Source organism: Syngnathoides biaculeatus, chromosome 23, assembly GCF_019802595.1.
Source record: "Syngnathoides biaculeatus isolate LvHL_M chromosome 23, ASM1980259v1, whole genome shotgun sequence".
Lineage (NCBI taxonomy): Eukaryota > Metazoa > Chordata > Actinopteri > Syngnathiformes > Syngnathidae > Syngnathoides > Syngnathoides biaculeatus.
Genome location: NC_084662.1, coordinates 1,976,310 through 2,048,398, shown reverse-complemented (window position 1 = coordinate 2,048,398; position 72,089 = coordinate 1,976,310). Strand labels below are relative to the sequence as shown.

Here is a 72,089-nt window from a genome sequence, read left to right as displayed (position 1 = left end):
GTTACTGGACTTCAGAGCTCATCACGAATTGTCCATAACAAACACAACTGTTTAGGCAAAAGGTTGTTCACATGTTTAATTGGCACCAGGACACCCAGGGCGCAGTTTGATGATCGACTTTGTAGTCGTGTCATCGGACTTGCGACCGCATGTCTTGGACATTCTGGTGAAGAGAGGGGCAGAGCTGTCACCTGATCACCACCCGGTGGTGAGTTGGCTCCGATGGTGGGAAGATGCCAGTATGACGTGGCAGGCCCAAATGTATTGTGAGGGTCTGGTGGGAACGGCTGGCACATTCCCCTGTCAGAAGGAATTTAAACTCCCAACTCCGAAAGAACTTTGCTCACGTCCCAGAGAAGGCGGGGGACATTGAATCAGAGTGGACAATCTTCTGCGCCTCCATTGCTGAGGCAGCCGCCGGGAGCTGTGGCCGTAAGGTGGTCGGTGCCTGATGTGGCAACAACCCACGAACACGGTGGTGGACACCAACAGTGAAGGATGTTGTCAAGCTGAAGAAGGAGTCATATGGGGCCTTTCTGGCCTGTGGGACTCCCGAGGCAGCTGTAAGTATTGGCTGGTGAAGCGGAATGCAGCTTCGGTGGTTGAGGCAAAAACCTAGGCATGGGAGGAGTTCGGTGAGGCCATGAACAAGACTTCAGGACGGGTTCGAGGAAATTCAACATTGTGTATAGTGGGGATGGGGCAGTGGTGACCTGAACTCGGGATCTTGTGAGTCGTGGGGAGAATACTTCGGAGACCTCCTCAATTCCACCAAAATGCCTTCCCATAAGGAAGCTTAGTCTGAGTGTTCTGAGGTGGGCTCTTCTATCTCTGGGGTTCAGGTTACCGAGGTGGTAAAAAGCTCCTTGGTGGCAGCGTCCCGGGGGTGGATGAGCTTCGCTCAGAGTTCCTAAAGGCCCTGGATGTTGTGGGGCTGTCCTGGTTGACACGCCTCTGCAACATTGCGTGGACATCGGAGGGTGTGTTCCAACTATAGAGGGACACACTCCTCAGCCTCCCTGGTAAGGTCTACTCAGGGGTACTGGAGAGGAGGGTCCATTGGGAAGTCAAGTCTAGGATTCAGGAGGAGCAATGTGGTTTTCGTCCTGGCGGTGGAACAGTGGACCAGCTTGGCAGGTTTCTCGAGGGTGCATGGGAGTTTGCCCAACCAGTCTACATGTGTTTTGTGGACTTGGAGAAGGCATTCGACCGTGTCCCTCAGGGAGTCCTGTGGGGGGTTTTTCGGGAGTATGGGGTACCGAATCCCCTTATACAAGCTGTTCGGTCCCTGTATGACCACTGTCAGAGTTTGGCCTGCATTGCTGGCAATAAGTCGGACTCGTTTCTGGTGAGGGTTGGACTCCACCAAGGCTGCCCTTTGTCACCGATTTTGTTCATAACTTTTATGGACAGAATTTCTAGGTGCAGCCAAGGTGTAGAGGGTGTCCGGTTGATGGCCTCAGCATTGCATCTCTGCCCTTGATAATGATTTGGTTGTGTTGGCTTCATCAAGCTCTCACTGGAGTGATTCACAGCCAAGAATCAGCACCTCCAAATCCGAGACTATGGTCCTCAGTCGGAAATGGGTGATGTGCCCTCTCCAGGTCGGAGGAGTTCAAGTATCTTGGGGTGTTGTTCACGAGTGAGGGAAGAATGGAGCGGGAGCTCGATAGACGGATCGGTGCAGCGTCTGTTGCGATGCAGAGTTTGTATCGGTCCCTTGTGGAAAAACGGCGAGCTAAGTCAAAAGGCGAAGCTCCCAATTTATCTGTGCTCAAATATGGGCATGAGCTGTGGGTTGTGACCGAAAGAACAAGATCCCAGATACAAGCGGCCGAAATGAGTTTCCTCTGCAGGGTGTCCAGGTTCTCCCTTAGAGATAGGGTGGGAAGCTCGGTCATCCGGGTTGGGGCTCAGTGTCGAGCCGCAACTCCTCTGCATTGAGAGGAGCCAGATGAGGTGGCTGGGGCATCTGATATGGATGCCTCCTGGATGGTTCCCTGGTGAGGTGTTCGGGGCATGTCCCAACGGAAAGAGACCCCAAGGACGACCTAGGACACGCTGGAGAGGCTATTTCTCTTGGATGGCTTGGGAACACCTCGGGATCCCTCCGGAAGAGCTGGAAGAACAAGAAGAGGCTAGGGAACGAGAAGTCTGGGTTTCCCTGCTGAAGCTACTTCCCCCACGACCTGACCCGGAGAAGCAGTAGATAATGGATGGATTGATGGATATTTAAAGGTCCACTGACAGCCATACATATATTTTAAAATAGATATTGTTATGAAAACTACATGTAATATGATTCACTTCAATGTCTAAACGAGAGATTGTTGCTTTCAGAGAATTTTTTCTAGTTTGGTGACTATACGTCTAGGTTGCTAGTTCTCTCGTGTTACACGCTGCTAAACTGTCTTTGTACTTCTATTTTGTTACTGTTTTGTGTTGTATTGTATTGTGTGTGATTAAATAGTCTTTAAAGCAATACAAGTGCTTTGTTATATTTTGCAAGTTTGACCAAAGGGATTTTTTCTAAATTCACACATAACATATGCTATATACTGTGAGACAAATTAGTCCCCCACAACTATTCATTTTTGTAATAGCTTTACACACCTACCTGTCATTTAGAACCCACAAAGCTCTTGTCCTTTGCACCTGTGCAATCCATTTTTCACTACGAACCGGGTGTTTTGGAAAAGTGAGACGAGCAAAATCCAGAAATACAACGAGCCAGCATTTTGGCTAACACGCAGAAAAAAACCCACTACTTTCCTGCCGGTAAAACAGGTATAAAGTCACGAACCCGCCAGTGTGGGCGTTTTCAAAAAACGTCACTTTCTGCTTCTTCTCCAACACAAATGCCTTCGGGAGGATTTTCATGCTGGGAGATGCAAAATGCCATATACTACAACATCCTGACATGTGGTGAAAAAACGGATGGGTCCATTCCGGCTGCCTTTTTTTTTTTTTTTAAACATACTAAAAATTATGTTTTACGTGTCAGTGGACCTTTAAAAGGCCAGATGTATTCAGATTTTTTGCAGTGACATATTTAACCCAGGTGCAGTCTATTTCCTCTTATTATGTTTGAAATTGTTCGACACCTTCACTGGAGTCCTGATGTGTTGGACAATGCTGATTGGACTTAATTAGAAAGCTACACACCTACCTAAATAAGACCTTACAGTGCATGTCAGAGCAAATGAGAATCATGAGGTCAAAGGGATATTTTGAAGAGCTCAGAGACAATTATTGCAAGGCACAAATCTGACCAAGAATACAACCCCAAAAAAAATCTGCTGCATTTTACGTTTCTATGAGCACAGTGGCCTTCATAATCCTAAAATGGAAGACGTTTAAACAACCAGAAGCCTCCCTAGAGCTGGGTGTCCGGCCAAACTGAGAAATTAGGGGAGAAGAGCCTTGGTAAGAGAGGTAAAGAACAACCCAAAGATCATTGTGGCTGGGCTCCAGAGATGCAGTCAAGAAATGGGAGAAAGTTTTAGAAATTCATGCATCACTGCAACCCTCTACAGGTCAGGACAGGCAGAGTGACTCGACGAAAGCCTCTCCAATGTTCAAGACACATGAAAGCCTGCATAGACTTTGCTATTTAAAAAAAACAAAACAAAACAAAACCCCTGAAGGACACTAAGATGGTGAGAAATAAGATTCTTTGGTTTGATAAACCAAGATAGAACTTTTTGGCCTTAGTTGTAAGCGGTATGTAGTTCAAGTTCAACTTCAGGTTAGTTTATTGTCAGATGTTTTACCTACATCACATGCAACATACCTGAAATAGCAGTTCTCTCAGACATGCAGTGCTATAATAGACTACAGTTAAAAATAATCGACCCATCCATTGTCTTAGCCGCTGTTGGAGGACGCTTTTTCCCCCACGTGTTCGTTTAATTTCGGGTAGTGAGAATGTTGGTTATCTAAATAAAGGCTGGAGATGAACAATTTCTTCGAAGAATTTACTTACAGAATATTCTGGGCATTTATAAATTACAGACAATGGCTGTAGAGAGATCACAAGTGCGAAGATACAGAGAAAGCACACATCCTTTATCTTATCAGAAGGGCGGACCATGAGCGGTATCAAACCTGTGGCGTGAGGTCGGGGCTTTCCACTTAGACAAAGGGCTTCTGACTCAACCGGTTCTGGCTGGCAATAGAATATTACAAATTGTCCAGTATGCAGTTCATCAAAGTTAGCCTATGTGCAGAGATGCACTTAAGGACACATCTGGCTACAGAGTAGAGCCCCATTGAGGACATAAGGAAATTATGGAGTCATGACCAAATATGGGCATAAGACATACTTCAATCCCCCTTTCAGACTCGAAAGAGTCTGACACTTGAAATGAACAAAATCAAAGAAAGCTCCGGAGTGGGTGGTGCATTGGGCATGGGCCCTTTTCCTCTGGGATGAGTCGAGCTGGGGTGCAGTCAGCTTGCTTGTCGAATGATGTCATCAACAGGTGCCAGCCAGCAATGGAGAAGACGTGGCTTTCCGGTTGTTGTCAGGTGGAGGGATCGCTGAGCCTGAGGTGGATCCGGCGGGTCATGTAGACGAGATGTAGAATCACGTGTCTCCCTTTCCTGCAGGATGTACTGCTGTGGCCATATGTTCCGTGACCTGACAGGAACCTGTACACCTAGGTTCAGACACCTTCTTCTTCTTTTCCTTTCTGCTTGTCCCGTTAGGGGTCGCCACAGCGTGTCATCTTTTGCCATCTTAGCCTATCTCCTGCATCTTCCTCTCTAACCCCAACTGCCCTCATGTCTTCCCTCACCACATCCATAAACCTTCTCTTTGGTCTTCCTCTCGCTCTTTTGCCTGGGAGCTCCATCCTCAGCATCCTTCTACCAATACACTCACTCTCTCGCCTCTGAACATGTCCAAACCATCGAAGTCTGCTCCCTCGAATCTTGTCTCCAAAACATCCAGCTTTGGCTGTCCCTCTAATGAGCTCATTTCTAATCCTATCCAACCTGGTCACTCCGAGCGAGAACCTCAAAATCTTCATTTCTGCCACCTCCAGTTCAGCTTCCTGTTGTTTCTTCAGTGCCACCGTCTCTAATCCGTACATCATGGCCGGCCTCACCACTGTTTTGTAAACTTTGCCCTTCATCCTAGCAGACACTCTTCTGTCACATAACACACCAGACACCTTTCGCCAGCTGTTCCAACCTGCTTGGACCCGTTTCTTCACTTCCTGACCACACTCTCCATTGCTCTGTATTGTTGACCCCAAGTATTTGAAGTCATCCACCCTCGCTATCTCTTCTCCCTGTAGCCTCACTCTTCCCCCTCCACTTTTCTCATTCTCGCACATATATTCTGTTTTACTTCGGCTAATCTTCATTCCTCTCCTTTCCAGTGCATGTCTCCATCTTTCTAATTGTTCCTCTGCATGCTCCCTGCTTTCACTGCATATGACAATATCATCTGCGAACATCATGGTCCAAGGGGATTCCAGTCTAACCTCATCTGTCAGCCTATCCATTACCACTGCAAACAGGAAGGGGCTCAGAGCTGATCCCTGATGCAGTCCCACCTCCACCTTAAATTCCTCTGTCACACCTAAGGCACACCTCACCATTGTTCTGCTGCCATCATACATGTCCTGTACTATTTTAACATACTTCTCTGCAACACCAGACTTACGCATGCAGTACCACAGTTCCTCTCTTGGTACTCTGTCATAGGCTTTCTCTAGATCCACAAAGACACAATGTAGCTCCTTCTGACCTTCTCTGTACTTTTCCACGAGCATCCTCAAGACAAATAATGCATCTGTGGTACTCTTTCTAGGCATGAAACCATACTGTTGCTCGCAGATACTTACTTCTGTCCTGAGTCTAGCCTCCACTACTCTTTCCCATAACTTCATTGTGTGGCTCATCAACTTTATTCCTCTATAGTTCCCACAGCTCTGAACATCCCCTTTGTTCTTAAAAATGGGAACTAGAACACTTTTCCTCCATTCTTCAGGCATCTTTTCGCCCGCTAGTATTCTGTTGAATAAGTTGGTCAAAAACTCCACAGCCTTCTCTCCAAATTGCTTCCATACCTCTACCGGTATGTCATCAGGACCAACTGCCTTTCCATTTTTCATCCTTTGTAGTGCCTTTCTGACTTCCCCCTTAGTAATCATTTCCACTTCCTGGTCCATCACGCTTGCCTCTTCAACTCTTCCTTCTCTCTCATTTTCTTCATTCATCAACTTCTCAAAGTATTCTTTCCATCTATTTAGCACACTACCGGCACCAGTCAACACATTTCCATCTCTATCCTTAATCACCCTAACCTTCTGCACATCCTTCCCATCTGTATCCGTCTGGCCAACCTGTAGAGATCCTTTTCTCCTTCTTTCGTGTCCAACCTGGTGTACATGTCTTCATATGCCTCTTGTTTAGCCTTTGCTACCTCTACCTTTGCCCGACGTCGCATCTCGATGTACTCCTTTCGCCTCTCCTCAGTCCTCTCAGTATCACACTTCTTCTTCGCTAATCTCTTTCCTTGTATGACTCCCTGTATTATGGGGTTGCACCACCAAATCTCCTTCTCCCCTTTCCTACCAAAAGACACACCAAATACTCTCCTGCCTGTCTCTCTGATTACCTTGGCTGTCGTAGTCCAGTCTTCCGGGAGCTTCTGCTGTTCATCGAGAGCCTGTCTCACCTGTTTCCGAAAGGCCGCACAACATTCTTCCTTTCTCAGCTTCCACCACATGGTTCTCTGCTCTACCTTTGTCTTCTTAATCATACTACCCACCACCAGAATCATCCTACATACTACCATCCTATGCTGTCGAGCTACACTCTCCCCTACCACTACTTTACAGTCAGTAACCTCCTTCAGATTACATCGTCTGCACAAAATATAATCTACCTGCGTGGTTCTACCTCCGCTCTTGTAGGTCACTATATGTTCCTCCCTCTTCTGGAAATAAGTGTTCACTACAGCCATCTCCATCCTTTTTGCAAAGTCCACCACCATCTGCCCTTCAAAGTTCCTTCCCTGGATGCCGTACTTACCCATCACTTCTTCATCGCCCCTGTTTCCTTTACCAATATGTCCATTACAATCTGCACCAATCACAACTCTCTCGCTGTCTGGGATGCTCAGAACTACTTCATCTAGTTCCTTCCAGAATTTCTCTTTCAACTCTAGGTCACATCCTACCTGTGGTGCATAGCCGCTAACCACATTATACATACCCCAAATTTCAATTTCAAATTTTAGTCTCATCACTCGATCTGATACTCTTTTCACCTCCAAGACATTCTTAGCCAGATCTTCCTTTAAAATAACCCCTACTCCATTTCTCTTCCCATCTACTAAGTCGTAGAATAATTTAAACCCTACTCCTCAACTTCTAGCCTTACTACCTTTCCACTTGCTCTCTTGGATGCACAGAATATCAACCTTTCTCCTAATCATCATGTCAACCAACTCCTGAGCTTTTCCTGTCATAGTCCCAACATTCAAAGTCCCTACACTCAGTTGTAGGCTCTGTGCATTCCTCTTTTTCTTCTGACTGTGGATCCGGTTTCCTTCTCTTCTTTGTCTTCGACCCACAGTAGCTGAATTTCCACCGACGCCCTGCAGGTTAGCAGTGCCGGGGGCGGGCGTTGTTAACCCGGGCCACGACCGATCCGGTATGGGATTCTTTAGATGAACGCTCATATTTGTTTGGCACAGTTTTTACGCCGGATGCTCTTCCTGACGCAACCCTCTGCATTTATCCGGGCTTGGGACCGGCCTACAGATTGCACGGGTTTGTGCCCCCATAGGGCTGCATTACCTAGGTTCAGACTGTTTACGTTGAATTACTTTTAACCACACAGATTCACAAGTATTCATTTCGAGCGGAGCGTCTGGTTGTGAATGTAGTGATTAACTAATTGTTTTAACACTATGCTTGCTGTTTCAGATTTGCAGGGATATGGCTCTGGTCATCGTGAAAAAGAATCTACTATGACTAGCAAATACCGGTAACCCTAATTATGTCATTGAAATCCTATTGAAATCACCTGACCAGAGGCGTCCACGTCCGGATCATGGACTCCCTGTGGTGATTTCGTTGTAGGCATACTGTTATACCTACTCCAAGCACTGCAGTCCTGCAGTTCACCTATAACAATTTGTCTCATGAAAGGATGGGAGAGGTGGGGAGTTGTCTCAGTGTTTCATCCACACCTACATGGTTTGTTCCATGGGCTTCAGAAATAAGATTTTTCATTATGTCTGAGATGGAATGCACTTACCCTCTTTGCGCCATATGCCATCCTCATCTTTGACACCCCCTTTCGACTTCCACACACTTTTCTTTTGGACTTTTTTTCCTGCCACAGCATACTGTCACCTCTTGTTTATTGTCACATTCAGACTCACTTACAGTTAGTTGTAGTGTTGGTCGGTACCCCGCAACCATTTTTGCTGCTCAATCTACTGATTCGTTTCCTGCTGATACAAAGTCATTAGTTCGAAAGTGACCTTTGCATTTAAGTACTGCCACCGCTGTCGGGAGCATTAAAGCATCTTGCAATTCAAGAATGTCGACCTGATTTTTAATGGGTGTACCAGTTGCAGTTTGGAAGTCGTTTCGCTGCCATTCTTTTAATGCAACGTGAACTGTCATGTGTGTATACGCCGAATCTGTGTAAATCTTAACTGACTGATTTTTTGCCAACTCGAGAGCTGCTGTTAATGCCAAAATTTCTGCTCTTTGTGCAGACTGTAAGCCTGGAATTCTTTCTGCCTGCACTTCTTCAAAACCTGTTTCTCTGGGTTGGGTTACTGCAATTCCGTCTGTGAAAATAATCAAGTCCGGGTTGTCAAGAGGTGTCTCATCAAGTTTGGTGTGGAGTGAGTTTTCTTCCATAGTTTTTTGTACACAACAATGCGGTTCTCCTCCGAGCAGACCTTCAGCCATGTTTACTCCTTCATGTGTTAAGATAATATGTGTTTGTGTCAAAATTGTTTTTTTTTCCTCTGTCTTCCTCCGGTCATGGTGACAGCTGTGTAATGTGCAGCAGGTGAGGAAGAACAATGTGAGGTGTCTTCTGAATCACTTTTGCAAGAGCAGATGCGAAAGCGCAAATTGAGTGTCTTTGCTCATATTTTTCCAATGGAGTTGATGCATACAGACAAACTTGTTGACTTCCTGCTTCCCCTTTCTGATAAAGAGCAGCAGAAACACTGCTGATCTTTTCAGACACGTCAAGATAGAACATGCGACTGTAATCAAGAATCGCAAGAGCTGCGGCAGTGGAAAGATGTTGTTTCAAGGAGATGAAGGAAGTGTCTGCTTCCGTGGTCCACCAAAGAGTGTTAGAAAGATTGTGCATACCTTGTTCATTGACCATCTGTCGGAGTAGGTGAGTGAGTTCAACAAAGTTTGGAACATGATGCCTGGAGTAGTTGCAAAGATCGAGAAAGGCCAGCATGGTTTTGACATTTGTTGGTTTTGGGTGATGGAGGATATTGTCTTTGTGAGAGGGAGACATTCCTGTGCCATGGCGTCAGATCAGACCTCCGAGAAAGGAAACCTGTGGTCAGGCAATCTGGCGTTTGGACTTGGAACACTTCAGTCCAACAGTGGCCAAATGACAACGCAAAGACCTAGTGGCTTCGAGACAAGAAGTTTCAGATGGAACCGCCACCAAGAGGTCATCCACATACTGCACCAGGAGAACCCCATGAGGCAATTCAAGCGGAGATACCAAATGACTAAGTCATTGAAGAGTCCAGGTGTAAGGACAAAGGCTTGAGGCAGGTAATTGTAGGAATAGCAAACACTATTCCAAGTAAAAGCAAAAAATTGCTTAATTGGAGGGTGAAGCAAAAGAAAGCATTAGCCACGCCAATGCAAGTGAAATGAGTGTGGGCCAATGTAATTTGGGACAATGCCGAGTGCGGGTTCGGGACGGGGAAAATAAGGGTGAACACGACTGCATTAATTGCTCGCAGGTCATGGACCATGCGAAACTTTGCAGTCTTTTTCTTTTCAACAGGCAAGATGGGGTTGTTAAAATCAGAGCCAGGAATTTCACACAACACTCCTACTTTGAGCAAGCTGTTAATTGTTTCTGAAATGCCAATCATCCCAGCCTCTTTTACAGAGCATTGGGGAACATATATTTGTCCTGGTTTCATCTGAAACACAAGTGATATGTTGCAGAGACCAACATCAATGGGATCCATGGATCATAGTAATGTGGAAAGGGAATCAAGAAGTTGACCAGTTAAATCGCTGTTGGTTGTCCACGTCCATGGTGCCTATCCAGAAACTGGTGCTCCAAAACAGAAGTGGGTAAAAATGTGTTAGACTCAATTCAATAAGCATCAAGTGACGGGTAATAGCGCAAGAGAGAGTGAAATTAATTTTGCCAAACAGTAGCCTGTGTGCATGCCAGGACAAACGGACCATGATCCTTCACTGTGTGCTAAGGCGAGACCATCAAGGAGACATGTGGGTGACAAGGAAGCCATAGAAGAATCTGGGGGGTCCGCCATCATCAAAATCAATAGGATCCATGGATCACAGTAATGTGGGAAGGGAATCAAGAAGTTGACCAGTTAAATCGCTGTTGGTTGTTTCACGTCCATGGTGCCTATCCAGAAGCTAGTGCTCCAAAACAGTGTGTTCTGCCAGCCATGGGATTTACAACCTTTTTGTGTCGGCACAACCTCCGACACAGGGCACTTCTAAACCCTTTTTAGAGTGGTACGCCCACACACTCTATGGCTTTTCAACCATTTACGTGGGACACTACGGTTACCCACCAGGGCCTCGAACCCAGGTCTTATCGCTCTTTGTCCTTTGATTTCAAATGAGGAATTCTAGTCTCGAGGATTCACCGAAAAGAACTAGAAAACCTCGCAGTCCAGAAAGTTTTGGGCTTGCCTCAACCTTATCGGTGTATTCTGCCAGCCACTGGATTTTCAACTTTTTGTGTCGGCACAACCTACGACACAGGGCACTTCTAAACCCTTTTTAGAGTGGTACGCCCACACAGTCTACGGCTTTTCAACCATTTAGGTGGGACGCGACGGTTACCCACCAGGGCCTCGAACCCAGGACTTTACCACCCAGTTTCCCCTACTGTTCAACCAGCCAGAAACTATAATTTCACACTGTCCCAAATTCAAACGTGACATGAACCTCAACCCCAATTAACAGACAGAAGATCACTTTTGGAGGATAAATGTCCTGGTACCTTACCAATTGTTGGCCGGCAGATGTTCTGTCTGTCAACCAACACCTCAGTCCAAAATCACATCGGGGTCACCAATTGTTGGAGCTTTTTTCCTCCACATGTTCGTTTAATTTCGGGTAGTGAGAATGTTGGTTATCCAAATAAAGGCTGGAGATGATGAACAGTTTCTTCGAAGAATTTACTTACAGAATATTCTAGGCACTTATGAGTTACAGAAAATGGCTGTAGAGAGCAGATGACAAGTGTGACGATACAGAGAAAGCACACATCCTTTATCTTGTCAGAAGGGCGGACCATGAGCGGTGTCAAACCTGTAGCGTGAAATCGGGGTTTTCCACGTAGACAAAGGGTTTCTGTCTCAACCGGTTCTCGCTGGCAATTGATTATTACAAAGTGTCCAGTATGCAGTTCATCAAGGTTAGCCTATGTGCAGAGATGCACTCAAGGACACATCTGGCTACAGAGCAGAGCCCCACTGAGGAAATGAGGAAATTATGGAGTCATGACTAAATATGGGCATAAGACATACTTCACCGCTTATCCTCAGAAGTTCCGTGGGGAGTGTTGAGCCTATCCCAGCTTTCAACTCGCAGGAGGCGGGTTACACCCTGAACTGTTTGCCAATCGCAGGGCACAAAGAGGCAAACAACTGCACTCACAATCACACATAGGGGCAATTTAGAGTGTCCAATTAATGTTGCATGTTTTAGCGATGTGGGAGGAAATAGGACTGCCCGGAGAAAACCCATGCAGGGATGAACCCGGGGACCTCAAAACTGTGAGGACATCGCTTTTCAGTTCCTTAACCGTGAGGGCCAAAATATAATGTTTTAAAATAATCTCAGTTATTTTTACTTTTCTACTTGACAGGATATAAAAACCGTTATACAAGTTATAGGTTGTTTAAATTGTGGAAAAAGTTTTTTGAAATTTTATGTAATTATTTTGTCAATCACTGGGGTGGGACCGTGGAGAGCGTCTGCCTCACAGTTCTGAGGATCGGTTTTCAAATCCCAGCCCAGCCTTTGTTGAGTTTGCATGTTCTCGCCGTGCCTGTGTGGATTTTCTTCGGGCTCTCCGGTTTCTTCCCACATCCCACAAACATCCATTCATTGGAGAGTCTAAATTGCCCCTTGGTGTGATTGTGGGTGTGAAAAGTTTGTTTCTATGTGCCCTGCTGGCAACCAGTTCATAGTCTACCCTGCCTCCTGCCCGAAGGTAGCTGGGATAGCTTCCAGCACTCCTGGGACCCTTGGGAGGATAAGCCGCGCAGATAACAAATGTATGTATGTACAATGGAAAGTGTGGAACAATGGTTTGAGAAGTGGTGTGTGTGTGTGTGTGTGTGTGTGTGTGTGTGTGTGTGTGTGTGTGTGCATATTTAGAGTTGAAGATCCAAGGTCTAACTGACTGTGTTGACTGGATCCTTGCATCAAGGAGCTTCTGCAATTCGGCAGTAAAATTTTTATGCAAGAGGCAGTTGCAGATGAGGTGGCTAACAAGACACAGCTGAGTCACTCTAGTTTGTGGTTGAATGCCATTAAAGCCCATCACCCAAAGACATGGAGAGTGATGACCAGGAGTGCTTCCAGGGTGTGGTCACTGTCAATATGCTGGAATCAATGTTGTCTATTACCAAGAGAACAATGTCACTGTGCCGCCCAGTTAAAAATAAATGAATAAAACATAAATAACCTGGTCTGTCTAAAATATGTACATTGTCTCTTATACGTTAGACAGTATAATATATATGGTCAATCTGGCTCAGTTGCTTAGAACTGCACTTGTTATATACAATATACACACCTGTGGCATTAACAATATGAGCATCAGTAAACTTGTTTGAGGATTATGGTCACTATATTCAATTATTGACATTTATCAGCAGTGTAGCACAATGGTGAGGTGTGCCTTAGGTGTGACAGAGGAATTTAAGGTGGAGGTGGGACTGCATCAGGGATCAGCTCTGAGCCCCTTCCTGTTTGCAGTGGTAATGGATAGGCTGACAGATGAGGTTAGACTGGAATCCCCTTGGACCATGATGTTCGCAGATGATATTGTCATATGCAGTGAAAGCAGGGAGCATGCAGAGGAACAATTGGAAAGATGGAGACATGCACTGGAAAGGAGAGGAATGAAGATTAGCCGAAGTAAAACAGAATATATGTGCGTGAATGAGAAAAGTAGAGGGGGAAGAGTGAGGCTACAGGGAGAAGAGATAGCGAGGGTGGACGACTTCAAATACTTGGGGTCAACAATACAGAGCAATGGAGAGTGTGGTCAGGAAGTGAAGAAACGGGTCCAAGCAGGTTGGAACAGCTGGCGAAAGGTGTCTGGTGTGTTATGTGACAGAAGAGTGTCTGCTAGGATGAAGGGCAAAGTTTACAAAACAGTGGTGAGGCTGGCCATGATGTACGGATTAGAGACGGTGGCACTGAAGAAACAACAGGAAGCTGAACTGGAGGTGGCAGAAATGAAGATGTTGAGGTTCTCGCTCGGAGTGACCAGGTTGGATAGGATTAGAAATGAGCTCATTAGAGGGACAGCCAAAGCTGGATGTTTTGGAGACAAGATTCGAGAGAGCAGACTTCGATGGTTTGGACATGTTCAGAGGCGAGAGAGTGAGTATATTGGTAGAAGGATGCTGAGGATGGAGCTGCCAGGCAAAAGAGCGAGAGGAAGACCAAAGAGAAGGTTTATGGATGTGGTGAGGGAAGACATGAGGGCAGTTGGGGTTAGAGAGGAAGATGCAGGAGATAGGCTAAGATGGCAAAAGATGACACGCTGTGGCGACCCCTAACGGGACAAGCCGAAAGGAAAAGAAGAAGAAGAAGAAGATCAACAGTGTAGCAGAATAATCAGTTGGGTAATGTATACAGTGCTGCAAGGGCAAAGTGAATACAGTGTTTAAAGTGTGGTTTGTACATGAGCTTAATTTATGGCCAACTACGGCCCGCGGGCCACATCTGGTCCTTTTAATCCAGTTTGTCGAAGATTGGTAGAGAATTAAGGTTTGATCTCATTCCATTTCCACTTGAAATAACAGGCATTTAAACACTAGGTGGCATAGTAGGTGTCTGTTATCATTTTTTCCCCACTGGTTAGATCAGAACCCATCAACAACAATGTTAAAGAAAAGAAAAGGCGACAGTGAGTGCCAGGTGTTTAAGAAAGTATGTATGCCTAAATACTTTTTTTTACTGAAGTCCGGTCCAAGGCTGTATGTCTTATTTGTCAAGAAACCACTGCAGTTTGTCACGGACGAGACTCGGGGGTGGACCCAAATGCACGACTCAGGTGAGAGGTAAGCAGTGCGGAATAAGCCTTTATTCGTTCCAATGTCGGTTACCAGGGAGTCAGTCCAAACAAGCAGCAAGATCAGTAATGGCAGGCTTACGGGGTAGGTCGGGAGACAGGCGTTGGTCGGTACACGGAGGTAGACGTCAGGAGTACGGTAGTGCGGGAACGAGGCATGAGAGGCAACGATCTAGCAGAGTAATAGTCGTCCCCCGGGTCCTATATGTACTGGGTCTTAATCAAAGGTCATGAGGCGCAGGTGTGCACCTTCAGATCAGCTGGCCACGCCCAGCCCTGGCTGGAATCCAGGAGCATGACAGACCCCCCCCCCCCCTCAACGGCCGGCTCTGGACGGCCCAGGAGCATCAGGGTGAGCCGCGTGAAAGTCCCTGATGAGGGAGCGGTCCACGACGAAGCGGGAGGGGATCCAAGAGCGCTCCTCCGGGCCATATCCCTCCCAGTCCACCAGGTACTGGACCCCCCTTCCTCTGCGACGGGAAGAAATCAACCGGCGCACAGTGTACACCAACCCACCGTCGACCATGCGGAGGGGCGGGGAGGATTTGAGCGGAGGAGCCAGCGACGATGTGCGATTCGGGCGAAGTCTGCTGACGTGGAACGTCGGGTGCACCCTCATCGACCTGGGCAGTTTCAATGAGACGGCGACCGGGTTAATAACTTTGGAAACCGGGAACGGGCCAACGAACCTGGGAGCAAGTTTGCGGGATTCTGTCCGCAGCGGGAGATCTTTGGTGGAGAGCCACAGTCGCTGTCCCACTCTGAGCTCAGGTGCGGCCCTCCTCTTGCGGTCTGCTGCGGCCTTGTAGGCGCTGCTCATGCGCAGCAGTGTCCTCCGAGCTGCTTCCCAGGTCCGTTTGCAGCGTCGCACCACGGCCAGGGCCGACGGAACTGTGGATTCTGTGACCAGTGGAGGAAACAGGGACGGAGGATACCCATGCACGACATGGAGTGGAGCCATACCTGTTGAAGTGGAAGGTAGAGAATTGTGGGCATACTCCACCCACTTGATGTGCTGGCTCCACGTGGTCTGGTCTCTGGATGCCAGACATCGAAGACCGGTCTCTAATTCCTGGTTAATCCTCTCAGTCTGGCCGTTAGACTCTGCGTGATGACCCGATGTCCGACTTGCTGAAGCGCCGATGAGGTTGCAGAACTCCTTCCAGAAACGGGCGCTGAATTGCGGACCCCTGTCCGAAACGATGTCCTGGGGTAGGCCGTGGTAACGGACGACCTCGTCTAATACCAACTGGGCTGTCTGCTTGGCCGACGGGATCTTCGGAAGCGGCACGAAGTGGACCATTTTGGAAAAACGGTCCACTATGGACAGCACCACTGTGTTCCCTTGAGAAGGCGGCAGGCCGGTGACGAAGTCCAGCGCGATGTGTGACCACGGACGAAAGGGGATGGACAGGGGTTGCAACTCACCAACAGGCCGAAGGCGGGAAGTCTTATTGGCAGCACACACCGGGCAGGCGTTGACGAACTCCCTTACGTCCTTGCTGAGGTTAGGCCACCAGAACCTTTGTTCGACCACTGAACGTGTCTTCGCCATACCCGGGTGGCAGACCGTCTTGTTGGTATGGGCCCAGTTGATGACGTCTCCCCGCAGAGATGGGATGACGAACAGGCGGCCCGACGGACAATCCGCGGGTGACGGTGTCTCTCCCAGAGCCTCCTTCACCCGCGACTCGATCGCCCAGGTGAAACCGGCCACGAAGCACCTCGCTGGCAGGATAGTAGCGGCGTCTGAATCCGTGCGCCCTCCCTCGTGGATCCGCGAGAGTGCATCCGGCTTGCCGTTTTTGGAGCCTGGGCGGAAACACACCTTAAAGTGGAAGCGGGTGAAAAATAGGGCGGCCCACCTGGCCTGACGGGCGTTCAACCTCTTCGCCGACTTCAGGTATTCAAGGTTCTTATGGTCCGTGAAGACAACGAACGGTACTTGCGAGCCCTCCAGCCAGTGCCGCCACTCCTCCAACGCGCTCTTGACCGCCAGCAGTTCCCTATCTCCCATGTCGTAGTTCCCCTCTGCCGGGGTCAACTTTCTAGACAGGAACGCGCACGGGTGGATCCTTCCATCCCTGGGACTCCTCTGCGACAAGACTGCTCCGATTCCCGAATTTGATGCATCCACCTCCACCACAAACTGGTTATCTGGGTCCGGAATAATGAGAACGGGCTCAGTAGTGAAACTTGCCTTGAGCCTGCTGAAGGCCTCCTGGCAGGTCCTGGACCAGTCGAAGAGGGTATGTGGTGAGGTGAGCGAATGCAGAGGAGCGGCCACGGAGCTGAAGTTCCTTATGAATTTCCTATAGAAATTGGCAAATCCCAGAAACCTCTGTATGTCCCTCCTGTTGGTGGGGGTAGGCCACCGCAGCACCACGTCGACCTTCCCGGGATCCATCCGTATCTCTCCCTCAGCCAGGACGAAGCCCAGGAAGGACACGGATGCCCAATGGAACTCACACTTCTCCATATTCACGTATAATTGGTGCTGCTGCAGACGCCGGAGCACCTCTCTGACTTGTTGAATGTGAGAGGTTAGGTCTGCTGAAAAGATGAGAATATCATCCAGATAAACAAAGACAGATCTGTTCAGGAACTCCCGAAGCACGTCGTTGATGAAGTTGTGAAAGACGGCCGGAGCGTTAGTCAGTCCGAAGGGCATCACCAGATACTCATAGTGCCCTGTGGGGGTGTTGAATGCCGTCTTCCACTCATCCCCTTCCCGAATCCGCACCAGGTGGTAAGCGCTGCGCAGGTCGAGCTTGGTGAAGATCCGGGCTCCCTGGAGGAGTTCGAATGCTGTAGAGATAAGCGGCAAAGGGTACCTGTTCTTGACTGTGATGTCGTTCAGGCCTCGGTAGTCGATGCAGGGTCGCAGCGTGGAGTCCTTCTTCTTGACAAAAAAAAAAACCCGCACCGGCTGGTGAGGATGAGGGGCGAATGAGTCCGGCTGCCAGCGAGTCCTCGATGTAGTCCCTCATGGCTTGATGCTCTGGTCCGGTTAAAGAGAACAGTTTCCCTCTGGGAGGAGAGGTGCCTGGCAGGAGTTCAATCGCGCAGTCGTATGACCGATGTGGCGGCAGAGACTTTGCTTTAGATTCAGAGAAGACCTCCCGAAGGTCATGGTAGCAGGAGGGCACTGCGGTCAGGTCCAGGGCGGTACTAGGTTCTGTTAGCCGAACCGGCGCAACTTGAATACCCCTGTCTCTCCGGACAGCGACACAGCGACTGAGACAGTCCTCTCCCCAAGTCTTGATCTGACCCGTGGTCCAATCTATGTGCGGATTATGTTCTCTGAGCCACGAGCTGCCCAAGATGATGTCGCTACTACGTGCGTCGAAGACATGAAAGCTAATACGCTCCGAGTGAGCGTCCGGAAAGCTCATACGTAGCGTCTGAGTGCGATGTGTAACCCGACAAAGGAACTTGCCGTTGGCGGCATAGGCATGACGAAAATGTTGCGTGGGAAAGGTTGCTGCCCCCAGCTCCTCGACCACGCGGGGATTTATCAGATTTGCTTCCGACCCAGAATCAATGAAAGCTGTCACAGAGCATGAACGGGAGTCCGTTCCCAAGGTGAGGTGAAGAAGGGACCTCCCTGACCCCGTCGCGGTGTACCGCACACTCACCGGAGTACCGATCCTGATGTGAGAATGCCCTGGTCGAGTCGGGCAACGGGCGATCAAGTGTCCCAAACGCCTGCAGTAAAAACAGCGTCCCTCTCGTCGCCGACGTAAGCGCTCCTCCGCTGTACTGCCAAGCCCCTCCACTTGCATGGCTTCCGGTGAAGCTGACAACACGGGTGGCCGGGAAGCGGAAACAACCGGACTGCGACTCTCCCTCTCCTCCTCCCTCAGGCCCTCCATCTGTCTCTGCACGGTGAGGCGCTGGTCCACCTTGAGAGCCAATGCGATGAGGGAGTTAAGCGAAGGCGGAAGATCCATGGCCACGAGGTGACCACGGATCTGTGGGGACAGTCCCTCGTAAAACGCGTCATGGAGGGCTTCCTCATTCCAGCGGCTCTCGGCAGCCCGAATCCGGAACTTGATGGCGTAGTCGGACACGCGGCGACGCCCCTGGCGAATTGTCATGAGTGACGACGCTGCCTGGCGTTCCGGAGCCGCATACTGGAACACCTGGGTGAGCGCGCAGACGAAGCTCGCCCATGAGCGACAGGTCTCCGAGTTACGGCTCCACTCGGCGGTGGCCCATGCCTCCGCCCTCCCTGTCATGTGGGAAATCACGAAGGCGATCCGGGAGCGGTCTGTGGGAAAAGCGGGAGCTTGCAGCTCAAAGTGGAGATCGCACTGCGCCAGGAAGGGCTTGACGTTACCGGAGTCGCCTGAGAACCGCTCTGGTCGAGAGAGCGGAGTGATGGTGGCACGGGGAGGCACAAGAGCGGCCGCGCTAGCTTGGGAGGCTAGCCACGGTTGCAGCTGGGTGCAGAGCTCCTGGATCTGGTGAGTCATACCCTGGAGAGCAGCCTCTTGCTCACCCAGGCGTTTGCCCTGCACTAGCAGCGCACGGCGAATGGCTTCAGAGTCGGCTGGGTCCATGTTCTTGGCTAGATCGTTCTGTCACGGACGAGACTCGGGGGTGGACCCAAATGCACGACTCAGGTGAGAGGTAAGCAGTGCGGAATAAGCCTTTATTCGTTCCAATGTCGGTTACCAGGGAGTCAGTCCAAACAAGCAGCAAGATCAGTAACGGCAGGCTTACGGGGTAGGTCGGGAGACAGGCGTTGGTCGGTACACGGGAGGTAGACGTCAGGAGTATGGTAGTGCGGGAACGAGGCATGAGAGGCAACGATCTAGCAGAGTAATAGTCGTCCCCCGGGTCCTATATGTACTGGGTCTTAATCAAAGGTCATGAGGCGCAGGTGTGCACCTTCAGATCAGCTGGCCACGCCCAGCCCTGGCTGGAATCCAGGAGCATGACAAGTTTTAAAAGAATACTACATCAGCCGTCTCTTTTCTACTAAGCATGCTAATTACCCCAGCAACCTTTCCACACAAAAACGTACAGCTACCACTGACAGGTTGGTAACTCGCTTGCAGCCTCAGTAAAATGCCTTTATTCGAGCTTCTTCCATCCAAGAAGCAAGCATGAAGACAAGTTATTTCATGGCATTCAAACTAGCAAAAACCAGGAAGACTTTCTCCGGAGGGGAGTTTTGGAAAGAATGTATAATGGAGACAGCTAGACTTTTATGTCCTAAGAGCAAGAGCAAATTTGAAAAAAAAAATAGCTTATCACGGAGGTCAGTGACTCGCCATATTGGAGTAATTGTCACTTAATTAGCAAGTTAAACAAAATAGCCGATTCACTTACATTGTATTCTTTGGCACTGGACGAAAGCAATGATATCAAGGACACCGCTCAGCTTAATTTTCATCAGAGGGACTAATGAGAATGGCGGCACGGTGGAGCAGCTGAAAGCGTTGGCCTCACAGTTCTGAGGACCTGCGTTCAATACTAGCCCTCCCTGTGTGGAGTTTGCGTGTTCTCCCTGTGCCTGCGTGGTTTCTCTCCGGAGCCTCCGGTTTCCTCCCACATCCCAATAATATATAACATTAATTGGACATTCTAAATTGCCCCTAGGTGTGATTGTGAGTGCCGCTGTTTGTCTCTATGTGCCCTGCGATTGGCTGGCAACCAGTTTAGGGTGTACCCAGCCTTTCTCCCCATTGACAGGCTGCGATAGGCTACAGCACTCCCCACTACCCTTGTGAGGATAAGCGACTAAGAAAATGGATGGCTGGGTAGACTGCTGGAATTTCAAGACAATGGAGGAGTTTTTGGATAGGAAAGGAAAAATACGTGGAGAGGATTTATTTATCAGCGTGTCAGTGGTCATACAGAAGCACAAGTTACCTTGGCGTATGCTCTCCCACGTTACCACTTGATGGATCACCAAATCTAACAGGAAAAACCGTTGGGATGCTCAAGAGAATTCAGGACAAGGTGAAAGAGGACAACCCAGAGCAGGAGGTGATTTTATACACTGCATAATTCACTAACCATGTAATTAAGTCAGTTGTGAAATTTCGCTTTATTCGAGCGAGGGGACTTCACCATTGTCAGTTTATTCATTTTCTTGAAGTAACTGACGCTGACCACACGGACTTACTTTACCATTCTAATGAAGTCGATGAACAGCGTTCTGACACGTGAATCTTTAGTCTCCATGTGGGTGAGGGCTGAGTGGAGGGCAATGGAGATAGTGTCATCTGTCGACCGGTTGGACCAATATACAAAGTGGTAGGGGTCCAGCATGGGGGAGAGGGAGGATTTTAGAGATGTCCATGACTAGCCTCTCGAAGCACTTTATGATGATGTGAGTGCAACCGAACAGTAGTCATTGTAGCGGGAGGTAAATGGCTTCTTCTGGACTGGAATAATGGTAGTGGCTTTGAGGGAGGTCAGAATGGTGGCTTGGGTCAGTGAAGTGATGTCTGTGAGGACATCTGTGATCTTATCGGGACAGTCTCTCAAGATGTGGCCAGGAATTTTGTCCTGTCCAGAGGCCTTCCTTGAGTTAGTCCTTCTCAGTGCTCTCTGCATGCTGTTCGGAGACAGCTACAGCACCCGGTCGTTGGGAGGCAGAGGAATCTTCAATAGTGATGTGGTGTTGTCTCCCTCAAAGTGAGAAAATAAGTCATTGAGTTGATCCGGTAGCGATGAGCAGTCTTCTGGTCTGTTGTGGGTGGGTGTTTGTAGTCCATGATGGTCTAGATATCGCGGCACAGATTTCTGGTGTTTCTACTATTCTTAAAGTGGTCAGCAATCCTTCAGGAGTCCAGCCTCTCTTCTTCTCTAATGCCACGTGACACGTTGGTACTAGCTGTCCTGAGCCTAACAATGTCCACCATGTACTGTATGCAGACATTAGCATGACAGTAGTGTGGGTTGAGACTCCCAGGTGAGGAGGGTCAAGGTTTTGTAAGCTCCTTTGTGAGTTGTGTAAACATTGTCCAGGATGTTGTGTCCTCTTGTGGAAAATTTAACATGTCCATAAATTTTTGGAATCACAGTCTTTGAGTTGGAGTGGCAATGCCAAGCCTTTAAAAAAGCATCTGACTCATCTCCAATGTGATAAAGATATAATAAGCTACCATTGGTGCATTGCTGTGGAACACTGATGACATGGTCCAGTTTCGGTCCCCCTGCATTACATCATGAACAGTGATCCCGTCTTGTTCTGCAGCATGTAATCCTCTGTCTTCCGTGGCGTTTATGAGGAAACATTTTTTTAATCCTAAGAGTATTGGTTCCTTTTATTCCTCATTATTGTCACCCCTTTGAGGCAAAGCTCCACAGTGCTAATAGCGTAGCCTCTTGCCCTCCATTCGGCGACAATTTGTAGCAGCTCTTCTATAGCGTCAGGTTGCTAAAAAAACAATGATAGGTCAAACTACATGCAAACAAGCATAATAAGCACACACAAAAAAAGTGAGCATTGTAATTGTGTGCGCCCTCCCTTTTTTTTGTGTGTGTTTTTTATAATGTGCCCATTACGCTCGTTTCTACATAGTTTGAGCTCTCATTTTGAACTGTCGCGCTACTTCAATTATTGCACACTTCTTCGGCAGGAGTGATAACACTTTTCTTTTAAAAGCGGTTGCATAACTACCCCTTGAAGTCGACATTTTTTGTATTGGTTTAAGTAAGTTTAAGTTAAATTAAAATTTTGCACATTACATATGAAAAATTACGGTACTGCTCACTCTTCTGTTATCCTGGCAACACAGCATTGCTGAATGTGAATGAGAATTTTCGCTTTTTTCGCAAAGCAAAGCACATTTATAGCTCTTTGGTTTTTGTTTTATTTTTTTTAGCAATGCTAGTCCAGCCAAAAGAAAAGCAATGACCACAGAAACGAAACTTAATATTCCATCCATCCATCCATTTTCTTAACCGCTTATCCTAACGAGGGTCACGGGGGGAGCACATTGAGACAAACAGCAGCACTCACAGTCACACCTAGGGGCAATTTAGAGTGTCCAATTCATGTTGTATAGTTTATGGAATGTGGGAGGAAACCGGAATGCCTGGAAGAAACCCACGCAGGCATGGGGAGAACACCGACAGACATGACGGACATAAAGACTTGGGCTTCACTTGGATGACCGTTGCGATTATTACTAAGGACACAGCTAGTATTTTAGCACATGTGAAGGGTTTTGCCCCTATGAGGGATACAATGATCATGAAGCAACTTTTTTTGGGAAAAAAAAGCAACACTCTTCGATCGTTGCCAAGATGGAAAGATTACTTACGTAATGGATCTAGGGCATAGGCTTAATATCACCCTAATGTTCATTAAGGGAAAAGGCACAGCGTATTTCCTAACTTTGAAAGAGCAGAAAGGCAAGTACGCCGAGGAGAAATTTACCACGAGCAATGGCTACCTGCACTTGCTTTCCTTGCAATAGCTAAGCACAGCCTCCCTTCATTCTTCGCTATCCCAGGCTTCCTTCATTCTTTGTGAAACATCTTATTTTCAATTTTAATGTATTTATTTTTTTTTACACGTAGTACCAACACACATCCATTTTCTGAGTCGCTTATACTCACAACGGTCACGGGAATGCTAAAGTCAATCCCAGTCTTTGTAAATTTTAACTTTAATGGTGAAATCTGACTTAAGTCGAAATTGCTGCTTCCTTCTGTTCCACCCATGACTCTTTCACTGTGAGTTGGGTGCAGGAGTGGGGGTCGAGGATCGTGCTGGCCTCCAGAGCAGACCGCAGTTGCATGGCACTTCTGCTATCGCTGGATTTCTGTCCAAAAATAATCTGTGAATGTCAAGCAGAAACGCTTTGGAGTAAGTGAACAATCGGGTGTCAGGGTACGACGGAGACAGACAGACACACACAAGTTCCCGTAGAAAGAAAAAAAAACTACCAAACAAAAAATCCTGACTGTTGTGTATGGAGAGAGAGGAGCCGCTACGTGTGCACGCATGGCCATATTTGAAACTTATGTATGAAGAGAACCAGGCACTGCTCATCACCTGTCTAATGCATTCCCAACAGTGAAGCATGATGGTAGCAGCATCTGCTTTGGGGCTGTTGTTTAGCTGCAGGTACAGGACAACTTATTTAAATTGAAGGAAAGATGAATGCAGCCACATACAGAGTAAAGAAATCCTGTCCTAAATCATGCTCAGGATCTCAGACTGGGCTAAAAATTCACCTTCCAACATCTAATGACCCTAAGCACACAGGTAAAATAACAAAGGAGTGCCTTCAGAATATCTCCGTGTGTCACGAGGGAGGCTCGAGGGCGGACCCAAATGCACGACTCAAGAGGCAAGCAGTCAGTACAGAGGTCTTTATTTGTGTCGGTTGCCAGCGGGTAAGTCCAAGAGGGCAGAAGTACTAGTAGTGGCAGGTTTACAAGGGTGGCCAGGGGACAGGCGAGGGTCGGTACACAGGAGATCAATCAAAGAAGGCAGAAGTGTCAAGGGAGTCAGGCTTACGGGGTTGGTTGGAGAACAGGCGGAGGTCGGTACACACGGGTTCACGATCAGAGATACGGGAGTGCTGGAAGGGGGCATGAGATGCGACGATCTGGCAGAGGACCAGTCATCCCCGGAGTCCTATATATATATACACAGGGGTTCATCAGATCGTATGAGGCGCATGCCAATCAGCTGGCCACGACCAGCCAGGACTGGAAGGCAGGGACATGACAGTACCCCCCGCCCCCTAAAGGCCGGCTCCTGACGGCCCAGGAGCATCAGGATGGGCCGCGTGGAAGTCCCTGATGAGGGAGGGGTCTACAATGAAGCGGAGGGAATCCAAGAGCGTTCCTACAGACTGTACCCCTCCCAGTCCACCAAGTACTGGATCCCCATGTCCCTGTGACGGGAAGACAGCAGCCGGCACACAGAGTACACTGGAGCCTGCTCACGTGGAACGTCGGGTGGACCCTCATCGACCTGGGTAGCTTCAGGGATACGGCGGCGGGGTTGATGATTTTACTGACAGGGAATGGACCCACAAACCTGGGGGCCAGCTTGTGGGACTAAGTCTGCAGCGGAAGGTCCCTGGTGTCCCCAGCCACACCCGCTGTCCCACCCTGAGCGTTGGTGCACCTCTCCTTTTGCGGTCCGCTGCAGACTTATAGGCGCTGCCAATGCGCAGCAGCATCCCGCGTGCTGCCTCCCATGTCTGCTTACAACGACGTACCACCGCCAGGGCCAACTGCACCGTGGAGTCCATGGGTACTGAAGGGAACAGAGAGGGGCGGTAGCCATGCACAACGTGGAACGGAGCCATACCTGTGGAGGAGGAGGGTAGTGAGTTGTGAGCATATTCTACCCACCTAAGGTGCTGGCTCCATGTGCTATGGTCCCGGGATGCTAAACAGTGAAGGCCGGTCTCCAGATCTTGGTTGACCCCCTCTGTCTGGCCATTGGACTCCGGGTGATGGCCTGATGTCAGACTTGCCGAAGCGCCGATGAGGGTGATGAACTCCTTCCAGAAACACAAGATAAACTATGGTCCTCTGTGCAACACGATGTCCACAAGAAGCCCGTGGTATCGAATGACCTCGTCCAGCAGCAACTGGGCCGTCTGCTTGGCAGACGGGATCTTTGAGGCCGACATGAAGTGGGCCATCTTGGAGAATCTGTCAATAATAGAGAAGACCACAGTGTTCCCCTGGGAAGGAGACAAGCCAGTGACAAAATCCACCACAATATGCGACCACGGGCGAGAAGGAACTGGCAGGGGACGCAGCTCTCCAAAAGGACGCAGGCGGGACGTTTTATTGGCCGCACACACCGGACAGGCATTGACTAACTCTCTTATGTCCCTACACAGGTTGGGTCACCAGAGCCGCTGTTCGATAACCAAACACGTCTTTGTAATGCCTGGGTGCCAGACCATCCTATTCGTGTGGGCCCAGTTAATGACGTCCCCCTGCAGAGAAGGCATGATGAAGAGACGGCCAGGAGGACAACCAGCAGGGGCCTGCGTGTCCCTCAGGGCCTCCCTCACCCGTGTCTCTACCGCTCAGGTGAAGCCGGACACAAAGCACGCCTCAGGCAAGATTGGAACGTCCACCGGTTCTTCGCGATCCCCCTCGTGGACCCGTGAAAGCGCGTCTGGCTTGCCGTTCTTGGACCCTGGGCGGAAGGACAAGGTGAAGCGTAAACGGGTGAAAAAGGGAGCCCACCTGCCTTAACGGGAGTTCAGCCGTTTCGCGGTCCTCAGGTATTCAAGGTTCTTGTGATCGGTGAGAACCACGAACAGGACCTGCGACCCCTCCAACCAATGCCGCCACTCTCTATGGCCGTCTTGACCGCCACTAACTCGCGATCTCCCTTGTCGTAGTTCCGCTCCGCCGAGGTCAACTGTCTCGACAGAAAAGCACACGGGTGGACCCTCCCGTCCTTGGTGCTTCTCTGTGACAGGACTGCTGTAATGCTGGTGTGTGGAACCTTCGCAGCAGGTGGCGCAGGCGATATGAGCTGAACCGGGGCGGCCGCCGGAATGGCTGCCACGGCATGGCAGCCGCGCTAGCTTGGGAGGCTACCCACGGCTCCAGCCGGGCACAAATCTCCTGGAGCCTCTGATTTGTCACCTCGAAAGCAGCCTCCTGCTCGACCAAGTGTCTGCCCTGGATTTGCAGCGAGCGGCGGAAGGCCTCAGAGTCGGCTGGGTCCATGTTTTGGCCAGATCGTTCTGTCATGAGGGAGGCTCGAGGGCGGATCCAAATGCATGACTCAAGAGGCAAGCAGGCAGTACAGAGGAGGTCTTTATTTGTGCTGAAGTCGGTTTCCAGCAGGTAAGTCCAAGAGAGCAGAAGTACTAGTAGTGGGAGGCTTACAAGGGTGGTCAGGGGACAGGCAAGGGTCGGTACACAGGAGATCGATCAAAGAAGGCAGAAGTGTCAAGGTAGTCAGGCTTACGGGGTCGGTCGGAGAACAGGCGGAGGTCGGTAAACAAGGGTTCACGATAAGAGATACGGGAGTGCTGGAACGGGGCATACGACAATCTGGCAGCGGACCAGTCGTCCCTGGGGTCCTATATATATATATATATATACACACAGGGGTTCATCAGATCGTATGAGGCGCAGGTTTGCGTCTCCCAATCAGATGGCCACGCCCAGCCAGGACTGGAAGGCAGGGACATGACACTGTGACTGTTCTCGAATAGCCCCCAGCCAAGAGCCAAGACTTAACCCAATTGAGCATGTCTGGAGAGACCTAAAAATTGCTGTCAAAACAACATTCACCATCCAACCGGACACAACTGTAGAAGATCTGGAAGGAAGAATTGCAGAGGATCCTCCACTCACGGTGCATCCTTTCCAAAAAAAGACTCAGGGCATTATTAGCTCAGAAGGGTGCTTTTACTAAATACTGACCAAAGGGTCTGAATACTTATGGCTGTGTGATTTATGTGTGACATTTTTTTTTTATTAATAAATCTGGCAAAAATTATTATTTTTTTTATTGAGGACGAAAATTAACTTAAATGAGTTTAGAAAATGGCTGCATTATAACAAAGTATAAATATTTAAGGGATCTTAATACTTTCGGTATCCACTGTACATTGGTTTGAAGACTAAAATAAATGTTAAAACCATCAGCACAAGAGTCCAACACTGTTTAACTTGGTAGCTGCCTCAATGTTGGGAGAGACATAATTTATTGTTTCACTCACCCAATTGACACCACTGAGCTATTGCACGATGTAGGCTGTGTCAGAAGTCATCATGAGAGCCTTCTTTGCACAATTTAATCTTAATCCAAGTGTGCCACCGAGGTGATTGGTCATTTATTAGCATAGTTAAGACACCTGGTTTCTACCGCTGTTCGCCACAAACACATCTTCGTGCATGCTCTTCTTTGGTTTTGTACATGTCTTCATTGATTTTCAGCACTTTCTTCTTCGGGTTGGTGGTCTAAAGGCATCAAAACTGGGAACTGAAGTCTTTAAATTAGATTCCAGGGTGGCGCGGTGTGGCCAGTGGTTAGAGTGTTGGCATCACAGTTCTGAGGAACGGGTTTCAAATCCCGGCCGCACCTGTGTAGTTTGCGTGTTTTTCCTGTGCCTGCGCGGGTTTTCTCGAGGCACTCCGGTTTCCTCCCCAAGGCATGCATTAATTGGGGACTCAAAAGTGCCCTTGGGGGTGATTATGAGTGCCATTGTTGTGTGTCTCTATGTGCTCTGTGATTGGCTGGCAACCGGTTCAGGGTGCAATCCACCTCCTGCCCGATGATATAGGGATATGGTCTAGCACTCCTGTGACCCTTGTGAGTATACGCAGATCAGAAAATGGATGGATGGATGAATGGTTCGGGAGAACCCAAACGTGAGTCCCAGTTCCAATCGGCTCTTGATTTTCGATGCCCAAGCCTTGTTGAAAAGTTGGTGTTATGTCCTATGGAGGGTCAAAGGCCCAAATTACAAATGAATAAACTACCACCACACTCTCCCATTTGGCTGTTTGCTTCCTCTTGGAAAAAGTAAACTCAGTAAATCAAGAAACTCACAATTAATTTTGAACTATATAGCATCTTATAAGCTCACCAAAGTATTGTGTTGACAGAATTCCAGACGTTTTTCTCTCCCCGTAGACCGTGCATCAGCACTGGAGGCAGAGAGAAAACGGCACAACTTTCCCTGTTCAACCCACAACAGAAATTATAAAATGATATTCTTAACAGAAGTAATAATAGGAGGAGTGGGGTTCTCTGACAGCTGGATAGCTTCATTTGACTTCATGCCATTCTGCTCTGATGTTCTGTCCTTATTTTCACTTGTGCTGATCGCAGCCGTCTAAGAGAATAATGACTTGTTCCTCTGCCACTGTAAACGAGAGCTTTCCATAGCTTCTTTCCTTGCGCCGGCCCCTCTAAACATATTTATAAAAGCACAGCTGCAAACACTCAACACAAGCTGTCACACAGCAGCCACGGTTTAGTGAGGGCCTCTAGTTTTACACTGGATAAAAGATAAGCATACGATGACAATTCAATGGGTATTATGAAAATGGATAATATGCCATTAAGATTAAATTCTATGGATAATGTGACTCCTTATAACTAATCACCATAGCACATTTAACAGGATATACAATACTACAGCCAAGACTAAACAGATATCAGGTTACTGGATGAAGTAGGTGATTGTGACAATGCCCTACTTCTGAGAAATCTGACACATTCACGATTCCCGGTGGCTGTGTGATGATCCACGTGTTTGCCTGGAGCATCCTGGGTAAAGGTGGCTTGGTGGGCATCTCCAGGTGTCAGCACATTAGATAAAGGGATGTCACAATATATATTTCACATTGTGAAGATCTTTCACATCGAGGAGTGACCTCCAAACATGTTCATCAGCGGTGTGTTTATTGATGCCACATGAAGTGATGGTGAGATGAGGAAAAAGCTGGGCAAATGGATGAACAAATACTCACCATACAACACTAAAGCATGAACAGGAACCAGAGGAGTACAGTATTTAGAAATTTTGGATGTGAACTTAAACCATTTTGTAAAACATTCTTTTGACTTGTTCTGTTTCTTCAGCAGCTTGTTGTAGAATTAAGAAGAAAAACAATTAAACATATCAAAGCTTTCTCACACTGTTATGCTTGTCCATCCATCACTTTTCTGTCATTTATTCTCATCAGGGTCACAGATATGCTGGGGCCTATCCCAGCTAACAAATACAACCACACATAAACAATCCTTTAAACTCACAGGCAATTTAGAATCTTCAAAAAAATCTACCATGCATAGTTTTTGGGATGTGCTAGGAAGATGGAGTACGTGGAGAAAACCCTTACAGGGACATGGAAAACATGGAAACTCCACACAGGTGAGGCTAGATTTGAACTGTGAGGTGGATGTGCTAACCAGTCAATCACTGTGCCGCCTGCTGTGCTTGTGTGTCAAAATATTGAACCCAAAAAGCAGATCCTTTTATTTAAAAAAGGATGTACTAAATACATCCATCCATCATCCATCCATTTTCTGAGGCGCTTATCCTCACAAGGATCCTGGGAGTGCTGTAGCCTATCCCAGCTGTCATCAAGCAGGAAGTCGGGTACACCCTGAACTGGATGCCAGCCAATTGCGGGGCACATGGAGACAGACAACAGTCACATTCACAATCACACCTTGGGGAAATTTAGAGTCTCCAATTAGTGCATATTTTTGGGATGTGAGAGGAAACTGGAGAAAACCCATTCAAGCTTTGGGAGAACATGCAAACTCCACACAGGTGGGACCGGGATTTGAACCCCGGTCCTCAGAACTGTGAGACCAATCCTCTACACCTGCACCACTGTTCCACTGCACTAAATACATCCATCCATCCATCCACTTTCTGAAAGTGTCCGTTTTCTGATTGAATCGGGTGGACAGTTAACGACCTCACACATGTGCATCTGATTCAAGATAATACATGGAGTGGAGGTGGACTAACAGGTCTTTGAGGGTCAGAATTCTATCTGATAGACAGGTGTTCAAATACTTGTTTTCTTCACTGTATTTCTCCTAATCATCATGTCTACCAACTCCTGAGATTTTCCTGTCATAGTCCAAACATTCAAAGTCCCTACACTCAGTTGTATGCTCTGCGCTTTCCTCCTCTTCTTTGTCTTCGACCCACAATAGGGCAGAAGAAGAGGAATGCGCAGAGCATACAACTGAGTGTAGGGACATTGAATGTTGGGACTATGACAGAAAAATCTCGTCCATATTGTACTGTTTTTACATCCAGACATAAGTTCCTGTAAAGTACAACTACATTTTTTATCTAATGTCTCATATAGTGAACATCTTTGATGTGAAACCCTGTTTGTAGTCTTTTGCAAAAAATAAAAACACATCTCAAATTTCAAATATTTTTGGAGCAGTGTGTATCAGTTATTTTTACTATGAAGTTGGAGCTGCCTGCAATTGACTGTTGACCAGATCAGGATATACCCCGCCTCTCACCCAAAGTTAGCTGGAACAGATACCAGCTCATTAAGAACCTTGAACAAAGTGGAAGAAAATAAATGTGTATTATCGTTCCGCACTTAGGCTTGCATACTGGCGTATAGTTGTTTGCTTGTATGTTGTGTGACTAGTAGGGATAAATCAAAGCCATGAAATCGTAAAATAATCCCTAGTTAAAGTACTTAATGCCAAAATCAAACACACTGTATTTGTTCATAGGGCATTTTTTTTTGATGTGTAAAACACATAACATGTCTTGATTCATCATCAAAAAATCTTCATTCATTTTCACAAACAAATTATACGAACATCCACACCTTTTGTACAAGTTAGTCTTCTCTTAACCTAACATGCATATTCTTGGAATGTGAGGAAAAAACAGACTATCTGGAGAAAACCCATCCAAGTTTTCTGAATTCAGACTCCTTTGAAAAATACATTGTGGCATTACCAAAAGCACTGTTGATAAAGCCTGTGTGTCACATGTCATATTCATTTCTTAAGATACAGTGAAGAAAATAATTATTTGAACACCCTGCTGTACTGCAAGTTCTCCCACTTAGAAATCATGGAGGGGTCTGAAATTTTGATCGTAGGTGCATGTCCACTAAGAGAGAGATAATCTAAGAAGAAAAATACAGAAATCACAATGTATGATTTTTTTTTAATTTTTGTGTGATACAGCTACAAATAAGTATTTGAACAGCTGAGAAAACCAATGTTAATATTTGGTACAGTAGCAACTACACAGGTCAAACGTTTCCTGTAGTTGTTCACCAGGTTTGCACACAGTATCATCCATGCAGATCTTCTCTAGATCAGACAGGTTTATGGGCTGTGGCTGAGAAACTTGAAACTGAGTTTCAGCTCCCTCCAAAGATTTTCTATTATATTTAGGTCTGGAGACTGTCTATCACACGCCAGAACCTTGCTTCCATATGCTTCTTACGGAGCCACTCTTTGGTTTTCCTGGCTGTGTGCTTCGGGTCATTGTCATGTTGAAAGACCCAGCCACTCAATGCTCTGACTGAGGGAAAGAGGTTGTTCCCCAAAATATCACAATACATGGCCGCGGTCATCCTCTCCTTAATACAGTGCAGTCATCCTGTCCCATGTGCAGAAAAACACCCCCAAAGCATGATACTACCACCCCCATACTTCATACTAGGGATGGTGTTCTTAGTATAGAACTCATTGTTCGTCTTCTTCCAAACGCATTTAGTAGACTTATGACCAAAAAGTTAAATTTTCGTCCCATCTGACCACAAAACCTTATTCCATGACTCTTCTATATCATCCAAATGGTCACTGGCAAACTTAAGACGGGCCTTGACATGTGCTGGTTTAAGCAGGGGAACCTTCCGTGCCATGGATGATTTCAAACCATGACGTCTTAGTGTATTACCAACAGTCACCTTGGAAACAAGGAAGCGTTGGTCCCAGCTCTTTTCTGGTCATTGACCAAGTCCTGTCATGTAGTCCTGGGCTGATTCCTCACCTTTCTAAGGATCATTGAGAGCATGGGGCGCTACTCCGTTTGACATTGACAGTAATTTTTCGCTTCTTCCATTTTCTAATGATTGACTCCACGAGGTGATATCTTGCAGGGGCTCCACGACGATTGAGATTGACCGTCATGTTTAGCTTCTTCCATTTTCTAATGATTCCTCCAACAGTGGAACTTTTTTCACCAAGCTGCTTGGCAATTTCTCCGTAGCCCTTTCCAGCCGTGTGGAGTTGTACAATTTTGTCTCTCGTGTCTTTGGACAGCTCTTTGGTCTTGGCCATGTTACAAGTTTGAGTCTTACTGATTGTATGGGGTGGACAGGTGTCTTTGTGCAGCTAACGAACTCACACAGGTGCATCCGATTCAGGATAAGACATGGAGTGGAGGTGGACTTTTAAAGGTGGACTGACAGGTCTTTGAGGGTCAAAATTGTAGCTGATAGACAGGTGTTCAAAAACTTATTTGCAGCTGTATCACACAAATAAATCGGTAAAAAAAAAATCATACATTGTGATTTCTGGATTTTTCTTTTTAGATTATCTCTCTCACTGTGGACATGCACCTAAAATGAATATTTCAGACCCGTCCATGATTTCTAAGTGGGGGAACTTGCAATATAGCAGGATATTCAAATTCAAATACTATTATTACTAACATTTTCTTCACTATACATGTTGCTTATTTTGTTGCAGGAGTTATACAAATGCGCTGTGTTTATGATGTACTTTACATTTTTGGCACTTGCCAATTATACACAACCAACCAAACATAAATAAATCAAAATAAATAACTAAACAAACAAATAAATAAATAAATAGATGGAGCGCTTAGGAAACCTCACGAGACCTCCACTTGAATCCAGTGGTGCAAGCACAGGCATCCAAAGCAATGACGTTGCTGGTAAAAAAAGGTTTTATTCCATAATCTAACCTGTATGTATGCCCGTCTTTACTCAGTTTGCTGCACTGTGATTAGATCTTTCCTACAGGAATATGAGAAAATTCTGGAAAAGTGCTTCTGGCTTATGAAATTGTTAGTATATTTAGAAGAAGCACTGAGAAAATATGAAGCCATCATCTGCTGATCATGATTATAACAATCATCGCCCCCACCCCCCTGGAAACTTCATATATCCGTGTATGTGTACAACCAACTACCACAAAAGTTTATGAGCTATGTCGGCTGTCTCAGGGGAGGGCCCAGTCCAAGACAAAGTCCTTGGTGCAATGGTGGTTCAAAGGAACAAAATGAATAGGATCTGAATGGCTTTTCAAAATTTTCGATTTGGACATACCCCTGACTCCCTTGATGACGGGAGTCCTGCTGCCCTGTAAAAACCCTTGTACCTAGTCAGGGCATGTTGCTAAAAACAGGCTAGAACCACCACTGTTCAGATGTTGTGTGAAATGCAATCTCCCATGGTATACTATAAGAAGAGTACAGTACATATCTTGTAATTTATTTCATCTTAATATTTAAGTTTTGCTATTTTCTACACTGCTGTCCTGCAGCTTTTTTGTGATATAAATATTTACACATATGCAGAATCACTCGACTGAGTGCGTCCAAAGTTGGGCATAGTCATCCTTGTGAAGTCTTTATTGCGGATTTCATAAATAGACTTCCTTCTGGCTCGCACTCCTCTTACAGCAGCTTTGATCTTCCTCCACCCAAGATGGTTGAGTTCTGCCAAGTTGAGCACCACACAAATGCCACTGACTGCAAACATGAAGACCAAAAACACCGTCTTCTCTGTCGGCCTGGAAACGTAACACTCTACGTCTTTTATGCAAGGGTATCGATCACACTCATACACTGCGGGGACATTGAATCCATACAGGAAGTATTGACCCACGAGAAATCCAATCTCCAATGCATTTCTGAACACAACCTGGATGATGTAGAACCTGGATATACCTTCCTGCCTTCTCATTTTGGACTTTGTAGTTCGGAGGACTGAATTAGGGATGTCCTTGACCTCAAGGCAATCAGCTCCTGCCTCCTTGTTGGTGTTTTCTGTATTCTGTAGCACACCATTTACGATAGTGTTTTTCATTTTCTTGCTGTCATCACTCTTAATGGAGTCCTGCTCCTTGTCTAGGGAAAGGTAAACTGTGGAAAATCGCCGCTCCTTCTGCTTTGCAGACTGGTGGACAGAGTAGGTGATAAAGCAAAGGCTGGGGCAGCAGACCATAATGATCTGGAATACCCAGTACCTGATGTGAGAGATGGGGAAAGCTTTGTCATAACAAGCCTGGTTACAGCCTGGCTGTAAAGTGTTACACACAAACATGGACTGTTCATCGTTGTACACTGTCTCTCCAACTATTGCCACGATCAGAATACGAAAAATCACCACCACTGTCAGCAGGATCCTGAGGAAACAAACAGAGTCATTTAATGTACAAAATGTCTTATTTTTCTCACAGCCTACATTTCTATCCATACATTTCTCATTCACATTTAAAATTTTGTATTTGAAGAGTTTGTTTTCAAAATGAGACATATCCGGTTTTTTCATTTTGAGAAAAGGGCTTGGTATTGAAGTGAAAACAATAAACTCAATTTATGTTTCTAACTATTGGGGATGGAAAGAGATGCTAAAAAGTAACTAAACACCATACTACAAAAAAAATATTGGCTTTAATATTCACCGAAGTTTTTTGATGACAAATTTCATTTTTTCTCCAAAATGAGACATATCCAAACATTCTATTCTTGGCAAAGTGAGACATATCCAAATTTCGACTTAAACCTTCAGGAGCAGCTGTATTTTTTTTAAAAAATCAGTTGCTTTTGATAGGCAATCATGAAAACTATTTGCCTTTCAACATTTCAAGCACTTTAAAATAATATTTCAGACCATGACCACCCCATTTAGAGAGTTACGTATCAGAAATAAGGGTCAGTCACCAGTCACAATTTTCACAATTAGCTCACTAATGTCAGATGTTGAAAAAGGAGAGTTATTTAGAAACTGTTTCTTTGTTCAGTATGAGGTCTTGGAAAGGCTCACTTTACATCATTGTAATTTCTGCAATCCGACATCTGCAGGCATTGCGTCACTCAGTTGATTAATTTTGTTTATAAGTTGATGTGAGATCATTAAGAAAGTAAACTGCTTCAAACCAGTCTACCAAGGTTAATATGGATTGCGAGGGATACCAGCAGAAAAAAAATAGGTAGTCGATCTCATACACACATCTCCTAAATGAAATCAGTTTCAAACTCACAAATTCACTGTTTGAAATCTGACTCATTGAGTCTGCTTTCTTTTGATTTTATTTATAGCTGTCGCTGTCGGGGGAAAGAACACTGCAGAATAGGATATAAGTCTGTAGTAATAATAACAGTATTCATAATGCTCATAGACAGAAATTGAGTCTACTCCAAGGGTGTTGATTTCCTTTTAATGTCAACTTTTCTTAAGTCATAGCCAATAACTTTCCTTATAAAAAATGGCAAAAAAAATGCATAGAATTATAAAAATTTATTCATTCATTAATGATCGTTGGTGAAATATTTTGAACAACAAAATTACTATTCAAGCATTACACAATCATAGACAAAACAGTATGTTTATTACATTCAGATACAATGGTACTTGGATGAGAACTGAAGTATTAAATTGCAATAATTTAATTAAGAATTAAAATTAAATAGGAAAAGCACCCTCACAATGGGACAGCCTGCAAGTAAACCAGCACAATCACTGATTCATTTATTCGATATTATTAAACATTGATAAACAAAATACAAGACTTAGTTCAGCTTGAAAGCAAGAAACACTGTAAAGATAAAATCGACAAAAATGCATGCCAAGGATCCAAATAAAAAAACATGGTAAAATGTATCACATGGGAAAACAATGAAAAGGTTTGCTACTGACTGTACTGGATATTTTTCAGTGTAAAGATCAAAAAGTCTTTATTTTCTTTCAATTCATAAGTAGAAAAAAAACATTACAGATTCACACATCAGTAGATTCTATTAAAAATAGAATTCATGTAAAAGAAAATCCAAATGTGATAAAAAAGAAAACAATAGGTCAACTTCACAAAGAGAAAAAATAGGGTCTACTATCAGACCAAGCGCTTCTTCTTTTCTGACCCCGTTTCTACTGGGTTTCTTTTCCTTCCCAGCTTCATTCTCTCCGGTGTCTCGTACATAAAATCAAACTCTGCATTAGCATCTCTCTCAAACGTGGGCGCAGCCATTTTGGATGATGATGTGGAAGATACTGGAACTTCCCTCTAGACGAATTCTGATTGGATGCTGCTTGCTTAAGCAGCGCACGCTGATTGAACGAAATTATGTCGCATTTTGCTCTAAATAAGATCTCGATATGTCGCATTTTGAAATAAAACGCGATCTTCCTTGGCCGATATAGAACGATATGTCGCACTTTCAACAAAAATCAGAGTATCCCGATAACTACCATTCGGAGCTGGATAATTTTGGCGCGAGTTTCGTAAATCTGAAAAAATGCCTATGTCGCGTTTTGAAAACAAACTCTTCATTTGTATCTACAGTGCATATAAAAGTCTGCACAACCCTGGTCAAAGGCCATTTTTTTGTGTTCTATAACAAGATGAAGCCCATCTGAAACATTTAAAAAAATTTTCCACGATTAATGTGACCTGTAACGTACACTTCATATAAAAAAAATCTCTTGAGAGAAGTATAAATAAGTGACTGAGATAAGTGTGCTCACCCTGTGATGTGTTTAGAAATCACTAAATTTGAACTCGTTAAATGGGAGTCAGCACACACCTGCCACCATATGAAGTGACTCTGATGAACACCAAGTAAAGTTCAAATGTTCTTCGAGGCTTTTCCTGACACAGACAAGATGCTACCCCACCATGCCTCATGTGGTGGCAGAATCATGCTTTGGGGCATGCTTTCTTTAGATGCAACTGGGACGTTGGCAAGGTTGAATGGATTATGAACAGTTCTACTTCGATGTTTGCAAAATAGGCTACTGCTAAGATGAAAAAAAGAAGTTAGGAAAAGCTCATCGATCTATCCATGATCTCAACCGCTTATCCTAACAATGATCACGATGGTACCAGAGTGTATCGCAGCTATCTTGGGACAGGAGTCGGGGTACACCCTGAACTGGTTGCCAGCAAATCACAGGGCACATACAAACAAACATCCACATCTCCAGTTGGCCGCCTCAGAAATGGAGAAGCGAAACATCGTCCACTTGGACTCAATGATCTTCCCTCACCATCGGTGCCAACTCACCACCAGGTAGTGATCAGTTGACAGCTCCACCCCTCTCTTCACCTGAGTGTCCAACACATGTGGTTGCAAGTCCAATGACCACAAAGTTGCTCATCGAATTGTGACCTAGCGCCAAGTGCACATGTGAAGATCCTTATGCCTGAACATGGTGTTCGTTAGGGACAATCCGTGATGAGCACAGAAGTCCAGTTATAGAACACCACCCGGGTTCTGATCGGGTTGGGACGTTCTTCCAAATCACGGCCTTCTAGGTCAGACTGTCATTGCCCATGTGGGCATTGAAGTCCCCCAGCAGAATGTTGGAGTGCCCAGAGGGAGCGCTCTCCAGCATTCCCTCAAAGGACTGCAAAAGGGATGGATACTCTTGTTAGGTGGGTAGGCACAAACGACAGTCCGGACCCGTCCCCCTACCCAAAGATGGAGGAAGGCTACCCTCTCATCCACCGGGGTGAACCCCAACGTACAGGCCAAGAACCGGGGGCAACGGCAACTCTCAAGAGGACTGGTACCAGAGCCCAAATGGTATGTAGAGGTGAGTCCAAATATATCTAGTCGGAACTTCTCAACCTCATGCACAAAGTCGGGGTCCTTCCCTGCCAAAGAGGTGACATTCCATGTCCCTCAAGCTAGTTTCTGTAGCCGGGGATCGGATCGCAAAGGTCCTCTCCTTTGGCCAGCGCCCAGCTCACATCGTACCCAACCCCTATGGCTCCTCTCACAGTTGGTAAACCCATGTGAAGGGAGACCCATGTTACTGTTTCGTGCTGTGCCTGGCCGAGCCCCATGGGTGCAGGCCCGGCCACCAGGTGCTCGCCTTTGAGCCCCACCTCCAGGCCTAGCTCCAGAAGGGGGCCCTGGTGACCCGCGTCCAGGTAAGGAAAACCGAGAGCCAATATTTGTACTTGACACTACGGGTGCGTGAAGCCCTCTAGACAATTTAACTCCTAGGATCATCAGGACACACAAACCTCTCCACCATGATAAGGTGACTGCTTGATATATATATATATATATACAATGCCTTTACATTTTTACATCATGAAGACCAAGGAACACATCAGGCAGGTCTGAGATACTATTGTGGAGAAGTCTAAAGCTGGATTTGAATACAAAAAGATTTCCCGAGCTTTAAACATCTCAAGGAGCACTGTGCAAGCAATCATATTGAAAGGGAAGGAGAATCAGACCACTGCAAATCTACCAAGAACCATCCGTCCCTCTAAACCTTCACCTTGAAGAAGGAGAAGGCTGATCAGAGATGTAGCCAAGAGGCCCATGATCACTCTGGGTGAACTGCAGAGTTCTACATCAGAGGGGGGAAAGTCTGTCCATAGGACAACAATCATTCGTGCACTGCACAAATCTGGCCTTTATGTGGAAGAGTGGCAAAAAAAAAGCCATTTCTCAAAGCTATCCGGAAAAAGTATTGTTTAAGGTTTCCCACAAACCACCTGGGAGACTCACCAAACATGTGGAAGAAGGTGCTCTGGAAGGTGCTTTTTGGCCACAATGGAAAACGATATGTTTGGCGTAAAAGCAACACAGCTCACCACCCTGAACACACCATCCCCACTGTCAAACATGGTGGTGGCAGCCTCATTGTTTGGGGCTGCTTTTCTTCAGCAGGTACAGGGAAGATGGTTAAAATTGATGGGAAGATGAATGGAGCCAAATACAGGACCATTCTGTAAGAAACCCTGTTGGAGTCTGCAAAAGACCCGAGACTGAGACAGAGAATTATCTTCCAACAACACAATGATCCAAAACATAAACCCAAATCTACAATGCAATGGTTCACAAATAAACGTATCCAGGTGTTAGAATGGTCAAGTCAAAGTCCAGACCTGAATCCAATCGAGAATCTGTGGGGAGAGCTGAAGTCTGCTGTTCACAAACGCTCTCCATCCAACCTCACTGGGCTCGAGCTGTTTTGCCAGGAAGAATGGGCAAGAATTTCAGTCTCTTGATGTGGAAAACTGATAGAGACAAACCCCAAACGACTTGCAGCTGGAATTGCAGCAAAAGGTGGTGCTACAAATTATTAATGCAAGGGGGCCAAATAATATTGCATGCCCCAGTTTTCAGGTTTTTATTTGTTAAAAAAGTTGAAAATATCCAATAAATTTCGGTCCACTTCACAATTGTGTCCCACTTGTTGATTCTTGACAAAAAAATTAAATTTTATATCTTTATGTTTGAAGCCTGAAATGCAGCGAAAGGTTTGAAAGTTCAAGGGGGCCGAATACTTTCATTTTACTAACTTTTATTTATTTATTTATTATTATTATTTTTTTCTTACAGGCACTCTGGTTTCCTCCCACATCCCCAAAACATGCAACATTAATTGGACACTCTAAATTGCCCCTTGGGGTGATTGTAAGTGCGACTGTTTGTCTTGATGTGCTCACGCTTGGCTGGCAACCACTTCAGGGTGTGCCCCGCCTCCTGCCTGTTGACGGCTGGGATAGGCTCCAGCACTCTCTGTGACCCTTGTGAGTATAAGCGGCTAAGAAAATAGATGGATGGATATATATACAGTCAAGAAAATGAGCATTTGAACACCCTGCTATGTTGCAAGTTCTCCCACTAGAAATCATGGAAGGGTCTGAAAATGTCATCGTAGGTGCCTGTCCATTGTGAGAGAGATAATCTAAAAAGAATAATTCCGAAATCATAATGTATGATTTTTTAACGATTTATTTTTGTGATACAGCTGCAAATAAGTATTTGAAAACCTATCAGCTGGAATTTTGACCCTCAAAGACCTGTTAGTCCGCTTTTAAAGTCCACCTCCATTCCATGTATTATCCTGAATCAGATACACGTCTGAGGTCGTTAACTGTCCACCCGATTCAATCAGAAAACGGACACTTTCAGAAAGTAGCCGTAGTCCTAAGACTTTCCCCGAGACAGCTAAGAGACGTAGTCTTTCCAGTGTGTCCTGGGTTGTCCCTGGGGTCTCCTTCCAGAGAGGCCTTTGGGAAGCACCTAAATCAAATATGCCAGCCACTTCATTTGCTTTCTCTGTGTGGAGGAGCAGCGGCTCTACTCCGAGATCCTCCTGGATGACCAAGCTTCTCACCCTCTCTGAGGGAGAGACCGCTATTCAGGATCTTGTTCTTTTGATCATGACCCACACGTTGTGACCATATGTGAGGTTAGAAACGTAGATCGACAGGTAAAATGAGAGCATCGCCTTTCGGCTGAGATTCTTCTTTATCACAACGGACCAATACAAAGTCCACATCACTGAAGATGCTGCACCGATCTGCCTGTTGACCTCCTCTTCCATTCTTCCCTCGCTCATGAACAAGAATCCAAAATACTTGGACTCCACTTGAGGCAGCATCTCATCCCCAACCTGGAGAGGGCATGTCGCCTTTTTTTGACTAATGACCATAATCTCAGATTTGGAGGTGCTGATTCTCATCCGAGCTTCTTCCCCTCTTTATTTGGAACGGCTATTAAGTTCATCAGCACAAACAACAGCCAGGACCACACCCTAAGGTGGAAGGAGGCTACCCTCTCGTCCACTGGGGTGAATCTCAACATACAAGTGTCGAGCTGGAGGGCAACAAATATAGCCTGCTCAGTGCTTCTCACCTTGGGCAACACCAAAGTGGAAGGAAGTTCAACCCCTCTCAAGAGGATGAGTACCAGACCCCAACCAGCATGTGTAGGTGAGTCTGACTATATCTAGTTGGAACTTCTGGAACTCACACACCAGCTCGGGCTCCTTCCCTTTCATAGTGATGATGTTTCACATCCCTGGAGTCAGCTTCTGTAGACGGGGATTGGATCACCAAGTTACCTGACCTCAGCCACTGGCCACCTCACAATGCAACAGACTCCTATGGCCCCTCCCATAGCTGGTGAGCCCAAAAAAAAAAAAAAAAAACAAAAAAAAAAAAAACATGTGGAATTGAATTATCCGTTTGTTCACAGAATGTCAGAATGTTTCTGTTCTCAGTCGGCTGTTGAACCTTCATATGCTTTATCGTTATGTTTTGTTGTCTACTGGCTTCATGTGCAGCTGGACATTGATTATTGTTTTGTTTTGTCTTTGTCTCTCTCACTCTGATATAACAAAGGAACTTTTAACCTGAACTTCAATAAGGGGTGACAACTCGTAAGACCTTTTCCCTTTTCCTATCTTTGCAAAGACTTTTCTTTCTTTTTTTGTCAAAAAAACACAGACAATAATGATTCACAAGTTTTGGTGTCAGAAAATTTTTGCCAAAACACACATCCATCTATCCATATTTTTAGCCGCTTATCCTCACGAGGGTCACGGGAGGGCAGGAGGCGGAGTACACCTTGAACTGGTTGCCAGCCAATCACAGGGCACATAGAATCAGACAGCTGTACACACAATCACACCCATTTAGAGTGTACAATTAATGTTGCATATTATTGGGATGTGGGAGGAGACCGGAGTGCCCGGAGAAAACCCATGCAGGCACGGGGAGAACATGCAATCTCCATACAGGTGGGTTCGGGATTGAACCCGGGAGCTCAGAACTGTGAGGGGAACCCTATCGAGCTGAGACCCCATGACGCCCAAGAGCACCCATTTTACGACAAATATTTTTGCAAACTTTCACCAGAGAAAACATGGTTTCATGGGTAACTTGATACAACTGAATGAGGCAGTGCTGACTGTCGAACGACCAGGGTTTCCTCCTACCATCCCGTTGTCATCAGGTGCGGTGTTTGGCTTTGACATTATGTCACCAATGATGAGGATAAGTTGAGTTATGTCCTTACTTTTATTATTAAAGTCTCCAATAACCATTACATTTTGAAGTTAAGCCTACTGATGTGATTTTTCATCATATATGACCCCCTCATTACGGTTGATTCCTTTTGTCTTATCCATTAGACAAGTCCACAGACCTCTGAGAGCTCAGAGGTAGCACTTATTATTCAAGTTTTGAACCCTGATTTTATATACTTTGCGATTTAAAAAAAAAAATTCATTAAAATTTTGTAGACTTGTTAACTTTACTCTCCTCTATGATGTGATTTCTCTGCACAGCGCGTTCCTCCCACATCCCCAAAAAATTGATAAATTGGAGACTCTAAGTTGCCCGTAGGTGTGTACGTGTAGGTGAATAGTTGCTTGTTTATATGTGCCGTGTGACTGGCTGGCAACCAGTTCAGGGTTTACGCTGCCTCCTGCGAAAAGATAGCTGGGATAGACTCTATGGCACTCCCACAACCCTTGTAAGGATAAGCGGCTCAGAAAATGCATGGATGGATGGATGGATTTACAACATGTGGCACAATGGATGACTGGTTAGCACATCTGCCTCACAGTTATGCAAGGAGTTTGCATCTCCTCCCCGTACCTGTGTAGGTTCTCTCTGGATCCTCTAGTTTCCTCCAACATTCCAAAAACATGCACGGTAAGCTATTGTCAGTAAGTGCAATATGTATTTTTACCTGTAGTAGATGTAAAGGTCTACACACCCCTTGTCAAATGATGATGATGAATGGTGCACTCACCCTCTTACACCTGATTATGTGTTCAGAAATGAACAATTACGTTAAAATTCATGTTAAATGGGAGACAGCACACACCTGCCACCATTTAAATGGCGTCTGAATAACACCAGATAAAGTTCAAATGTTCTCATAGGCTTTTTCTGACAAAAACAGGATGCTGCACCCCCGCCCCCCATTGGAATCAGAATCAGCTTTATTGGTAAAGTATGTAAAAACACACAAGGAATTTTTCTCCGGCAATCGGTGATGCCCTGGTACGACATACAGAACAAGAACAACAAAGAACAAGAGACATTTCTATTTATAGGAACTATTACTTATAAGATGTAAAATCTTCATTTACAACAGGTAAGAGAGAAGTGTGTCAACGTTCCACATTCTGTAAAGCTTGTACCAAGTCCCTTTACCCGTTTGTGGGTCCCTTTATAGTGCAATGACAACTGTGCAAAGGGAGCAGTTTAATGTGACTAATCATGCGATAGTCTACAAAATCTGTTACTAATTCTAATATTGATTGGACCAGCAGGATGTCAGTGAGTATCCCAGTAGCACAAGGCAGAAAAAATTAATTGACTTAATTGCCAGAGGGAAAAAACTGCTTGAATGGCTGCTAGTTTTGACTTGCGTTGATCTGTAGCTCTTTCCCGACGGAAGGAGCTAGAAGACCTTGTGGCCAGGATGTGGAGGATCCGAAAGCATCCTGCCTGTTTTGGACCGAGTTTGCATTGCATGTAAGTCCTCATATGCATATAACTGCAGTGCAGTGTGTATAGCAACATCATGCTTCAGGGTATGTTTTCTTCAGATGGAACTGAAAGTTGAAGAAAATACAAGCAGTTCAAAATATCAGTTGGTTTTAGAACAATAGGGTTCGCATAGGGCAAAAAAAAAAAAAAAAAAGGGTCAGGAAAAGCACAGTTGAACTTTAATTGGTATTAATCAAATGCACTTCAATGGTGGTTGTCTGTGTGTTGACTCACATTTAACATGAGTTTGAATATGATTTGTGAATTCTGAATGCAGCTACATCCTGTGTTACAAGAGGGTATGCACACTTGTCCAACCACATCATCTCATCTTTTGATAACCTAGTGTAGTGTTGAGAAGTGTAGCGTGCAAAAATATTGTATTGTTTGGCCAGCTGGTTACCTATTTTGCTCGTTCTGGTTTCGTTTCACAGCATCTTACGTGCATTGGTTAGAAAATGTACAAAACTAGAAGGCCAACTGGTTAGCACATCTGCCGCATAGTTCTGTAAGGAGTTGGCATGTTCTACCCGTAGCTGTGTGGGTTCTCTCCGTGTACTCCAAAAACTGGCATGATTGGTTTATTGAAGACTCTAAATTATGTGAATGTGAGTACCAATGGTTGTTCTCTCGCCTGGAGTCAGCTGAGACTCTAGTGAGGGTAAGCTGCTAATAATACAGTATGTGCCCTGTGATTGGCTGCTGACCAATTCAGGATGTACCCCGCCTCTCACCCAGAGTCAGGTGAGATCGCCACTAGCACACCTGCAACCCTAATGAGGTTAGGTGGTTAACAGAATGGATGGTTGAATCCCAGGACAGCGGAGTACCCGGAGAAAACTCATTTACAGGTAGGCACAGGGAGAACAGGCGCACTCCACACAGATTTGAATCGCGGTCCTCAGAACTGTCAGGCAGATGTCTAACCACCCGCCCACTGTGGTACCTAGATGGATGACTGGATCTGCAAAATGTCTTCTGAAGATGTTAACTATATATTTGGACATATATGATTTTTCTCCAATTGCTTAATATGCCTTTCCCATGAAAACTCACATCCTGACTACCCTTGTAAAGACAATGGCTTCCTATACAGGCAATCAAACACGCTGCAAGTGGGATCTAGAGGAGATAGACAGCAGTGATGAAGACGTTTTTATGGAATCCTCTGTGGAAGAGATAGGAACTGAAGAGGAGGATTTTTCTCATTCTTCTGATGTTCGAAAAACATCTAATGCAGGTGCAATAAAACCATATATGTTTGAACCTGAGTTTACAAATCCAACACAAGGACAGGATTCGGCGAGACCTGGCTAAGTTGACGTGGAACGTTGCACCCAAAACACAGACTGGTAGGTACCACAAGAAATCTATGTAAATTTTTTTGATGAAATAATCTAATTCAAAAACATTTAAACGTCTCCTGCTGCTTGCACATAACAGTGAGTCGTTGTTGTTGTACTAGACTCTAAAGCGGTACACTCATAATTACAAATGTCACAGTCCTTACACAGCCTATCAATGTGGTTTATAATGACAGAGTGCTTATGTGCTGCCCACCACCGGATTTTTTTTTTTTATATAAAGACATGCCTCTGTCGCATTAATGGTAAAAAGTACTTTTGTCATCATTGGTTAGCAACATTATAACGTTATTTAAATGAATCTAGAGAATTATTGTACTCTTAAAGTGTTGGTCTTACATAAAATGCACGAATACACTTGTAAGTAAGTTTCTTTCGGCTTGTCCCTTTCGGGGTTGCCACAGCGTGTCATCTCAGATGAACGCACATATATGTTTGGCACAATTTTTACACCGGATGCCCTTCCTGCCGCAACCCTTCTCAGGGAGTGGAGGCCCCAGTGGGATAAGATCCCACAACCCCTGGTTTACCAAACCAGTGCTCTAGCCACTGAGCTACGGGACCTCCTCCACGAATACACTTGTATTTAGTTTTAAAATATTGGATGGCTCTTTTGGAATTATATTTTAAAATATTTGCCTTTTATGGCTCTCTCAGCCTAAAAGGTTCCTGACCCCTCTACTAGAGACTGAGAAGGCGAGGTGTAAAACAAAAATCGAAACCTTCGGAATCGTTCTTTGTTTAAAGATCACATGTTTATAGTCCATTCTTTGTGTTATTTAAATGCATTTAACCCATATTTTAAATAATGCACCTAACACTTGAGAGCACACACTGCCGTAGTCGAATTTCAGGAAGACCTCAGCCTCAACAGTACGCCAACTTTATACAGTGTCCAAATTTCGTCACCTCCTAAATATCACATGGATACGGATTATTATAGACAGTATATCTGTATCGGTATTGTACTTACATTTAAAACAAGGAAGATACTTGTCAACACTAAATAATTGAACACGTATGTACTTACTTGCTACTAAACCCAAGTGAACACTATACCGGGTTTCCAAAGCAGTCCTCCGTGAAATGTTTGAAACATATTACCGTCCACTTTGATTTGTAAGTCCAATGCTTTGTCTTCACAAACCTGGTCCATAACCTGCCTATCTGTTCAACTTTCGGCCATTCATGTAAGCTGATTACGTCGGCGTTTGACACAGAACAGCCGTATGCAACACACTTCCTCTTTATCTTTGCTAGCTTTTTCACTCTCTGGCCAAATGTTGTCGTGACGTAACGTCAGATTCCGGAGAGAACTTGTCAAATCTAAGCAACATTTTGAACAAAATCTTGAGACTATCTTTGACAATATGGATCCAGAGATTTGAAAGATATTGCCTGGCAAGTAACCTACAAGCAAGCTCCGAGGGGAACCAAATAAATATGTTGATTTATTGCATGGGAGACAAGGCAGATGACATTCTGCTAGGATCAAATCTGTCGGACCACCAAAGACAAATAAACCAAGGAGTGAGAGGAGGATTCCAGACGTTCTTTGTTGTGAACAAAAACGGCATTTATGAGCGTGCCAAGTTCAACATGCGCTATCAGGGAGAGGGAGAAAGTGTGGATTCGTTCATCGCCGCACTTTATGCCTTGACAGAGCATTGTAACAACGGGGTGTTGCACCGGGAACTGATCAGAGACAGAATTGTGGTCGGCATGCTGGACAAGGGGTTGTCTGAACGCATGCAGTTGGATGCGGATCTAACTTTGGATAAAGCCATAAGAATGGCACGGCAGAGTGAGGAGGTGATGAAACAGCAGTCTTGTCTTGTCATACAAGATCTGTTGACAGAGTGTTCAACAGCACCTCCAGGTCAGTTAAACACATCCTCACAATGCAAACAGCCAAACCAACAAGCCACACAGTGCTCAGCAATAAAACAACACAAGAGGGGCACAGTCACGGTGTCAAAAATGTCGCAGCTCTCCTTCTCATCCCATTAGTGACTGTCCTGCTAATGATATGAAGTGTTATGCATGTGGAATGTTGGGAAATTACAGACGTGCGTGCAAGTCCAAATCTGTGCAGGAGGTTGAGGAGGAGCAGGTTAAGGATGAAGTCTACTTTGGCAGCGTTACAACAGATGGAGACCCTTGGATGGTCAAATTTGACATTAATAAACGCAGTGTCAAGTTCAAAATTGACACGGGCGCCGATGTCACAGTCTTGCCGCACATTGTGTTACAAAGAATATACGGTGACAACCCACCCACACTCAAGAAGGCAACAAAGTCACTGCTTGGACCAGGAAGGAGTCCTCTTGAGGTGGTGGGCGTTGCCAGGCTGTTGCTGAGGAAAAGTAAGAGGAATGAGATGCAGAACGTTTACATTGCTCGCCATGTGCATACTGCCTTGCTGGGGAGATCTGTGAGCTGTAGGCTGGGGCTGGTGGCACGCTGAGACAGCATCACTGTGGTGGTATTAAAGGAGAATTACCCGAAATTATGCACTGGGCTTGGAGAAGTACGTCAGCCTTTCAGTATCAAGCTGAAACCAGGAGCTGTACCATTCTTTTTAAAAACGCCAAGGAGGATTCAATTGCTGCTGATGGACAAAGTCAAGCAAGAATTGTCTCGCATGGAAAGACTTGGAGTTATTTGCAGAATTGAGGAGCCTACGGAATGGTGCGCGGGCATTGTGGTGGTGCCAAAAAAAATGGTTCTGTGCGCATATGTGTGTAGATCTCACCAAGCTAAAGGTAAACTCCATCTGTAGGGAGAAATATATCCTGCCTTCAGTGGAGGAAACACTGGGAATGCTGGCAGGAGCCAGGATTTTCAGTAAGCTGGATGCCAACATGGGGTTTTGGCAAACTCCCCTGACGCCAAACTCAGTTAAACTTACAACTTTCATTATGCCCTTTGGCCGCTATTACTTCAAGAGGCTGCCTCTTTTGATTGCTTCCGCCCCAGAACACTTTCAGAACCGCATGGTGACGGAGGTCACTGACTGGCTGGAGGGCGTTGTCTGCTACATGGACGATGTTCTGGTGTGGGGCCGGACGCAGGAAGAGCATGACACCCCTTTACATCCAACACTGGAAAAGATTCAGCGGGCGCGCATCACTCTGAACGTCGACAAGTGTGACCTGACGAAGATGGAGGTGACTTTTCTGGGCCATGTGGTCTCCACCAGTGGCATAAGTCTTGATCCATGCAAGACTGACGCCATCTTGAAAGTGAAGGAGCTGACGACTGTAACTGAGTTGAGGAGTTTTCTACGAATGCTGAACCAACGTGGGAGGTTCGTGCCACGACTGGCTGAGAGGGACATGGCTCTGCGGGACCTCCTGTCTAAAAAGAACTGCTGGGTGTGGGGCATCGACCAGGTGCGCACCTTTCAAGACATGATGGAGGCACTGACGTCTACACCAGTGCTGGCCATGAATGATTCCAACAGAGAGTCCAAGGTCTCAGTAGACGCCTCGTCGTACGGACTGGGAAGAATACTGCTCCAAAAATTTGATGAGGGGTGGAGCCCAGTAACCTACATGTCTCGGGCTCTCACACCTACAGAGCAGAGATATGTGCAAGTGGAGAAGGAAGCTCTGGGACTGACGTGGGCTTGCGAAAGGTTCCGCAACTTCCTCATAGGGAAACATCTCCAGATGGAGACAGACCACAAACCCCTTCTAAGTCTACTGGGTACACAACCATGAGATGCTCTAGCTCCTCTGATCCAACGCTTCAGGATGCGACTCATACGCTATTCTTACTCCATCACTCACGTGCCAGGGAAGTGCCTGTGGACAGCTGACACACTGTCACGAGTTCCTGTGCAGAGGGCCTGCAGATAAGGAGCTGTTGGAAGATACCAACATCTACGTGGAAGAGCTGAGGGAGCAGCAGAGGAGCGTCAGTGTGTGTGCATGTGTGATGCAGCTGTGCGCAGACAGCTGGCCTGTCAACAGGCCCAAAGAGCCAGGACTCAAGCTGTATTGGGCAGAGCAGGCGTTCCTCACAGTCCAGAATGGTGGCCTGCTGAAGGGACTTGTCATTCCCTCAGCAATGAGAAATAATGTCCTTGCCAAGTTACACGAAGGTCACCAAGGTGTGGTGAAATGTAGACAGAGGGCACAGCAGTCAGTGTGGTGGCCCGGGCTGAGCCAGCAGCTGAATGAGTTGATTCTGAATTGCCGAACATGCTGCAAGGAGAGGCAAAACCAAAGAGAGCCAGTGATGCCATCTCCGTACCCAGGCTGACCATGGGAAAAGCTTGGAGTGGATTTGTTTGTGCATGGGAAACCTACCTCCTGGTTGTGGACTACATGTCAAGGTATGTGGAGATAGCTCTACTGACATCCATGAAGTCAAATGACGTAATCCACCACCTTAAGTCAATCTACACACATCACGAGATACCAGACCTTCTCGTTTCGGATGGGGCACCATAGTTTTCAGGGTTAGCTTTCTCAGATTTTGCAAAGTCCTACGGGTTCCAGCATGTCACCAGCAGCCCAAGATGCCCACAAGGCAATGCAGAGGCTGAACGACTGGTTCAGACCGTAAAATGTCTCTTGAAGAAAGCAGACGACCACTATCTGGCCTTACTCGGTTGCAGAAATACTCCTTTGGAGAATGGGTATAGTCCTGCTCAGCTTCTCATGGCAAGGAGGCTTCGAACGACAGTGCTTCCCGCCTTGCTGAGTCCAAATTTTGAAGCTGTTCAGTTGAAGGAAAAATGAGACGCGAGTGAAAGATGTGCGATGCTATAACCAGCAGCATCGTGCACGGAACCTCGAGGCAGGAGGTATGGATCAAGGATCAAGAAACATGAGGGGCCATCATCAATAGTCACGCCACCCCACACAGTATTTAGTGGATGGACCTCACGGAACCATGAGACGGAACCGTCGTCATCTCACGCCCATGCGAGCCTCACCGGAGCAGTGTTGCCCCACTCCGGTGGAGCCTTCCCAGAGGCAGAACCTTCCAGAGCCACCATGTCTGGGAGGGCTGTAAGGAAACCAGCGAGGTTGGATTTATGATTTTGTTTAGAAATAGAAACAATGCAAGAACTAAAAAAAAAAAAAAAAAAAAAAAAAAACAAGAAAATGTTGGAATGTGATGTGATTCATGCTATATTTTTTTAATGTGTTTAGTTAGCTGCAGGATTATTGGTTGAGTTATTGATTTTGTTATTGTTGAAGTAATTTTTCAAGCTAATGCTAAAATGTGTGTGTCTGCTTGACTGTCGGGGACAGGTACAGACACGAGCAGACCTTCCAACCACAAGGCAGACCCTCAAGGTCTGTTGAATCACTGGCAGTATACCCAATGATTCTAGAAAGGGGAGATGTGATGTGATTGTGTTGACGTCACCAGGGCGCAATAGTGGGTGACGACAAGGAAGTAAGTTAGGGAGTTGGCAGGCGGAACGAAAAATAAAGTTCATGCATGTTGAAAGACACAAGGGACTCACGTCTATGTTATTTGATAACACGAGAATTACCATTATGGACTTTTGTCTTGACTGTTTTAAGAAGTAGGGGACTGCCATTTGCTCAGGTAATAATGGTTGCCTTTATTACATAGTACAAAAATATATACACAACACATTTGTTTTCGCTCCCACTCTTTTGTGAGCTGGACTCAAAGATTTAAAACTTTTTCTTCATACACAAAAGGCCATACAACTCAAATATTGTTCATAAATCTGTCTTTGTGAGCATTTCTCCTCTGTCATGATAATTTATCCCACTTTACAGGTATGACTGATGAGACAGCATGATTATTCCACAGGTGTGCCTTAGGCTGACCACAATAAAAGGCCACTCTCAAATGTGCAGATTTAATTCAGAACACCAGTTAGTCTGTATGTCATGCAGCGCAAGACATCTCCTTCGCATAGTGTTAATCAGGTTGCTGATCATAGTCTGCGGAATATTGGCCCACTCCTCTTCGATGGCTGTGCAACGTTGCTAGATATCGATTGGAAATTGAACTGTCGTATATGTCAATCCGGAGCATCACGATTATGTTCAATGGGTGACATGCCTGGGGAATATGTTGACCATTTGAGAATCATGATGTTTTCAGCTTCCAGGAATTGTATACAGCTCTTTGCACCATGGGGCTGTGGCTTATCATGCTGCAACCCACACACAACGCCACACATGCTGTCTGCCATCAGCCTTGAGTGAGTAAAAATACTGTATATGGAGGTCATAGAATGGTGTGGTTACAACGTGACACCAGCGGTTGTGACGCCGTCTGAATGTACCGCAAAAATGTCGGAAATGCCTTTGGAGATGGTTTATGGGAGAGAAATGAACCTTCAATTCACAGGCAACAGTTTTGGTGGACATTCCTGGAGTCCGCATGGCAATTATGCGCGCCCTCAGATTTTGTAACATCTGTGCTATTGTGCTGTGTGATAAATCTGCACATTTCAGAGTGGCCTTTTATTGTGGGCAGCCTGTGGCACATCTGTGCAATAATCATACTGTCTCCATCAACATCTTGATCTGACACACCTGTGCGGTGTGATGGATTATTTTGAAAAAGGAGCAATGCCCACTTAGAGAGATTTGTGAACAATATTTGAGAGAAATGGCCTTCTGTCTTTCTAGAAAATGTATTAGATCATTAGCCGGGCTCATGAAAATAGGAACAAAAACAAAAGCATTGCGTTCATGTATTTCTTTTGTCAGTGTGAGAATGCTTCCAATTTTAAATAATTAAAAACTTGTCTTTTTCAAATTTAAATAGGACTTTAAGTGTGAATGTTTGAGTACAGAGGCATTTACCCATATAAAACCTAGGGGCATAATTAAAGTGGAATATATATAATTTGTTCTTGTGTCTTTACCATTACTGATGAATTTATATGAAAACGAGTCACTACATTACACACTACACTATACTATGCTATGCTATGCTATACTATACTATACTATAGTATACTAACATCAATTTGCTTCCACTCAATCTGTTCATCAAACAGTGATAATGTCCATTGTAATAATTTAGGCATTAATTAGCATTATCCATCAAAAAGACCTGAGATGCTGCTAACACTTACACGTCTTGAATTGCAGGTTGCTTTAATAGACGGGCAAATAAGTTGTCAAATCATACACTCGGATCTCGAATGAAGGAAATTCTGTAATACTTAAAATAATAATCATTGATTGTGATAACCATTAAATTTCTGACAATAAATACTACTTATAGAAAAACATCTATTTCTATTTGGGGGCTCTGCTTAGATGAAAACAAGCCTCACTCCTTATCGTTGGATAACTGCCCATCTTAACCTGACACTATTAAAGCTGCCGTCCACTTCTGAAATAGCATTCCTCATCTTTTTAATGTTTTTTGTGTGCTTGCACTGTACTACATGCAGATAACGTGAGAATGAAAACTTTCATTTGACACTTTTATTTGAACCACCACTTCACTATAATCTACATTGTAAAGCCAAATTGACAAAATAAATAAAATGACAATCTTTTTTTAAACATGTTCCTGTAACTACCACAATGCAATTTGGTCTTTTTTTGGAATGCAATGTATTTTATTCTATTTTATTTTTTCAATTTGTAATTTAGTTCTACTTGGCTGGTGATTTTATATGTTGATTTCAACCGATGCATGTGTTCAGATTGTTGATTTATTTCTTGATGAAACTCTTACCTTCCAATCATAGTCGAGTGCTGCTGGACTGCCGCCTCCAAGAGACGCTCCAATATGGTCCACTCTCCCATGACTGTTCATTCGGAGAAAATCTCACTCAAACCCAGATTGTGCTCATAAAATAAGTGAGGGGGAAATATCTACGAGTGCAAGAAGTCATCCGACTGATACAGCCACTCACGACACACGTGGAAGTGCTATGGATGTGATTTCCCTAACCTCCCTCGCGACAGCTGCAAAATGCAATCTTTGAGCTCGCCTCTCCCAATGAAAGCCGTCTGCAGGCTTGGCTTGAGTGCGCGCTAAAAGGACGACCGTGTGTAACTGAGCACGGGGTTGTAGCCCTCTGCGTTAATTCCGGTTTAAGTAGACTTCTCCGCGTCACACGCACGTCCGTCAGTCGACGGGAGAGGCCAGGGACACATGCTTGTTGAGTGGAACATGTCCATCCATCCAGCGCAGCCCTCTGGTGCGACAGTGAATGAGACGACTGAGAAGTCATGCTCATACCCACTTGCTTCTGCACACATCAGTGCATGCATGCACTTGTAGATGGTATCTTATTCTTTCTTCAGGTAATTCCCTTATCTACCATTTAAATTATATATTTTTTTAATTTACATGAAGTGGTTAAATTACGATAATTAAGCATTCGTAATGAGGTCGAGATTTGCCATCCAGACAGCTTGGTAGAAGTCCCCCCCCACCCTCTCCCCATTGGGCATTAAGGGAGAATGGCTATGCGCCACAATTTCTGCCAAATAAAAAGTGGCAGCAGTGAGATGTGACCAGTGCTTTGCACGGAGGGGGTGGGGTGGGGTGAGGAGGGGAGGGTGGCCCCAGAATCCTAATCGTGGGGGTGTGGGTAGAGGTTATCCAAACAGGTTTGGACCAGGCTTCAATGTATTGTTCACTTATTGATTGGTCACAATCTTTTCATCCATGAGCACATTATACTGTATATTATTAATACAGTTAGTTATTGGTGTCAAACACACTGTGGTTAGCTTTATACGCTACTTATATGGATTGGGGCAAACTTACAAACCCTGAAATGTATTTGCAGTGTGTGTGAAAGCTTGTGTGCAATTTGATTGTTGTCATGGGTGTGTCTGTTCCCGATGTGGTGCGCACCTGTTCCGCACCTACTCCTGCCTTCTCGCCTGCTGATTTGGTACTGCCGCATGTTTGGATTGCCCGCCCGTGTTTCGACTTTGGACTGAATAAAGATGCATCCCGAACTGTACCTGCTCTGTGAGTTGTGCGTTTTGGGTTCAGCCTTCTGTTCTGGTTATGACAATGATCTGGCCAAGACATGGACCCAGGCAGCTCTGATTCGGTGCGCAATCCGGCGAACATGAAGTAATTCTCCAGACAATTACTCACCAGCTGCTGGAGGTAATGGCCCTGCTTAATTCCTTGCCTGCATCCTTTACCAGTGGAGCCGACAACAGTCCGGAACCGCCAGCTGCCGCGGGAGCCTTCCATGTCCCCGAGCCAGCCCCACTGCCAGGTCCCGGCGCACATTGAGGGTTCTGCTCTCCGCTCTCCCATCCAGAGCATTTTTCAGGGGACTCTGGTAGTTTCAATCCTTTTGTCACATTGTGGAAGCTCCACTTCAAGCTGCAGCCAGCCGCCTTTCTCCCGGACAGAGCCAAGATCGTGTTCGTCATTTCCCACTTGACGGGACGTGCAGAAGCATGGGCGACTAGTGAGTGGAGCAGCGAAACGGACACGTGTCAAACATGGGCAGCCTTCGTGAAGTCTATGGCGCAAGTGTTCCATTTTGCATCCCCTGAACGCGACAAGGCGAATTCCTTGATCACGCTGCGGCAAGGCAAGCGCCGGGTCTCTGACTACACCATTGACTTCTGCATTCTTGCAGTCGAAAGCTCGTGGAATGACAGGGCGCTCCTAGATGCATTCTTTCAAGGGCTGTCCCCTGGAGGAAAGGATCAGCTGATCCCGCTGGACACGCTGACAGACCTGGGCGCACTCATCGCTCTCACTTTGAAAATAGACAAAAGACTCATGGAAGGGGAGCAGGACAGCGCCTGGCGGCGGGACACACCTACACCTATCAGGAACACTGACCCTCCTCAAGGTACGTCTAATGAAGCGGCGAAATCCCTCTCACCCGAGGAACGCCTACGCTGCCAGAGGGAGGGCCTCTGCTTCTATTGCGGGCAGTTTGGGCACACAGTGACCAACTGTCCAATCAAACCGGCTGGTACATCATCCCAAACACTGACTGGGGTGTGTCTGAACCTCATTCAGGACAGTCCGGACCAAGCACCTCCTCTTGTCACCCTATGATTGGGAGGAGAGTCACTCAGGACAACGGCATCCATATAATCGGGTTGGAACGCCAATCATATAAAATTCTCAACTGGTCAAAAGCATGGGTCTAAGAACCTTCACAGTACAGTGCCCCCGTAAGGCTTATGCGGCAAATGGCAGTTTCCCCGGCGAAATGACCCACCCCACTCAGACGCTCACCGTGACATTTCAGGACTCACATACGGAACGTATCAACTGACACCATAGGTCTCAACGTAATCTTGGGGAGTCCCTGGCTGAGAATACATCACCCCCATATTGACTGGTCGACCGGACAAATCAAGTCCTGGGGAGTCAAGTGCGCATGCACATGCTTCTTGTCCCAGGAGGCGGGGAGGGAAGGAGGCCGGTCAAATTCCATGAGATGAGCCGGGCCTGTCTTCATGCCCCTCCTGTTACCATGATGTGAGGGAAGTATTTTCCAAGTGTAAGGCCAAGTCGCTTCCTCCCCACATGCCGTATGCTGCGCCATTGACCTGCTGCCAGGCTAATCACCCCATTGCAGGAGACTATTCTCAGGTCAAGCCATGAAAGCATACAGTGAAGAAGATAAGTTTTTGAACACGCTGCTATATTGCAAGTTCTCCCACTTAGAAATCATGGAGGGGTCTGCATTTTTTATCGTAGGTGCATGTCCTCTGTGAGAGAGATATTCTAAAAAGAAAAATCCAGAAATCACAATGTATGATTTTTTTAACGATTTTTTTGTGTGACACAGCTGCAAATAAGTATTTGAACACCTGTCTATCAGCTAGAATTCTGACACTCAAAGACCTCTTAGTCCGAGTTTAAAAGTCAGCCTCCACTCCATGTATTATCCTGAATCAGATGCACCTGTGTGTGGTCGTTAGCTGCACAAAAATACCTGTCCACCCCATACAATCAGTAAGACTCAAACTTGTAACATGGCCAAGACCAAAGAGCTGTCCAAAGATAAGAGAGACAAAATTGTACAACTCCACACGGCTGTAAAGGCCTACAGAGAAATTGCCAAGCAGCGTGGTGAAAAAAGGTCCACTGTTGGAGGAATCATTAGAAAATGGAAGAAGCTAAACATGACGGTCAATCTCAATCGTAGTGGAGCCCCTGCAAGATATCACCTCGTGGAGTCTCAATGATCCTGAGAAAGGTGAAGAATCAGCAAGGGACTACACGACAGGACTTGGTCAATGACCTGAAAAGAGCTGGGACCACCGTTTCCAAGGTGACTGTTGGTAATAAACTAAGACGTCATGGTTTAAAATCATGCATGGCACGGACGTTCCCCTGCTTAAACCAGCACATGTCAAGGCCCGTCTTAAGTTTGCCAATGACCGTTTTGATGATACAGAGGCGTCATGGGAGAAGGTTTCATGGTCAGATGAGACCAAAATGGAAGTTTTGGGTCATAATTCCACTAACCATGATTGGAGGAAGATGAATGATGAGTTGCATCCCAAGAACACCATCCCAACTGTGAGGCATGGGGGTGGTAGCATCATGCTTTGTGGGCTTTTTTCTGTATATGGGACAGGACGACTGCAGTGTATTAGGGAGAGGATGACCGCGGCCATGTATTGTGAGATTTTGGGGAACAACCTCTTTCAGTCAGACCAGTGAAGATGTGTCGTGGCTGGGTCTTTCAACATGACAATGACTCGAACCACACAGGCAGGAAAACCAAGGAGTGGCTCTGTAAGAAGCATATCAAGGTTCTGGCGTGGCCTAGCCAGTCTCCAGACCCAAACTGAATCGAAAATCTTTGGAGGGAGCTGAAACTCCATGTTTCTCAGCAGCAGCCCAGAAACCTGCCTAATTTAGAGAAGATCTGTGCAGAGGAGTGGGCCAAAATCCCACCTGCAGTGTATGCAAACCTGGTGAACAACTACAGGAAATGTTTGACCTCTTTAATTGCAAACAAAGGCTACTGTACCACATATTAACATTAGTTTTCTCAGGTGTTCAAATACTTATGTGCAGCTGTATCACGGAAATAAATTCTTCGTAGAAAAGAAGGACAAGACCCTGCGGCCCTGCATTGTTAACAAAGGACTGAACGACATCACTATAAAGAACAGGTACCGTCTCCCCCTCATTGCTACGGCCTTCAAACTTCTGAAGGGGGCCAAGATTTTTACCAAGATGGACTTTAGGAATGCGTACCACCTGGTGCGGATAAGAGAGGGGGATGAGTGGAAAATTGCTTTCAACATGCCCACGGGGCATTATGGATATTTGGTGATGCCGTTTGGATTTACAAACGACATGCAGATTTTTTCACTGGATTAAAAATCCCACGTCAGGCACATTCGTGCGGTGCTGCAACAGTTATTGCGCCACGACCTGTATGTCAAGGCTAAAAAGGGAGTTCCACCAACCCTCCATGTTGTTCTTAGGCTTTGTCTTGAAATTACGACATTGGAGACTCCGAACTTCCAGCAGTCAAGACAGCGATGTCTAAATGGAGACATTGGTTAGAGGGGGCACAGGTCCAATTCTTGGTATTAACAGACCACAAAAATTTAGATTATATTAGGTCAGCCAAAAGTCTTAACGCCAGACAAGCTAGATGGGCACTCTTCTTTATGCGGTTTCGCCTTGTGATGACCTATCGACCGGGGACAAAGAACTGGAAACTCGATGTGCTGAAGGCTGCCTTGAGAACAGGTTATATGTCGTTCCCCCAGTAAGAGCTCATGGATCCAACAGTTGATCTGGGTTGAATACGCGCATAACACCCTTCCCTCAGCGTCCACTAGCATGTCCCCCTTTCACATAGTGTACTGTTGTCCACGTTCTCTTTTCCTGTCCGTAGATTCAAACTCGTCGGTGCCGTCTGCGTTGGCCGTTGTGAGGTGCTGCAAGGGAACCTGGGAGCGACCTCGACGGATGCTACAGCAAAAGGGGCTCTCCTATAAGGCCACAGCGGACCGTAAGAGGGTGGCAGCTCCAGTCTACAGGGTGCGTCAGTGAGTCAAGCTGTCTCCTAAGGGCCTCTCACTCAGGGTGAAATCCCGGAAGGTCACTCCCAGGTTCGTTGATCTGTTCCATATTACAAAGGTAATCAATCCAGTCCCGATTAAATTAAAACTCCCGAAGTCAATGCAGATCCACCCGGGATTTCATGTTAGCCAGCATAAGCCTGCTCAAGTGTCCTCATCGGTCCCGCCTGCCATGCCCCCTCCTCCTGTCTACACAGTACGCCGGCTCCAATCGTCGCGCTGCCATGGGAGGGGGATGCAGTACCTGGCGGACTGGGAGGGCTGCGGTCCCAAGGAGGGTCATGGGTTCCTTTCCAGTTCGTGGTCAACCCCTCACTCGTTAGGGACTTCCATGCAACGCATCCTGAGGCTCCTGGGCCATCCGGGGCCGGCCGTTGGGGGTGTGTGGGGGGGTACTGTCGCAGGTATGGCTGTTCCCAATATGGCGCTCACCTGCTTTGCTGCGCTCACCTTATCTTGTTCATCTTGTTTTAGTGATTACAGTCCATGTATACGTTGCCACGGATGCGGTCTGGTCCTTGCCAGATCGTTGTACTACTATGCCATGTTCCCGCAACCCTTGCTACTCTGTGAACTGAACCCTGCCTTGTTAATGACCCTGCCTTCTCTTCTGCTGATTTTTGTTCTGCGGCTTCTTTGGACTGTCCGCCTGTGTTTCGATCTTGAACTGAATAAAGACACTTCCCGGACTGTACCTGGTCTCATGAGTTGTACGTTTTAGGTTTAGGCTTGTGTTCTCGTCATGACAAATGTTAGAAGTCGCCAAACCTGGCACACTGCACAACAGTTCAATCGGGTTCAACTGTCTTGGTTTCATCCAACCGATACACCAACTCTCTTCAAAAGTGAAAATTGTATGACATTGCATTAGCATCATATGGCTTTGTTGTTGTTGTTGTTGTTGTTTTCATGTCCAGAACCACAGCTTTTGTGATTACTGTCTTGCTTTCATCCAACCGATACGCCAACTCTAGTCAAAAGTGAAAATTGTGTGACATGGCATTAGCGTCATATGGCTTTGTTGTTGGTTTTTTTGAACCAGCCTTGTCCAGCCGCATGGCCCTGCAGAATGATGGATCTGCATGTTTTGTTGTGCAACAAAGAAGTTTGAAATCGTCCCTGTGCTTATTTTAACTTTTTTTTAATGGTTTTGATTTTTTTTAAATGCAGCCCAACAGAAAAAGAAGATTCTCCTTTATTGTCATGATTATTATTATTATTATTATCATTATTATTATTGCATGATTGCACATAAAAATTGTTCTCTGCATTTTACCTACCACAATGAACACAAACACTTGTTAGTAAAACACTCTGGAGCAGGGTGCAGCTGAAACACCTGGGGAGCAGTTATGTGTATCATTGTCTTGCTCAAGGACACCACAACCATGAGTCCGGGGGAAGTTGGCGAATTGTCCGGTCAGGGTCATGAACCTAGGTCACCTATGGTGGGATCCAATGATCTTAACCATTGGGGCATGGCTGAAAAGCGGTTAGGGGACAGAAAGGGATAGAGTGGACAAGGGGATAAAGTGAGAACCATAGCAGAACAAACAGTCGAGAAACTAGAACATGATTCTGATTCTGATTACAACAACAACATCAATTGTAGATTGAGGGCGTTGGAGAGGGACACCCAGTAAGGACATGCAATAACTAACAAAGGGAACAACATAAGGGAACACAGGAAAGGGCAGGACAGGATGTGGAAAAATGAGCAAAGCAGTGGGGTCGAGTGGTGCGGTGGGATTCTTTTTTTTAGTGTTATAAACATCTGTCAGAACTTCTGAGTTGATTTGTTAGTATAACCTGTTTTGATGCCTGTTAGTCAACTGGTGTAGCAACTTGCTGAGCTGGCACATGGAGGAATGGAGAGGTTATAACCCTCATTAACAAGTTCGCAAGTTTGTCCAGCAGGGATCAACAAGGAGGATTCCACTGACCCCCCATGACCCAGGGAGGTCCCGAGCTTGACCAAAGGGCCCAGACTAGTCCCAAAGGGAGGGGCTAAAGACACTGGACCACCACCCCGTATGCCCAAACCCTCACCCAGCGAGCCCCCTTCCACCAGCACCACCGCCCCACCCCCTCGGAGAGAATACAAGGTCCCCATCCACCAACAGGGCCCAATACAGGAGCCAGCACCACCCAATAATTGCCAAAGCCCCCCAAAGAAAGCCCATGTTAAGCGTCCGTCGTGGAGGGCGAGGGGGCCAAGAGAGGGGAGAGGAAGACGGGGCCTAAAGGGCAGGGTGGACAGCTCCTCCCTATTCTATATCTAATTACTCCCCACCGCCCCCACTCCCACCCCAAGCTAACCACAGCCCACTGATAAGAACAAGGCCAGAAGGTGGCCCCGACGTTTGCAGGAGGTGCTGACATCCTCCGTGATCCCCAAGTCAGCCAGGAATCCCACACAGCCCGAGAAAAAGAAGGGCGGCGACCACCGCAGTACAGGAAGTGGGAAAACAAGCCTGGGATGCCGTAACAAGGCCCCCAAGGCCCCACCTGGAGACCAGGACAAGCTCCACGTAGTTGGGCCAACAGGCACCTGCGGACAGAGAGCAGCCCCAGAACCGGTTAGAGCAGGAGGGGGGCACAGGCCCAGCATTCCCAGAGGGCAACCCTAGGCAATCCAGAAGGATAGGGGTTAAAATGCAAGTAACCCTATGGAATTGATTTCTTTACATTACATTTACATGATACTGTATTTCTGTTTGACGTGATTCCCCAGGCAAACGGAATCAAGCTTCAAGGTTCACTATTTTAATGAGCTTGCCTGAAATAAAATTGAAGCCCCTCCGATGACTGCCTAAATTCTTATTAGCCATAATTTGTCAGTGTTAAGACTTATTGGCTGCAATTTGAAGACTTCAACCATCCAGTATGGCACCCGATGTTGTCACGTGACAGTAAAGTCTACTGAGACAACATCAATTCACGGGACATTGAGACTGGGCCTGACTGCAAAAATGTACAGATAATTGATGATCATTGTAAATTAATCAAAATTTTTTCTTCTATATCTGCACATCACTGGATGGGAAAAAAAAAGAAACAGAGCAGTTTTGTTGATCCACTTACTACTATGCAGGGTTATTATGAATCAGTAGATTTCATCTGGTTTACATTGCCTTTGAGAGCGCTATTGGAAGTAATAACAGATCTGATAGTAAAAGTACAATTAAAACTGTACTTTTTGTACTTTAGGCTTATTATTCCTGTTTATTTGTCAGTTGATTTTGCGACCATCTGACAGCTTTATACTAGGAACTGATAGAATGGTGTCTCTGCATATCGAACCAGTCAGACTAACATTCAGTAATTAGTTAGGGTTAGGTCACAATGGACCTAATTAACAAAGCAAACAATATTTTAATTTTCCGAATGAACTCATGATTCAATAAGGGATATATTTGCAACACCACTACTAATGCAGTCTTTGCTACTAGTACTCATCTTATACTACACTTCTTCAAATACTACTTCTACTTCTACTACGACTCCTACTAATTTGAATAATAATAAAAATGCACTGTCCCCCTTTGTTTTTCCCCACCTGCACTGTTCGCATACCCCGTCACATTTGTTTCTGTTCTTGCGTGCTTGCAAAGGTGGGATTTTCTCTGTTGTGTGCAACAGAACTACAGAGCAAAGAAGACACTCACTTTCACTTTGAGAATTTAAAATTGCTTTAATGTATATACATAAAAGGTTTAGAACAATTTGGAAGCCATCCAACATCAAGGAACGGTTTGTGAACTTGAGAGGTTTCACTGTACCTAGTTATCAGATTCCAACACATCAAACAATAGTGATCTAGTGCAATATGACAGTTATTGTTCACATGTATGGAACATTTATAATATTTTTTAATCAGAACTGAAACTTTTGAAAGACGTGCTGAACATTTAATAAGTATAGTTTGATTTTAATAATTCCCACAATATCCCCTCCTGGAGTTTGTGTGTGCCAGTGATCCTAAGAACTAAATGGTCTGGGGATTCACGTCTCAGGTGGCGTACCCATGTCGAATAGGTCGCCAGGACCAGGGTCACCAGAGCTCACTCAGGGCCAGGAGGTGGGGCTTGAAGGCAAGTGCCTGGTAACATGGGTCCCCTTTGACATGTGCTCACTATCTGTGGGAAGGGACCATAATGGTTGGGTGATTGTGATCTGGGCGGTGGCCAAAGGCAGGGACCTTTGTGATTCAATCCCCGGGTACAGAAGCTGGCTCTGAAACCGTTGGATGTCACCTCTCTGACACTTAAGAAACCCAAGCTGGGTTGTGAGGTTGAGGTGTTTTGACTAGACATAGGTAGTCAGGCTCGCCTCCACACATAGCAAGACCTGGAGGGGGGTGATTTGGAGGAACCCGCCACCAACCCAATCAGAACCTGAGTGGTGTTCTGTTATTGTAATTCTGTGCTCATCACAGATGCTCTATAACTAATACCATGTTCAAACATATGAGTGTCAACATCTGCACTTGGTACCAGGAAACCCTAGGTCAAAGTACAATTATCGAATTTATCGTCATGTTGTTGGACTTGTGGCGCATATCTTGGACAGTCCGATGAAGAGAGGTGTGGGGCAGTCAAATGATCAGCACCTGTTGTGAGTTGGCTCCGATGATGGACGAATGTGCCAATCTGACCTGGCAGCCCCAAACACATTGTGAGGGTCTGCAGGGAGTGTCTGCCAGAAGGATTTTCAACTTCCACCTCTAACAGAACTTCACCTATGTCCCAGTGGAAGGTGGGGGACAATGAGTCAGAGTGGACCATGTTCCGTCCCTACATTGCTCAAACGGTCGACTGGAGCTTTGGATGTGAGGTGGTTGGTGCCTGTTGTGGTAGAAATCCTTTAATCAGTTGGTGGACACCAGCTGGAGGGATGCAAGGTGAAGGAGTCTGATTGGTCTCTTTGTACTCCAGTGCTTATTGAGAATGGCTGCATTAGATCACGTGACCTACACATTGCCTTGCGCGGCTTGTCTGCATAACTTGCCACACACCTGTCAAAAAAGTTGCTGTGTGGAGAAAATCTCTCATAAAGTAAGTTTCTTTTGGCTTGTCCTGCTCGGGGTCACCACAGTGTTTCATCTCAGATGAACGCTCATATATGTGTGGCACAGTTTTTATGCCGAATGCCCTTCCTGACGCATCCTCTCTTGCGGAGTAGAGGCCCCAGTGAGATTCAAACTCACAACCCCTGGTTTACCAAACCAACGCTCTAACCACTGAGCTATGCGGCACGATTGCTCCAGTTTAGTCAGCATACTCACCGTCCCTCTCTGCTTCACATAGCCCCTATGCTGCTGCCCTTGTTGATCAATTATGCACCACAATTAAACGAATCATCTGGTAATTTAGCTCTCTCTGTTCAAGCAAATACTGTTCCATTGTCGTCATTGTTGTTGCTTTGTTCCTTGTTATGGAAAGGAAAGGAAAAATGGCTATTTTCAAAACTGTGTCCATGGGTATGAAGCCAAACTATGCGGTAGATAATCTCGATTTCAGGCAGTAAATCAGACTCGTTTCTGGTGAGGGTTTGACTCGGTCAAAGCTTTCCCATTTCACTCATTCTCTTCGTTAGTTTAATGGACAGAATTTCCAGGCACAGCTAGGGCCAAGAATGGGTCATGTTTGGTGGGCTCAATAATGCTGCTTTTTGGAGATGATGTGGCTCTCTTGGCTTCATCTAACTCCAACTCCATCTCCAACACTAACTGGAGCAATTCACAGCTGAGTGTGAACCGGCTGGGATAAAAATCAGCACCTTTGAATCTGAGGCCTTGGTCCTCATTCAGAAAATGGTGGCTTCGCCTCTCCAGTTTGGGAATGAGATCCTATACGTATACAGAGCTCATGCACCTACGTCATCAAATCATGGCATAGAGGACCTATATTTAATGCCGAAGTTGATGTTTTCATTGATAAGAAAGTGGACTGTTAGTCCACTTCCGCTTGTCTTGGACATCTGGATTTACAGATGTATCTGGTGAGTAAGTCCTCAAGATTTACACGAATTAGTTTGAAAGCGTATAAAAGTCTGTAGGCATACAAATTGCTGGATCTCTTCTCAATCAAGAACAAATCCCACATAGTGATGGAGCAACTCAGATTTTATCAATATAAATATCAATATTTAAATAAATGACCCCTGATTTTACACAAACTCGCATTCATTAACTATCATTGCAAACCAAAAAAGACAGCGAGTCAGGTCCTCCATACACGAAGCGTGTTGCGGTCACCCGTTAAACTTGGAAATCCATTGATCTTTTCCTATCTTTTCAGATGGTATTCCATAGAATGACCTCTTTGAATATGTCTCGTCTGTTGTAACAACCAACAGCACAACAAATCTTGGGCATTGTGTATATTCTGCGCCGGTTCAATGTCCCCCACAATGTCGAGCAGCTCTGTTTGACTGGCAATATGGCGCCGTGAAAATGGTGACATCACGTGCAAGAGCTCTATTCGGGTCTTGTTCACAAGTGAGGAAAGAATGGAATAGGTGCTCAACAGATGGATTGGTGCATTGTCTGTAATGATGCAGATTTTGTATCGGTCTGTTGTGGTGAAGAAAGAATAAAGGTGAAAAGTGAAGCTCTCAATATACTGGTCGATCTGTTACTACTCTCACCAATGGTCATGAGGTGTGGATCATGACCAAAAGAAAAAGATCCCTAATACAAGCAGCCGAAATTGGTTTCTTCTCCCTTAGCGATAGCTTGAGAGCCTTGGTTATCCAGAAGGGGCTCAGAGTCGAGCTACTGGTCCTCCGCATTGAGAGAAGCCAGATTTGTGTCCTTGGTAATCGGTTCCATGCAGGAGACCCCGGCGACAACCCAGGTCATGCTGGAGAGACTATGGCTGGCTTAGGAACTCTTGAGATCGACCGAGAAGAACTGGATGAAGTGGCTGGGAGAGCGAAGTCTGGATTCCCTGCTAAATCCTATTGCCCGTGTGACCCAACTTCGGATAAGAAGAAGAAAAGGGATTGATGGATGGATTGACACAATATTATTTCCATGCCACTTCTAAGTATCTTATTTCTGGTATTTAATGTTTAAAAAAAATCTAAAATATTTACTGTTTCATTCATGTATTGAATAGACAATTAATACTTTATTATAATAATTATATTTCACCTTATATGGGTTCCACTTTGTATCACCAAACACCAATAAAATTCGGACATATTACTTTCATACAGCATTACTTAGGCTCACAGATTTTATCAGTCAGACAAGAGAGGCAAAATTCACAACACAGTCATAACCCTACCTTATTTGGTTGAGACAGTAAACAGGAGTATGAGACACACAAGAGAGGCATGCTATCTATATTTAGTCATTTGTTCGTGGATGTGGCTGAAGAAAACTATACTTGCTTCCACAGATCCAGAGAATAATCTTTTTAAGTTTCTCACAGGGTCTCTAAATATAGAACACATGAAGACAACCTGTTTTTTTCTGTGTAACAGCATCAAGTCAAGCATTATTACTCTATTATGCAAAGAAAATGAATCAGGAAATGTGTACACACAGTAGTTCCTGCTAGTCCTACTAGAAGAAATTTGTCTTATTACCTCAGCAAAATCCACAGTAAATATTGAAATGTCCAAATGTGCAAGATTCCCACAACCCAACACTAAACACAGTAGCCATCTACAAATATTTCTTTATTTAATGGTTGCTAACTTGTTTTTTTTCTTAGTCACATAAAGGTCAAATGTGAATAGTTTAGTTAGACTTAAGGGTCAAGATGAGCAAAACAATTTATACAATTAATATAAGTAAAAATATACAAAAAACATTATTTTTTATTACATAACAGATGTGTAAAGGAGGGTAATATTGTTATTAATCAGCCCTTGGATGACAGGATATAATTTAAGGTATTTAATAGCGTTATTTCCCCAAAATCTCCAGTAATCTTTGTATCAATCTGATTCTAGGTTGAATGTGTTTTTATTGTAAATCCTTCAATATGCCAAACACATATAGAATTGGTTCAAAAGACAGTACAAATAATATCAATATAAAAGTGAAATAAAACTATAGTATGTACAAAATAAAGTTTTATTTCTCATATCAAAGTTCAGGTTATATGTGCATTATAGTCAAGGTCAGAGAACCAAGTCAAATAAGACATAAATTAGATGACAAAACGCCAATGCTGCTTAATGGCCGGTGCGACCCTGAGTCTGGTGCATGCGTGTGTGTGTGTGTGTGTGTGTGCGCATGTGTGAGCTTGTGCATCCATGTGTATATCTTTGGGGCGTCAGAGTTCAGGTGGACAGAGGACAGAAGTCGTAGAAATGGCAGAGCAGGCAGAGAGTTCAGATTCCTGGCAGTCTGATAAATTAATAGGTTTTTGAGTTAGCTAGTCCTGGCACGCAGACTCTGCAGTCTCTTCCTTGATAGCAGCAGATTGATGAGGGTGTGGAATGGACAGGGGACATTCCTCACTATGCAGAGGGCTTTGCGGCTAAGGCCTGTGCTCTAAATGTTTGGCAGGGAAGGAAGAGAGGTTCCAATGATGTTCTCACCTGCCCTCACTATGTGGTGGAGAGTCTTGCAGCAGAATGTGGTGCAAGCTCCGTACTACACAGAGATGGCGTTGGTCAGGATGCTGTCTATTGTGCCTCTGTAGAACGAGCACATGATGGGGGTCGAGGCGCTGGCTCTTCTGCGCTTGTGCAGAAAGTAGAGACACGAGTGACCTTGTTGTGGAAATTAGTGTTTAAAATTACCATGTTGTTGGTCCTGTAACTAAAATAGTTCATTTTTATCAGAGCAAATGAGACAGAACATGGTGAAGTCAGTCTCATTGCTGGATTTTTACTCTTCCCTCAAAAATGTCCACACCTGAGAGGGCATGCTCAGAAGATTGTCGTCCTCTTTAGATCAATTTGGACATGTGAAAAGATGCTCTTGGGGATGAAGGTTCACCCATCCATCCCTTTTCCAAGCCGCTCATCCTCACAAGGGTCATATATCACTGATGACCACCTCTCAGCTGTCCTTCACAGAGTCACCTCAGACATTCAGCCAGATTTTAACATCCTTGTTAAAGCCCCAGACAGACTGGATTATTCTCACTGAGGAGGTAAAATTACGTGAAAACAAGTCACAAGTTTCAGTGTTTATGGCGATTTACAAGTTAAAAATAATTGCACTGATGTGATGATTGTTTTTATTAGTTCGATAGGAGTAATATTTTATTTTAGAATACATCCCAATCTCACATAGCCCATTTATATAATTACCTACAGAATACTTTTATTACATTAACCTTACTGTCATGAGCAAGGCTCGAGGGCGGACCCAAATAAACGTCTCCAGAGGCAAGCAGGTAGTGTATAGAAAGCCTTTATTTGGTCCGTGATCAATGATCATCGAGTCAGTCAGGAAAAGCAGCAGTATCAGAAGAGGGAGGCTTACTAGGATGGTCAGGGAACAGGCGAGGGTCGGTATACGGTAGGTCAGGTAAGTCAGGACTGGTGGGGTTTGACAGGAGGAGCCAGCGGCAAAGGACGATCCGGGCATTGTCTGCCGACGTGGAACGTAGGGTGCACCCTCATCGACCTGGGTAGTCTAAGAGATACGGCGAACGGGTTAATAATTTTGGTGATCGGGAACGGACCAATAAACCTGGGAGCAAGTTTACGGGATTCCATCTGCAGCGGGAGATCCTTGGTGGAGAGCCACACTCGCTGCCCCACCCTGTGTTCTGGTGCGGCTCTCCTCTTGCGGTCCGCTGCGGACTTATAGATGTTGCCCATGCACAGCGGCGTCCTCCCGGCTGCCTCCCAGGTCCATTTGCAGCGCCGTACCACTGCTAGGGCCGACGGCACCGCGGAGTCTGTGGCCAATGAGGGAAATAGAGAGGGAGGATAGCCGTGCACCGTTGAGGCGGAGGGTAGGGAGTTCTGGGCGTACTCAACCTATTTGAGGTGCTGGCTCCACGTGCTCTGGTCCCTAGATGCTAAGCTTCGAAGTCCGGTCTCTAATTCCTGATTTAAACCCTCTGTTTGGCCGTTGGATTCTGGATGATGGCCCGAAGTTAGACTAGCCGAAGCACCAATGAGGGTGCAGAATTCCTTCCTGAAGCGGGCGCTGAATTGCGGACCTCTGTCCGAGACGATGTCCTGGGGGAACCCATGGTAGCGAACGACCTCGTCCAACACCAGCTTGGCTGACGGGATCTTCGGAAGTGCCACGAAGTGAACCATCTTCTATCTATCTACAAACAGGACAACTGTGTTTCCCTGAGAGGGCGGTAGGCCGGTGACAAAGTCCAACGCGATGTGTGACCACGGGCAGAAAGGGATGGACAGAGGTTGGAACTCACCCATCGTAAACGGGACGTCTTATTGGCCGCACACACCGGGCAGGCATTGACAAATTCCTTCACGTCTTTGCTGAGGTTGGGCCACCACAATCTCTGTTCGACCACAGAACGTGTTTTTGCCATACCTGGGTGGCAGACCATCTTGTTCGAATGGCCCAATTGACGACATCTCCCCGAAGTGATGGAACGACGATCCGACGGACAATCTGCGGGCGGTGGCGTCTCTCCCAGGGCCTCCTTTACCCATGACGCGACCGCCCAGGTGAAGCCGGACATAAAGCACGCCTCTGGCAGGATAGGAGCTGCTACTGACTCCATGCCCTACCCCTCGTGGATCCGTGAGAGGGCGTCCGGCTTGCCGTTCTTGGAAACTGGGTGGAAGGACAGAGTGAAGCAGAAGCGGGTGAAGAAGAGAGCCCACCTAGCCTGGCGGGCGTTCAACCGCTTCGCGGTCCTCAGGTACTCTAGGTTTTTGTGGTCGGTGAGGACCACAAATGATACTTGTGAGTCCTCCAGCCAGTGCCGCCACTCCTCCATAGCCATCTTGACCGCCAGCAGTTCGTTATCCCCCACGTCGTAGTTTCTCTCTGCCGGGGTTAGCTTCCTAGACAGGAACGCAGACGGGTGGATCCTTCCGTCTTTGGGACTCCTCTGCGACAAAATGGCTCCGATTCCCGAGTCCGACGCATCCACCTCCACCATGAACTGGCAATCTGGATCCGGGATAATGAGGATGGGTGCAGTAGTGAAACTTGCCTTAAGTTTATTTAAGGCCTCCTGGCAGGTCCTGGACCATTAGAAAACGTTGTGCGGAGAGGTGAAGGCATGCAGAGGGGCGGCCACGGCGCTGAAGTTCCGAATAAACTTTCTGTAGAAATTTGCGAAGCCAATGTACCTCTGCACGTCCCTCCTGCTGGTGGGGGTGGGCCACCGAAGCACCGGGTTGATCTTCCCGGGATCCATCCGTATCTCCCCTTCTGCCAGGATGAAGCCCAGTATGGACACGGATGCTCGGTGGAAGTCGCACTTCTCCCATTTCACGAACAGCTGGTGCTACAAGAGACGCTGGAGCAGCTCTCTGACCCGTCGGATATGGGAGGTCAGGTCTACTGAAAAGATAAGAATGTCGTCAAGGTATACAAATACATATTTGTTCAAGAATTCCCGAAGCACGTCATTAACAAAGTTTTGGGAGACGCCCGGGGCATTAGTGAGTCCGAAGGGCATCACAAGATACTCGTAATGCCCCGTGGGAGTGTTGAAAACCGTCTTCCATTCATCGTCCTCCCGGATCCGCACCAGATGATATGCGCTGCGCAAGTCCAGCTTGGTGAAGATCCGGGCTCCTTGGAGGAGTTCAAATGCCGTAGTGATTAAGGGCAAGGGGTACCTGTTCTTGACCGTGATGTCATTAAATCCTCGGTAGTCGATGCAGGGTCCTAAAGGCGAATCCTTCTTCTTAACGAAAAAAAAAAACCCCTGCACCGACTGGTGAGAACGACAGGCGAATGAGTCGGGTTGCCAGCGACTCCTCGACGTAATTCCTCTTTGCCTGGTGGTCCGGTCCTGTCAAAGAGAACAGTCTCCCTCTGGGAGGTGAGGTGCCAGGGAGGAGTTCGATAGCACAGTCATAAGGCCGATGGGGCGGCAGAGATTTTGCCTTGGACTCAGAAAAAAACTACTTTAAATCATGGGAGCAAGAGGGCACCGTGGCTAATTCGGAAGCGGTACTCAGTTCAGCAACTTGAATCCCTCTGTCCTCCCGAGCGGTGAGACACTGCTTGTGACAGTCCTCACCCCATGCCATTATCTCACCCGTGACCCAGTCAATGTGGGGGTTGTGTCTCTCTGATTATATCACTGCTGCTAGAGTTAAAAATGTGGAAACTAATGCGCTCCGTGTGCGTGTCCGGAAAGTCCATACGTAAGGTTTGTGTGCGGTGTGTAACCCGGCAGAGGAACTTGCCGTTGGCGGCGTAAGCAATACGAAGACGCTGTGTGGGGAAGGTTGCCCCACGCAGCGCTTTGACCACACGGGGATTTATTAGGTTATTGTCTGAACCGGAGTCAATGAATGCGGTCACTAGGCATGAGCAACAGTCTGTTCCTACGGTGAGGTGCAAAAGCGACCGCCCTGACTCAGCGACACTATACCGCACACTCACCGGCATAGAGATCCTAAGGTCGGAGTGCTTCGGTCGAACCAGGCAGCGGGCGATTAAGTGTCCAAGACGACCAGAGTAGAAACAACGCCCTTCTTGTCGCTGGTGTAAGTGCTCCTCCTCTGAGCTTTTGAGTCCCTCCACTTCCATGGGTTCCGACGTAGTAAGCAGCGTGGGTGGCCGGGAAGCGACCGGGCTGAGCCTCTCTGTCTCCTCCTCGGTCATGCCGTCCATCTGCCTCTGCACAGCCAAGCGCTGATCCACCTTGAGGGCCAGTGCGATGAGGGCATCCAGCAAAGGGGGAAGATCCACGGCTATGAGGTGACTACGGATCTGTGGGGAAAGTCCTTGGTAGAAGGTATCATGGAGAGCCTCCTTGTTCCACCGGCTCTCAGCGGCCCAGATCTGGAATTCGATAGCGTAGGCTGACACGCGGCGACGGCCTTGGCGAATTGTCATGAGTGAGGCCGCCACCCTGCGTTCCAGAGCTGCGTACTGGAATACTTGGGTGAGCGCACAGACGAATGTCGTGCATGAACGGCAGATCTCCGAGTTGCGACTACATTCTGCAATGGCCCACGCCTCCGCCCTTCCCTTCATGTGGGAAATGACAAAGGCCATCCAGGAGCGGTCCGTGGGGAAAGCAGACGTCTGCAGTTTGAAATGGAGGTCGCACTGCTCAAGGAAGGGCTTGACGTTGCCTGAGAAACGTTCCGGTCGGGAGAGGGGAGTTATGCTGGCACGCGAGGGCTTCGTAACAGGCGGAACGGATGGACAGGCAGAGTGACCATCGTCGGGGTAGCAGCCGTGCTAGCTTGGGATGCTAGCCACGGCTCCAGCAGATCACATGGAGATGTTGATTCGTTACCTGAAGAGCAGCCTCCTGCTCAGCCAGGCGTCTTTATTCGGTCTGTGGTCAATGATCAGCGAGTCAGTCAAGAAAAGCAGGAATATCAGAAGAGGCAGGCTTAGTAGGATGGTCAGGGAACAGGCGAGGGTCGGTACACGGTAAGTCAGGTATACAGGAGTGTGGGAACGAGGCATGACAATCAACGATCTGGTGGAGGACTAGTTGTCCCCAGTGTCCTATAAGTACCGGGTGTCAACCGAAACAGGGTGCAGGTGTATGCCGACTAATTGGCTGGCCACGGCCAGCCTGGGCAGGATGCCAGGAGCATGACACTTACCAGCTATTCCAAATATAAATTTTAATGCATTTTGCAACGGGACAAAGTTGAGAATATAGTTCTAATAACCAATGGTCTGGCCATCTGACACAATTCTGGTTTTTCATGTGGCCCCTTGTAAAAATGAATTGCTCACCCCTACTCCACACAAATGACTACACCTCAATACACCCGTTAAACTCTGGAAATTTACAGATAACACCACGGTCATCAGACACAGTGATGATTCTGTGGATCGAAAGGAAGTGGAGTGGCTGGAACTACATGCTTAAGGCTGCCACCTGACTGACCTGACTGAACAGTTGCGCAGTGCGTATGATTAGGCAACTGTTCACATGAGTGGTTTATTTGTCCGCAAATTGGTTTTGCTGGGTTTCAAAATTTAAATCGGCATTGAATGTTACGCCATAGAGCCAGTCAAAATGCTCACAAGCTTTT

At 46.3% G+C, this 72,089-nt stretch overlaps 1 protein-coding gene across 1 annotated transcript; it reads right to left on the bottom strand.

The window, feature by feature from the left end:
* Positions 1 to 27,255: 27,255 nt before the first annotated feature.
* Positions 27,256 to 53,178, bottom strand: gjd2b (gap junction protein delta 2b). The gene is made up of 2 exons (XM_061812180.1): positions 52,615 to 53,178; positions 27,256 to 34,414 (listed from the first exon to the last, which is right to left on the bottom strand). Exons 1-2 carry the CDS (start codon positions 52,683 to 52,685, stop codon positions 33,571 to 33,573), a joined length of 915 nt encoding a protein of 304 aa, XP_061668164.1. The 5' UTR covers positions 52,686 to 53,178; the 3' UTR covers positions 27,256 to 33,570.
* Positions 53,179 to 72,089: the final 18,911 nt, after the last annotated feature.

What these genes read in the sequence shown, in the direction of transcription:
- gjd2b (XM_061812180.1), bottom strand. Translation starts at nt 52,685, where the DNA reads ATGGGAGAGTGGACCATATTGGAGCGTCTCTTGGAGGCGGCAGTCCAG. An exon ending in CACTCGACTATGATTGGAAG is followed by an intron (nt 34,415 to 52,614) that starts GTAAGAGTTTCA and finishes TTGTTTCCTCAG; the next exon opens with GATCCTGCTGACAGTGGTGG.